This window comes from Oryza sativa, chromosome 11, assembly GCF_034140825.1.
Source record: "Oryza sativa Japonica Group chromosome 11, ASM3414082v1".
Lineage (NCBI taxonomy): Eukaryota > Viridiplantae > Streptophyta > Magnoliopsida > Poales > Poaceae > Oryza > Oryza sativa.
The window spans coordinates 8,995,159-9,056,106 of NC_089045.1; the positions used below are offsets into that span (position 1 = coordinate 8,995,159).

General features: G+C 43.1%; 5 protein-coding genes, 1 long non-coding RNA gene and 1 pseudogene across 6 annotated transcripts; 3 read left to right on the forward strand and 4 right to left on the reverse strand.

Moving 5' to 3' along the window:
* LOC107275977 (anthranilate O-methyltransferase 1-like) overlaps positions 1-2,192 on the forward strand; it is a 2,232-nt pseudogene extending 40 nt beyond the window's left edge.
* Positions 2,193-5,404: 3,212 nt separating this feature from the next.
* Positions 5,405-7,497, forward strand: LOC112936919 (uncharacterized). Its single transcript, XR_010737877.1, has 2 exons — positions 5,405-5,699; positions 6,964-7,497. It is a non-coding gene; the product is annotated as an uncharacterized lncRNA (long non-coding RNA).
* On the reverse strand, positions 5,967-8,508 carry LOC107279242 (disease resistance protein RGA5-like). The gene is made up of 3 exons (XM_066305774.1): positions 6,563-8,508; positions 6,362-6,463; positions 5,967-6,290 (listed from the first exon to the last, which is right to left on the reverse strand). The coding sequence occupies exon 1, from the start codon at positions 8,451-8,453 to the stop codon at positions 6,597-6,599; it is 1,857 nt and encodes a 618-aa protein (XP_066161871.1). The 5' UTR covers positions 8,454-8,508; the 3' UTR covers positions 5,967-6,290; positions 6,362-6,463; positions 6,563-6,596.
* Positions 8,509-9,490: 982 nt separating this feature from the next.
* LOC136351194 (disease resistance protein Pik-2-like) lies at positions 9,491-10,351 on the reverse strand. The gene has a single exon (XM_066305821.1). The coding sequence runs from the start codon at positions 10,349-10,351 to the stop codon at positions 9,491-9,493; it is 861 nt and encodes a 286-aa protein (XP_066161918.1).
* Positions 10,352-21,750: 11,399 nt separating this feature from the next.
* On the reverse strand, positions 21,751-32,493 carry LOC4350228 (anthocyanin regulatory Lc protein). Its single transcript, XM_015761185.3, has 8 exons — positions 32,378-32,493; positions 29,455-29,709; positions 24,607-24,703; positions 24,355-24,369; positions 24,123-24,182; positions 22,922-23,620; positions 22,228-22,626; positions 21,751-22,099 (listed from the first exon to the last, which is right to left on the reverse strand). The coding sequence occupies exons 1-8, from the start codon at positions 32,491-32,493 to the stop codon at positions 22,031-22,033; spliced, it is 1,710 nt and encodes a 569-aa protein (XP_015616671.1). The 3' UTR covers positions 21,751-22,030.
* A 4,061-nt stretch (positions 32,494-36,554) lies between these two features.
* Positions 36,555-36,998, reverse strand: LOC112936976 (uncharacterized). The gene has a single exon (XM_026021655.1). It carries the CDS (start codon positions 36,996-36,998, stop codon positions 36,555-36,557), a length of 444 nt encoding a protein of 147 aa, XP_025877440.1.
* Positions 36,999-56,689: 19,691 nt separating this feature from the next.
* LOC136354140 (uncharacterized) lies at positions 56,690-58,102 on the forward strand. Its single transcript, XM_066305822.1, has 4 exons — positions 56,690-56,824; positions 56,903-57,286; positions 57,407-57,611; positions 57,876-58,102. Exons 1-4 carry the CDS (start codon positions 56,690-56,692, stop codon positions 58,100-58,102), a joined length of 951 nt encoding a protein of 316 aa, XP_066161919.1.
* The last annotated feature ends 2,846 nt before the right edge of the window (positions 58,103-60,948 follow it).

Consider the following 60,948-nt stretch of genomic DNA (forward strand, 5'->3'; position numbering starts at 1 on the left):
ACAAGTTCAGCTATGCCAAGAATTCTAGGATACAAGTTTGTACCAACCCTAACTTTCTTCTATTTGTGTCCTTATTAGTTTTTGTTTCATTAGTCATTACAAACTACACATATATATGTTGTTCTGTGAAAAATTGTTAAGCAATTTATCTCCAACGCTGTAGGTTGTACTCACTAGTGATATATAAAGAGAACATATAGGATAACTGCTAATAAACATTTGTTTGTACATATGTAGTACATATTGAGTTAATTAACTAGAGTCATGTGCCAAATCGGCAAGAACACCACACTTTTTTTCTCACTTTCAATTACCTTGGATAGTGGTGGCAATCGGTCAAACTTTTAAAGACTACAAAGTTTGAGTTGTGCAAAAAAATGGTGGACTGAATTTTTGTAGATTTTTTTTATTTAAGAATATATGTCGGCTAAGTTGGATTGTGAAAGGATCGGTAGATTGTGATCTGTTACTACCCCTTACCATGGACCTGCATTAGAGTTGGAAAGTCCAAGTGTATTATTTGTTTGAGCATAATTTTGATTTTACTTTTTGCTCCATATCTTTCTAGAGAAGAGCTATTCTTGCTACTAGGCCAATGGTCGAGAAAGCCGTAAGGGAAATGTGCATAGATCTTCATCCTCAATCAATGGTCATCGTTGATCTAGGTTGCTCTTTCGGTGGAAATACACTCCTCTTTGTTTCCAAGGTGATCACCACAATATGTGAAAACCGTAATAGCGCTCTCGAGGAGAGCACCATGGAGGTCCAGTTCCTCCTCAATGACCTACCTGGCAACGACTTCAACCAAATCTTCCAATCACTAGAGCAGTTTGAGTAGTTGACAAAACAACATTGCGCCTGCAGAGGGTTACAACCTCCTCCGTACTATGTCGCAGCTCTGGCAGGTTCCTTCTACACTAGGCTCTTCCCAAGCAACACAGTCCATTTCTTCCATTCGTCCATGAGTGTCATGTGGCTCTCTCAGGTGAAGCTTGTTGATATATGCCTCATTGCATAAACTTATTTAGGACCCAACATTCCTGACCTTTGGGGCTTGTTGGCTGTTTGGATAGGTCCCTGAAAATCTCGATGGCAGCATGAATGAAGGGAATGTTCACATTGGGGCAACTACACGTCCAATGGTGGCAAAGCTCTATCAAAATCAGTTTGAGAAGGACTTCATGCAATTCCTCCGGATGCGATGCAGAGAGATTGTGCACGGAGGCCGGATGGTGCTGACTGTTGTTGGGAGGAAGAGCAAAGATGTCTTCGATGCAGGAAGGACGACCACTATTTTCGAGTTGCTTTCACAAGGATTGCGCACTCTTGTAGCTGAGGTATAGTTCACATGACATGAGCACCATATTATTATTTAAACCATAATGTTATCCTTTGATAGAAAAAAATCTCCAAGTGTACAACTCCCATATTAGTAAAAACCAAACAATCTAAATACTTTTTCAAATGTATGAGATGTGTGTTGGTACTTAATCAAATTCTTCATGAAAATCCATAGCATGTAAAAAATCATGTCAAAATATGCTTGTGGACAAACAAGAAATGTTTAAAAGTATGAGATACTTTTTTAAAATAAAGTTGACTATATTGTTTCTTGCTTTTATATATATTAGTCTCTTCTTCTACTAGTAGAAATAGTAGCAGAAACAATCTGATCCATTCTTTTACAACGTCTCACTTCATTGGACATTGATTTCAGTTAGAAAGGAAATAATATCCAACTCATACATACATACAGTCACTCAAACGTGGAAAAGCTATACCCTTATCGCTTTTTAATTTATTTGCATTTTTCACAACAGGGTCGTGTTGAGAAGGAGAAGCTAGACTCCTTCAACATACCAATTTATTGTCCTTCGGTTGATGAGCTAAAGCAGTTGGTGTGGCAGAACAACCTACTTGATATAAGTGACATCCAACTCTTGGAGATGGATGGAAACCCCATGGATGACTTGGAGCCAATAGAGGGCACTGCTGCCACTCAGGCCACTGGACAGAGCATGTCTGCGACCCTAAGGGCAGCAATAGAGTCCCTTATAGCAAGCCATTTTGGGGATTCAATACTCGATGAGCTCTTCACAGTTTTTGCGCGTAATTTTACTAGTTATATTGAGAGTGAGGTTGAGAAAAGCACCATCACAGTCATCACACTGTACTTGCAGGCAAAACATTAGTGTCATCCTAACTGCTCTCCCTACAGTTGTTTCAACATTTAAAGACCATAAAGTTTAAACATGGGATTTTTAGAGTAAATTGAAGTAACGTGTAGTCTAATATAACAACTCGGCAATCAGATAAGCTTTTAAATATTAGTTGATTCCATGTGTGTAAATTGGGGATATCAGTATGCCAACTCGTGATCTAACTAACTGGCTATCTCCAATTTTGGGTTTAGTCCCACATCGATAATTGATGATGGAAGAGCACAACTTAAAAGGTAGGGGCCGTCCTCACCCATCAGACTAGTCTTTTGGGTTGTGTAGGCCCAGGACCTAAAGTTGTGGCTTCGGCTGGGCCTATGGTGGAGCAGGCCCAATTTGACTTTGGTGGCCCATGGCTGGTGGGCTGGGCTGCACACTGTAACATACAATATGCCAAGCGTGGCTCGTCTCACCTAGCGGTTTTCCCTCTTTATGATCAAGTTGAGGAGTCTATAAAACATCTCATGATCAATTGTGTTTTCAGCCGACAAGTTTGGTCCTTAATTTGCAAAGGCTAAGCTTCTCTTCCACACTACCGAACAATGACACACGCAAATTCTCTAGTTGGTGGGCGGAGGCAGTAAAAGGCTTGCAAAAGAATAAGAAGAAGTGGCTCAACACGCTGATTATTTTGGTCGCTTAGGAGATTTGGAAGAATAGAAACAATTGTGTTTTTAATGGTGTTGCCCCTAGCATGGCGGATGCCATCCGAGCTGTGGCTAGTGAGGGCGTGCTTAGATTTCTAGTCGGAGCATCAATGCTCCAACAGATGTTAACTAGGACACTATTGTCTTAGCTCCAAGAGCTATCTTGTGTGCCACAGGAAAGTCAGCATGGGTCGTTTCGTTTTTGTTTTGTGCTTTTTTTTTTAATTAAAACCTTTGGGGTGTGTGTGTGTCGAGATTTTTAAATCCTGCAACCCCCACCCACTGGTGGAGAAACCATCTTTGGTCGGTCGGCCAAAATCCACAATAGTATCGGTTGCAATAAAAACCGGGATTAAAAATGATCTTTAGTCCCGGTTAAAAACACCACAGCTAGTTTATGATCTTTAGTCCCGGTTGTTAACACTAACCGGGGCTAAACTTCATCTTTACTCCTGGTTCATCCCGTGTCAGTAGTCTGTCAGGGGGCCGAGGATCTTTAGTCCCGGTTGGTGACATCAATCGGGACTAAAGATCATCTTTATAGTCCCGGTTGATAATACTAACCGGAACTAAAAATTATATTGATCTTTAGTCCCGGTTGGTATTACCAACCGAGACTAAAATTTAATACGTAGTATATAATCCCTATCCCTTATCCTCTCCTACACTTCACAGATCCGTGCCCCTTCCTCTTCACAGATCTAACTCCTCCTCCCCCTTCTCCCCTTCCTCCTCCCCTCCTCACTTCCCATCCGCCCCTTCTGCCCTTCCTCCTCCCCTCTGCTCCCCTGCTCACTTCCCATCCGATCCGGTGGCCGGCGGCGGCGGCCCGGCGGCCGGCGGGGCCGCGGCGGCGGCGGTCGTGGCGGGCGGCGGCGGTGCCGCGCGGGAACAGGTTACTGTATATACCCAGCATGCATAAAACTAAGGTATCAGATGCACCAGACCCTAGTACCTAGTACCAAGTTTGGTACTATATGTATCAGAATCCATAAAGATCCGATATCTATAGGTATCATATCAGGTACCCTAGTACCTGATCCTTACCTATAGGTACAAAATCTGATAATTATAGATTCGATACGTGTAGTTACAAAACCTAACGGCCCATTTGGTTGGGAGAGGGGGAAATTGTAAAGGGGAACGAGGGTTTGAGGAGCGGGGACGATTAAGTCCATTGTTTGGTTTGTGGGGTTTTTGAATGGATGGGGAAGAAGAGATTAAGATCAAACTCCCACCTTTTCAATACCTGGGTAGGAGCAAGTAATTGAGAAGAAATTCCCTTCTAAGTGCGACAAGATAAATCCGAGCCATACATCAATACTTAAAATTCAATTATCATCCATACTCCTAATGCTTGTCATGTCTACTACTCCCTTCGTTCCTTAATATAAGGCGCAAACGTCTTTTCTTCAAGTGCCAGTATATAAGGCACAATACTCAACTCCGTACTTGGTGTATACAAGCATTGAATGCATGGTTGCATGAGCTCTCGATATTCGGTTAATTAGTTTAAAGGCAAAGGATCCACCACTCAGATGCAAGAAAGGCAAAGGATCCACCACTCAGAAGCTTGCATGCACGCGCAAAAACTGCAGGACACGGGTGCATGCCGCTTTGGTACTAGATGCGATGAACTGATCGAAGCGTCATGCATTGGAACGCGCTGGAATAAATCGGTACGATGGGTAGTTATAGGTTTTCTTGGTCTCTTAGCCCAAACAAATTACGCGTTGTATTAAGGAACGGAGGGAGTACCAAACAAAGGACTGAGAGTAAAAAAGAAAGTCCCATGTTCAATCCCTCCACCTACTCCCTCCTTCAAACTCTCAATCCCTTGTCTTCTCTTACTAAACATGCGTAAGTATCATAATATCATTGATGTGATACATTAAAGTACTATGATGATACTGCACTAGGATATCTACGAGGTGTGTCAAGAGAAAAATCAACACAAAAAGTTTCAATGGTAGAAAAAATATAATCAAAACAATACCCCATAATCAGAAACACTGCTTTATAGTCTCATTGCCCTTTGAAAACAAACAATAGATCATAAAAAAATAGTACCCAAGATCCTTCAATATAGATAACTAACTCAAATCATTGAGCAAAACTAGCATGAGAAATCGCCTATCCAAATGCTTGAGAACAAAAAAAAAAAAAAGAATCTATGCTTCGATTCACCACCTACAATCGAAAAAGCTTGTCGTGATCCCATTTCAAGTTAGCAACCATAACTACCACGAATCGAATAAGCCATACAAATTGCCCTGCCTCCACCTCGAGTAGAGGCGACCTTCCACGACAGCATAAAGCTAGTCATCATTTGATTAAAATACGTGGTGCCTTGGTGATGATAAGATATATAGGTGGATCGTAAATATGAATTGATCGTAAATACCACACAGACACACGTTGAGAACTGGTGCGGAATTACGTGGAAAGCGAATGATTTGAGGCCAATCCAAAATTCCAAATCCGTCCTTGCAAACATAAACGAGAAATAAAATGGCAAAATGATTTCTGCTACTTCCTGCGAACTTCCTTTCCCCATTCTTTGCTCGGAGATTCCTCGTCAAACCCTAAACCCCCAAATCCACCCGCGCGGATCGTGAGGTAGGAGCTCGGGGAGCGCCGCGGGTGGCGGCAGGAGAACGGAGACGGACGGAGGATACCCTCCGGGGTGGCGCGAAGCCCGGTAGTTCCCTCTGCCGGCGTCGTCGTCGGCCGATGGCTACCGCCGCTATGTGCGACGGCGAGGGGCAGCAGGGCCGACTGCGACGAGCTTCTGTTCCACGCAATTCCACAATGGATTCGATGGACTGACCAGGTATGTGGAAAAAAATTGGTACGACATGCTCTAGACCTCCATGCTTTTTTCTCTTTCTCTGGGAAAATGGTTATCTTGGTTGTGGAGAGAAAGGGGGAGAGATAGGCAAATTATATATTCGGTTCTTACATAGTTAATTATTTTGGCATATTTGTATCTTATTTTTGTTGAAATTACGGTGTATGCTTGACTGTAAATTTTATTACTTTCCTCGTCATACTTGTCCTTATGAACACCTGTTTTTGCCAAATGTTCTAGTGATTGTGATGGCATATAGTTTGCTGTTCAAGCAAACCTCAAATGTATAATATCTATAGATGCTGTTGAAGAATATGGTGGTTTTGAATCAATGGCAGATGTTTTGCCACATTTCATTGATATGCAACACCAACCCAAGAAAGGGTAAAAGCATCTAAAAAAGAGAAGAAAAACGACGCGACAAGATTGTTTCCTGTTTCTGACCGAACCAGAGATGTCATGGAGCCCAGGAAGTGGGGCAGCACCTGCCAGCTCTTGGATGTTTTCAGAGTGATTTTCAGCAGCAGCACCTTGCCAGCCAAATCCATGAACTGATTTCTGTCTATATGATTCCTGTAGAAATGAATGAATTATATATTTGGTATCACATTTTTGTTAGATGTATTCTACCAAATGGTTGCTACCTTTTGAAATCTCGTTACCTCCCAAGAACAGTAAAAACACAACCCCCTACTCCCCCCCTCCTCCACCACCACCACCAATTTTTTTTCCTCAGGTTCATATGGCTTGACAGAATAAAGGTCCAATCATATAAAACAAAAAGTTAGAGTACACTATATGTGTAGAGAATTGTAGCTATTCCAGAAGAAGTTATGTATACTTACTTAGCTCTACTACATTTCATCTATTTCAATGGGTTTAAACATCCTTCTCCCACTCCCGCGGATGCTTCATACTATCCTCTTCCTTGCATTTGATCCCAACATCATCATCATCTTTTACCATCTTCCATGTCCAGTTTGTGTTGATTTCAATATTGATATGGCTGCGAAGGTGATTGGTTGCCTCCCTGATGGCAGCCTCTTTAGCCTCCACCTCATGAGCCTTTGCATCTCTACAATCTATCAACACAAGGAGATGCTTGAGAGAGGACATCTGCTGGATGCTGAGAAAAAATTGTCTGCATGGATTTCTTGTTTCTCGTGCTTTTAAGTTAAAGCGAAACCTTTCAAGATTTTGCATTGCCCCAGCCTCAAATACTAATGGATTCATTTCAATATTGCAGGAGTAAAACACGAACTGTTTAAGATAGAGAAACCCTCTGTTGCGGATGATGAGCTTTTCATTGGGGGCTACTCCTTTTGTCCATATCCTGAGAGCTAGAAGAGAAGGTAATTTGCCAAGGATCTGAAAAGCTTCCTCCCCAACATGACTAATATTGATATTCAGGAAGGTGACGCTAGAGAGCATAGCCATCCACTCTGGAATTCTAGGAAAATAATAGTTTGAGCTCATCCCAAAATATCGGAGGGGATTAGGAGCAGTGAACCAAGAATTCAACAAGAAATCGAGAGACGAACCATTTTCAGTACAGCATTGAACATGCAGGTACTGAAGCTTGAGTTTGCACAGTGTACTGATGGATGGAACAAAGTTATCTATGTGAGTTTTACCACCAGCATACATATCATTAACGCACCAAATTATCCCAAGATACCTTAGTTCAGTCAATCTTTGTAGTTCATGCAAGGTATTTGATGAGATGCTGTTGTCAACTTTCATATGATAAAGTTTCTGTAAAGCCTTCATGTTCCCTACTCCTGCTGGCAGACTTACTTCATCGGCAAGTAAAAACAGCAACCTTTTCAACTTCACAATACTCTTGGGTAATTCCTTTATCATTGTCTGTGTCAGATCTATTGTCTCAAGTTGCTGTAGTTCCCCTATTTGCTCTGGGAGTTTGCTGATGCTTACTCTGTTCAACCTTAGGTATTTAAGACAAAACAATTTCTGTATGCCATTTAGGTGATGGTTTTCTAATTGATCATTGCATTCAATGCTAATTGTACGAAGAGCTTGAAAGTCTGAAATAGGCAGCACATTTTCAGTGGATCCATAAGTAGTGAGTGATCGAACATTCAAAACATTCATATCTGACATCACCATAATTTCTTCTTGACCATGGTAATGAACCAGTCGACGAATCTTGTCTTGTGGTCCAAAGGCATGATTCTGGTAACCAAATACTGTGATGAAATTTTCTTCAGCTGACTTGGAAATAATAAGATCAAAAATCACATCATGTACTCGACAAGCATCAACTCTGCCATCATATTGGATGCTCACTGGTATGATCATGCTCCTATTGATTAGTTCATTAAAATAGTACTCAGCTATTTCCTCTAAATTTTGTCTGCCATTTGCTGTTATGAATCCTTCTGCTATCCATCTCAGTATCAATTGAGTCCTCCTTATTACGAAATCCTCCGGATATATACTGAGGTATAATAAGCATGTCTTCAAATAGTGCGGAAGGTCATTATAACTGAGAGATAGAATCCTCTGCATGTCATTTACACTGGGATCCTTTTCAAATTGAGAGCCAATGGAATTTCGGTACCTCTCCCATAATTCTTTTGTGCATGGATTATTAGCCAATAAACTAGCTATACTAATGATTGCCAATGGTAAACCGCCACATTTTCTCAAGATGCCATTGGATACTAGTTTCAATTGAGATGGACATTGATCTTCAGAACCAAATATCCTTTTCATAAACAATTTATTAGCATCACTGTTGCTAAGAGGTTTCAGTTCATACACATTGTTGAGGTCTGGATAGCAACATGACTTGGCAACTGAAATGATACGTGTCGTTATCAATATTCTACTACAACAGTTACTTTCTGGAAATGCACATCTGATTGTTCTCCATGCTAATGTACTCCATAGATCATCAATTACAATAAAGTACCTATGACATGATCATTTCAAGGAAAAAAGTATTGATTAATTCCTCTAGAATGATACGGTGTACATAGTTAAGGGTTATGTATGAATACTGGTATTACTGACAGTTATTTTGCGTAATGCTTTGAATTAACAGCTGGTTATTTTTCAAAATGTTTGATTCTCCCCACATCTATGTCCATTTCCTAATAGGTCCAACTGGTGTCTTTTTCTGGAAACAGTAGAGAACTCTTATTAAAATTTATTACTATAAGAAAAAATATGTATATGTTATACTTGGTTCCAGAGGCCCAGATGAAAGTTACCACATCCACATGTAAGCCTATTTCGGGCCAGAGTTGATTTATCATAGTAAAATTCGATCTAAGCTCAGGGGAACTAACTAATAAATAATTATAAAAATTAAATATTGGACCAAATTTGTTCGCCTTGACTAAAATTGACCCGATTGTTTATCCTTCCCCAATCATCCAGTCTGGCTTGCAACGTTTCTATCTTTCTTCAGGGATTCTCATCTTTACCATTCCTAATTAATCTGTAACAGTGTTTTACATCATTGTCTTGCAATATTCTTATGCAAGGGATGTCCATTGTCTACAACTCTAGATTGCATTGAATAAAATAGGACTGAAGAAGCATGGAACAGATTAAAATGTTAAGCTAGATAATTTAGGATGAATTGAATGTAATGTACAGTGCTGCATTGCTAGTTTGCATATAATGCCACAAGCCCACAAAACTCATGACATGGTTGACATGTACCACACAATATGTTGATTGGAGTAAAGGTAGCAGAGCAAAATTCATTTTGAACAATATGGACATGGATTAGTAGTGTCTGATTACCTTCTACCCGTGAGGGTTTCTCTCAATTTGTTGATGAGTTGCTCCTCATCCAAAGCTCTCAATCTGCCCATGAGTTGCTCTTCATCCCATGCTAGACTAGCATGTTCAATCCTTGTGATATCATTCAGCATTTTCTGAAATATTTTCCTCATGTCAGGTTTTTGGGAGATGGACACAAATGCTTGGCAATCAAACTGCCCTCCAATTTTGTTATATACTTGACGAGCAAGAGTAGTCTTGCCCAACCCTCCAAGACCCACAACAGACACCACACTTAATCTTGACTCCAACTTTTCCCCTCCTTTAGTTAGCCAGTTGATGAGCTCTTCTGCTGGTTCATCAATACCTACTAGGGCATCTGCCTCTGCAAAAAGTGCTGGCAACCGAGGGTCAAGGGGTACCACATCAATAGAACTTGAGATGGTACCATTGAAGTTATACCTCTTTTGCCGCTCACTTGCATCGTCAACACGCGCCTTCAACTTTAGGATTTGATCAGCAATCTCATTACGAGCTCCAAGTGTCCTCAGCTTGTGAATGCTCTTCTGGAAGAAACCCTTGTGAACTCTGCTTGAGCCACCATCCATCTGATGAATAAAGTCGTCGATGCAGTCCTCGATATCGTAGGACAGCTCTCTGATTTGGTTCCTCCATTCCTTGACCTGGATATCTAGATCATCCATGTCAGCCAGCTTGAGGAGAAAAGCATTCATGCTTTGCAGCTCGAGCTTCATGGTGAGGATCTCCTCATTCACACCCTTGAAGCTGTTGTTGCACTGCCTCTCTACCAGGGCAGGGAGCTTTCCGAGAACCGAGCTGAGTACCCCAGTAGCAACACTCACCATGGTGTGCTCCATTTGTGATTTGAGGTGTATGTTTGGTGGCAACTCTAAATCTAGCTTGCTTCACAGATGCCGGGCTCAAGGAGGAGGAAGAGCTTCATTATGATAAAAGGTGAAGTGGTAGGAAGCTGTTGGTGTTACTAAACTAGTGGAGATTGGTGACAACCAATATCATGGTTCTCAGAATTTCAAATTCAATCATAAGTGTGGTTGTGATGTTAGCAAAATAAAAAAAAGATTATGAAAGAAGACAGTCGCATGGGAAGAACAACACTCTTCGGCAATAAGACAAAGTTATAAGATGGGGATTTGCTTAGGTTATCAATATATAGTGGAAAAATGTTGGAAAGCTTCAGCCATTTCCTAATGCAAGTTAGGTGTAGTGATTTTTTAATCTGCCATGTCAATCTTTGGCTCTTTGCTTCTGGTGGTCAGTCAATTAGGCATTTACAATAATTAAAAATCTAAACTATAAGGCTTTCTAAATGGTTGGTAGATCTTCATTTTAGTCCAAATAAAGCCTTGTGTTTCTTTTTTATTTTTTAACATGGTAAGCAGGTATCGAAACTCTAAACTCGATTTCTTTTTTCTTTTGGATATTATCTCAGAACTCAGATGTATTCAATATGTAAGTGAACAGTTTGCATTAATTCTTCAGCGATGGCATTACCTTGCTGCACTTGTTTGTTGCCACTGATGTTAATAAACCCATTTCAATAACATAACTCAGGTTTTGACACCTATACTAGTTAGTAATTTTGCACCATGGATATCTTGCTTCAAACTTGAATACAAGTTTCCAAAGGAGGTATGTTTAAAAATTATGTTTGACTCAAATTTATGCAGCCCTTAATATGTTTTCAGTGTTGCATGCATGTACATTCTGCTATACAGTTTTCATCTAATTCTGCTAATCTGAATCCAATATTATTGGTAGTATTCTGTCAAAAATATTATTGGTAGTACAAGAGTGCAATCAGTATCTGTTGAGAGGGCTCAGATTTCAGGTATCACAGGAAGCATCTATGCAACTGCAGGACTGAAGAAGGTTGGTCAGTAATCAGTCTTCATCCCATTTTTCTTATATACAATCTAGTCATCAATGTCCACTCGATGACAATGACTACATCCAGTTCTGATTAGAATAGTGTGTACTTTGTAATATAATCGTAATCTTCATATACGCCATGAACTTGCATACTTTTCTCAAGACAAATCAGCATGCATCTTGATAACTTATTCTTAAACATTAAGCAGACGATGGCATAGTCCCACCAACTCATATTTGAGAGTTTCCAAGAAGTAACCTGGTATTGTACTATGCATATTTCCTCTTGCCTTCTATTGTTTATTTGTGACTTTTTTCAAATGATTCACATATGCTTCTCATACTTCTGAATCGTAGCATCAAAAGACAATTCAAGGATCAAAGATATAGGAGCATCTGTTTGCATAACAAAGGTGGTTCTTGTATAAATTTTGCCTGGTCAGTCTTGTTCTGATCAAACAACCTTCATATATAGATTCAGGATGTTCAGGATGTTCGTTCACCTGCTTTTGATATTCTCCCAAAGTCTGTCGTTTTAACTGAGAACAGGGTATCACATTTTTTCATATGTGGTTTACCCTGTAACATACCTGTCAAAATAAGAAACATGTCTTAGGATAAAAAACTATAATTTATTTTGTGTAGTAGAAGTAGATTTATCCACACAATACTAAGTTTATTATCAATAAACTTGATCTTACACATACAAGGATGATTTAATTTGTAGCACACATTCTTGCATAGTGTAAAAGTAGATCCTCGTTATACTGAGCATGTGACATGATGAATTTTGAACTACTGGAAATTACTTGTCCGTATATTGAGGCCTTCCGACTATAACAGTTAGACCAATTTGAATGGTTGACATGAAGACAATTCAAGGACGATGGTTGAGAACTCCTTTATCTACCAATTTAATTGAGCTATAAAGATTGCAGGCAGAATTGAAATGTATGGAATTTTTATGGTACCCTTTTTACTTCCGAGGCAGAGACAAAGCCTCGTCATTTCGCTTATCAACCAAAATATGAATTTTCGACCTTAAATTTGAAGTTGATTTTGGAGTTTTTTTCATCGTAGTTTATTTTTTCAGCCTTGCTTTTAGATCGTTAACAACATATATATATATATATATATATATTTAATTTACAAATTATTGTTTCATTTGCGAATATACCGTTTCATTTTTTCCTCCAATATGCTAAACAATGGGGCAGTTTGCATAGTTCAAAAGTTACATGAGAGTTAAGAGATAAACTGCGGTGAAATGGTCAAAACTTTAGGTAAAACAAAATCTGCTCGACTAAACATCTATGAATAGATGCTTTGCATATATCTGACAGGAATCAAAATCCGCGCACTTCCTTGCCCACGGGAACGGATGCCGCTCCTTTTCACGAGCGGGGGTAACCCCGCTGCCTTCTTCGTCACGCCCACCCCTGCCACCATTGGACCTCATCTTTGCCTTGATCTTTGGGGCCACCGGATTTGGCTACCACGAGCTTGGTGGCGGCTAGATCTAGTTGATGCGGACCAAGCAACTGTGGCGGTTCCCTCCTCGTCCCTGATGGTTGGAGGGAAAAGCGAGTGGGAGGTGGCGGGAACGCCTCATGAGGATGAGATCTGAGGTGGTGTTCTTTTCTCCTGAATATGAAGATAAATATAAAGATAAATATGAATATTAAGTTTTTTACGCAAAATGAGATGGTATTAACGTATGATTGATTGAGTTTTAATTATTACATACTTGGAAAATAGATTAATATGATATTTTAGTGCAACTTTCATATAGAAAGTTTTCGTACAAAACGCACCATTTAGCAGTTTGAAAAACGTGTCACGAAAATCTTAATCTTCATCTAACTCTTGTTGAAGAAAAGAACGGGACATCAGCCTTCCTCTACCGATTTGTCAATGGTGGCTAGGTGGTGCAGTGACTGTGGCGCCGGGGCCTTCCTTTTTTATTATGTTTCTTGTTCTATAGAGTTCTGTGATATGTTCCAGCTGTGGTATACATTGTGATTTGCTCAAAAATTGAAGTGATTCTGATTCCGTGACCTTTATGATTCTATGGATTTCTTGATACGTGGATATTGATTCTGTGACATATGTGAGCAGCTTGGGCCCACTGTCTAGGAAGGGGGCATATTAAGGGTGCGCTCTCGAAGGGATTGACTCGACGAGCCCAATTCATCGGGTGACTACCTTTTTAATTGGGAATAAGTTCACCGGAGGTCCCTCAATTTAATCCCTTAAACCACAAAACTAGAATGTACACCCCTAAACTTACTTAAACCATTCACTCAAGGTCCCTAGGCAGTATATATGGGTGGTTTCGCTGACATGGCATCCTAGTCAGCAAAATAAAAAATAAAAAAAGTTATGGGGCCCACATATAAGTAAGAAGGGAAAAAATGTGGGACCCACATATCTTCTTTTACTCTTTCTTCTCCTCTCTTCGTTTTTCTTTCCTCTCTCCTCTTTTCATTCTTCTCGTTGCCACAGAGGGGAGCGGCAGCTGGCAGCGACGAGCGGCCGGACTAGGCGGGCGAGCGGGCGGCGACTGGTGGAGTAGAGTTGGGTGGCGGCGGTGGTGGGCGAACGCGCGTCCGGACTAGGGCGGCTGCGAGCGCGCGGCTGGCAGAGCGAAGCGGCGGTAGCGAGTGAGCGCGTGGCGAGCAAGCGCTGCTGCGCGGAGCGGCGCCGGCAGCGGCAGTGCGGAGCGGGCAGCGGAGAGCGGCAGATGGGGGCAAGGCGGTCGGTGAGCGATCCCGGCCGAGCTTTGCCGCCGGCTCACCGATGCCCATGCGCCACACGCGCCATTGGCCGGCGAGGGGAGAGGAGGTCCGAGAGAGGGGCAGAGCAGATGGCGACAAATGGGTCGGCAGCGATGCAGACTCACTCTTCGAGGGTCCTCTTCACGCCATCCCTCTCTGCCGATCCCAATCCCGAGCCGCCCGTCGTCGAGGCCCTTGACCCCAAGCCGCCTACCCCTCACCACGATGCCGATGCCGTCGCCGTTGCTGGAGCTGACGTGGCGGCCTCCCACCTCGCCTCAACCCGCGGCTCCTTACCCTTCGCTAGCCGCTGCCCCTGCTCCGCTCTGCCGGCCACCGGAGGAGGAGTGTAGCCGGTAGATGGAGGTGGGTGGAGGAGGCAGCATCGATGGAGGTGGCCGGGGGAGGAGCGTAGCGGTGGTAGGCGAGCTCCGCCCGCCGCGTCGTCGTCATCCTCGTCGTCCTGCCTGGGTCTCCTCTGCACCCCCACCGCCGCCACCCCTCTCTGTCTGCTTCGTGCACCATCGGAGCACCTGACGCCGCTCCACCTGCCCTGCTAAAGAGAGAGGATACAGAGAAGAGGGAGGAATGAGGATGACATATGGGCCCCATAATTTTGTATTCCCTCTTTGCTAACTAGGATGTCACATCAGCGAAACCACCCATATATACTGCCTAGGGACCTTGAGTGAACGGTTTGAGTAAGTTTAGGGGTGTACATTTCTAGTTTTGTGTTTATGGGACCTCAAAAAATCTCGCTGTTAAATTGAGGGACCTTCGGTGAACTTGTTCCTTTTAATTGCTGCATGCTGGGAACTTAGCGGTGTTGCTGGTTCTCATTTCATCATTTGCGCTGCCTAAAATCATTAGTGTTCCGTCGTCTGTCGTAGAATATACTCCCTCCGTATTTTAATGTATGACGCCGTTGACTTTTTGATTAACATTTGACCATTCGTCTTATTCAAAAAAGTTATGTAATTATCATTCACTAGTACAGATCCTTCTATCTGTGACGGGCTCTAATATGCTTAGAAATAGCGGGCCGTCACAAGGAAGTCATCTCAATCGGGCCGAAAAGTGCCCGATTGAGATATGGTCGCACAGACATGTTAGATGGGTATAAAACTTAAGCCCGTCACGAATGACACCTATCAGTGACGGGCCACAACTTTAGGCCCGATTGAGATAACATTCCATATCTCAAACGGGCCTAAAGTTGTGGCCCGTCACAGATAACCATCATCAGTGACGAGCCACAACTTTAGGCCCGTTTGAGATAACATTCCATATCTCAAACGGGCCTCAAGTTGTGGCCCGTCACAAATGACCATCATCTGTGACGTGCACCAACTTGAGGCCCGTTTGAGATAACAACTAGGCCTGTCACAGATGACTCATCAGTGACGGGCTATATACTTAATCTCTATCGGGCATTAACTAAAGCCCGTCACCAATAACTATTTTTCCATTTTTCATATGAAATGTTTATATTTATAAGTTGACTATAGCAAAATAATTTTACGGGTAGTAAATGATTTCAAATGGAAAAAATGTCAACAACAAAGTTGTATAACTTATCAATATTTAAAACTTTTAGTTTGGTCATTTTTCAATATAACTTTTTTTTGAACAGTTTGAATTTGAATTTAAAAATATGACAACTTCAAACAACATTTTCAAATACTAAATGATTTCAATTGAAAAAGTCATCAACAACAAAGTTGAATAACTCATCAAGATCTAAAACTTTTATTTTTGTTATTTCTTCATCTGACGAAATGTTAGTAATATTATTCACAAATTTTACATATATGTGTTATAGTTTATAAAACCAGATAAGAGATATGTCAATTTTGTAAACAATATTACTTTCACTTTGTCGTATGAAGAAATGACCAAAATAAAAGTTTTAGATCTTGATGAGTTATTCAACTTTGTTGTTGATGACTTTTTCAGTTGATATCATTTAGTATTTGAAAATGTTGTTTGAAGTTGTCATATTTTCAAATTCAAATTCAAATGGTTCAAAAAATGTTATATAGAAAAATGACCAAAATAAAAGTTATAGATTTTGATGAGTTATACAACTTTGTTGTTGATGACTTTTTCAGTTGAAGTCGTTCACTGATCTAAAATTCTATTTGAACTTTTCAAACTTTGAATTTCAAATTTCAAATTGTTTAAATAGAGTCAGATGGAGAAATGACCAAAATAAAAATTTTGCACCTCGATGAGTTCTACAACTTTGGTTTTGGTGACTTTTCCATTTGAAATCATTTAATAACCCCAATTTGACATCCTGGCCTAGGGTATAATAGGATTAATAGAATACTTATACCAACATGTTACAATTACTTTTCCAGAAGCCAATCTCTAAAGAACTTTGACGTTAAGTGTGCTTGGTCTGGAGCAATTTCAGAATGGGTGACCGACCAGGAAGTTTGAACTTCCCACGTGGGTGCACACGAGTGAGGGCTAGCCAAAAAATAAAATTTATTTATTTTTGGAATATACTCATCTGTGATGGGCATTAACTCTAAGTTAATTCCCGTCACAGATACTCATCTGTGACGGGCTATAGTTAATGCCCGTCACAGATAAGGGTCATCTGTGACGGGCGCTAGTTGTGGCCCGATTGAGGTAGGTCATCTGTGACGGGCTATAGTTTGACTGGTCGTCTGGGTTAAAGCTATCGGTGATGGGCTTTACTTAGGGCCCGATTGAGATAGAATCATCCGTGACGGCCATTTGCCCGATTAAGATAGCTCTTCACATTAGTGACTTCTAGCCTGTGACGGATGCCATGCCCGATTGAGATGGGGCTTACCGCCCGATTGAGATGAGGGTATCCGTTCTAGTGATTTATTTTATTATCACTTGATTTATCATCAAATATTCTTTAAGTATGGCATAAATATTTTTGTATTTGCACAAAAATTTTGAATAAGACGAATGGTCAAACGTTATTCGAAAAGTCAACGGCGTCATACATTAAAATTAATTTAATAATACGGAGGGAGTAACAATCTAACGTATTCTGACAGCGAACATATGATAGTATAGGAGCATGCATGCATGGGAAATGATAACAAGTTAATTAGGAGTATTAGCCACGCTCGTTTCACGTGCATATGATCTCACATCATGTGATGCATATCGTGCTAACAACATTGTATATATCATTAGTGATTGATATACATTACCCATATCTTGACTTAATTAGTTTCATATGTTCACGTTGTATATATATATATATATATATACCGATGCTTTAGCTAGTCACCTTAGCTGTGTGCAGATATTTTGCTCAGTCAACAAGGGATGCAAATTTAAACTAGCTTTTGCTATATCATACATCAGGAACAACAGATACTAAAGGAATAAAAATTATCTCTATTAAAAAATCACGTGACATATCATGCGCTTAGAAGTAAATGAACAATCGTGTTGTTAACTACTATACGTACGGTAGCTCCAGTATAAAAGTAGATTGCTCAGTGAGTCAACGGTTATGTTGAGAAGGTCGATAGATCCCTCACGTGATCACTTATTAAATGCAGGGCACTCCTCATCTTTTGGAAGATTGAATATCTATTTGAAATTCTCGTGATATAAAGTAGCAATTCGTGTTCCTATCCTCAGAATGGTTGGATGACTAAACGTCTGAATAATTTAACTTAATTATTTGAGGATACAAATCAACAAATTAAATACTATACAATTCAAAAATAAGATTACAACAGTTCCCAAAAATATTCACATATAGAAATTTTTCGCAAAAGTACACCATTTAGAAGCTCGCAATTAAGCATACACTACTACGAAACCAACCATCCGTAATGGGTTGTACACCTCATCAATGACAACTAGATGCCTGGTCACAAACAAGTGGTCATTGATGTGAATATCTCATTTGTGTTGGGTCCTCTTCTTTCACCAATGACCTTTATCTCCGAAGTATTATAATTGTGCTGACCGGTCACCAACGCGGATAATGGGAAAAAAGAATTACACGACACGGCCTGTCACCCATGCGAAATGTCACACCCGGAGTTTTCCCCTTTCCCGTAGTTCTAATTCATTAATAAATCGTCTAAAGAAATTATTTTGGTTAACCAGGAGAAAACTTTAATTAACAATGTATTTAATAATTGGAATTGTCAGGGATAATTTTTTTGGAATTCTCTTTGCTCTAAAACCATTAATAGGACTTAAAGTGGAATATTCAGAGCATTGGAGTTAATGTTGTTAATTTAATTTGTCAAGATTTGAAGTAAATAATTCTTTTCTCTCCCGCCTTTAGTCGTGAATCGTGCCCGATTCACTCCCCTCTTAGTCGACAGTTTCGTTTTGCATGGCGAACCGTGTCCGTTTTCGTTCGCGGGACCGCTTCCATTCTTTCCCTCTCAGTCCGGTTTTGTTTTGTTTTCCTTTTTAGGAAAGTCTTATCCTAACCTCCTATTCCTATTTTTCCTCCCCCTCTCCCCCACACACGCGCCTCCCCTCCCTCCCCTGCCGACTCTCTCCCCTCTGGCCCCACCTCTTTTACCTTCACCCCTATATAAGCCACCATACCCCTGTTTTTTCTATTTTCCTATTTTTGTTGGAGCCGCCCTAGCCCTAGCCGAGCCGCCGCCCTAGCGCAACCGGCCGATGCCCCTGTTGCCGCCGCCGCCCATCGGTGCACCGCCTCCCCGTTGTCGCCGTCGTCACCCCTGCGTCACCGGTAATCCGTTTCCCCTCTCCGTCTTATGGCTTTCGCCATTACCTATCTATTTGTAATGTGTCTCCATCCTAGGTTTTGAGCTAACGTCGCCGTCACCACCGCATGTTGCCGCCGAACCATCGTTGCTGTTTCCTCCTCGCCGATCATTCTAGTTTGGTGAGGACTCTATCCGCAACTCCCTGTTTTAGGTGTTTTTGTTTTTAGTGTCGTCGGTGTAACCCTACTAGCCCCGCTGCCGCCGCCTTGCCGCCACCGGCCGTGTGCCCTAGCAACTGTTGCCGTATGCCTAGCGCCACTGCCGTGTGCCCCTACCGCCGGCCGAGCCCAAGCCGAGCTGAGCCGAGCCGCCGCCGCCACGCCGCTTTAGCCGTCGCCACCGCCGCTTCCCCGTGTCATCACCGTGGTTTGACGCCGTGTCGTATGTCGGTAGCCAAGTTGCAAAGCCATAGGTGCAGCCCTAAATTCCTACCGGCCTATCGTTTGCCGTACCGAGTCTCTGCCGTAAACCGTGTCTAGCTTTTTGTTGTCGTTCTGAGCCGCCGGTTCCGTCCGCTGGTTCGGTTGACCGTTGGGATGGCCCCATGACACGATGAGTTAACTCGTTGAGTCGCCAATTCGTGAGGCTTGCTTACTGGAGGTTTATTTCTGTTGATCTATTTATCTTTGGGCAATAATATGTAATAAATGACCAAGGTTTTTCGTTATTAGTAATAACACAGCTCATCTTGTAAAATTCATAACTAAATAATCCAAGCTCCATTTTAACCCATTCAAATTGCAGTGAATCCGTTAAATGTATAGAATCCATAAAATTGGTTTCTTTTGCTATTTCAGTAGCCTTATTGCTTGTAATTCTTGTGTGCTTTGTTTGCGTTTAGATTCCGTCGGTTCCGGTGATCCAGTTTATTTCGAAGTCGTTGCCGAGGTTCAGCTCAAGAGCAAGGCAAGTCATACATACATCATTGATCATATTGAGCCTATTTTATAAAATCCCCTGTTTTCTATCAAATTGCATTGTTTTAGAATGTTACGTGGGATGGATGCCTATTATTCTCAGCCTGTTGATTATCTTACGCCATTGATAACTTGGGTTATACTTGACTAGATGATTGGTTTAGGAATGCTTAGCCATGCTTAGACCAACTAGTTCATGATGTGATTCATTATAATTTAGCCCTTAATTATTTTATGATGTACCACCATGGTTATGGTTTAATCAAACTAAAATATGCTTTAATGGTGGGTTGTGGGTACATGAATGATTTCTGGAAGTCGTGCCCATGACAATTAAGGACCGGTTCTCGGGAATCCCTGGAAGATATATTCGTACTCACCACATGCCAGATGGGCTCCAGGCTGAATCTAGAGTATAACTTAACCTAGCTGACATACCATGGCAATAGAGGAGATGGTACAATTCGGACTTTAATTTTGGTCTTTGCTGAAGCTGAATTTACCTAGGCACGAGAGGGGACTGCCCGACTTGGCACAGGGAGGGGGTGAAACCTGAGGTGGGCATGTTCAGTTAAGGAGAGTTATATGATGGGTTTTTTCATGATTTCCCCCTTTGCAGTATCGTGGCAGTACTTCGGGGCATGGCAATATATGTGAAATCGTGTTTTGTGGGTAACAATGTACACCTCTGATCAGAGTTAAAACTATTCGAATAGCCGTGCCCACGGCTATTGGGCGATCAACCAGCTCACTATGATTAGTCCCACTATAATAATTTAACTCCTAGAACTGGTGTAACTGGTGTAGCTCAGGTGGTTTTGGTTGGGTCTGTTGCGACGTGGATTTAGCGTCCGACAGTGATGATTTAATACTGCTTAATTATATACTCTTTTTTTACTTCTTCAAATTATGATTTATAAATGCTGCTTTTACTGCAAACTATCCTATGAGCCATTACTTTGAATATCCTTGCATCATACCTTCCCGTTGGTATGACTTGTTGAGTACTGTGGTTGGTACTCAGTCTTGCTTTATTTTTCCCCACCCCAGAAGCAGAGGTTGGTTCAGATGATAAGTTCTTTGAGGATTGAGATTGTTCCGGACATCGAGGATTGCCTGTGTGGTCTATGGAGGAAGCTTCGCTTTGGTGGTGACGATTAAGTCTAGTTCTTTTGCTTTTCCGCTGCGTATTAGCTTTATTTTGTTTTTTTTAAGTCATGGAAATGTATCAAATTGTCGTTTGTGTACTCTGGCTGGTCCTGAACAGAGATTTAATACACATTCTACTTGAGATTCGGGTTAGCGAATTTCTGGGCGTGACAAGTTGGTATCAGAACTAACCTTGACTGTAGGACAAGCCAAATGGAAAACTCTTTGAGCCCTCTGAAATTTCTCTCCTTTTCATCTATTCTCTCCTTTTCTGATGTCAAGTGGTTCAGTGTGTCTGGTTTAGTTAGGGAGTAGTTGGAGTTTGCATGAAGTTTTAAGAGAAGGTATGGTCGGTCGTCAGCATTTTTGTTTTTGTTTCGTTCTAAAAAAATGTGCAAAGATTCAGAAGGAATTTTGTTTTTTTACCTCCGTTTCAGGTTACAAGACGTTTTGACTTTAGTCAAAGTAAAACTACTTCAAGTTTGACTAAGGTTGTAGAAAAAAATAATAACGTTTTTAACCCAAGACAAATTTTATTATAAAATATATTCAATTATTGATTTAATGAAACTAATTTGGATTATAAATATTACTATATTTGTCTATAAACTTAGTCAAACTTGAAGTAGTTTGACTATAATTAAAGTCAAAACGTTTTATAACCTGAAACAGAGGTATTACTAGCAAGGAGGCACTCAGAGCAACAAGATTTATTTCCCGGTACCTCCTAAACAAGATGAGCAAATGACCAAGACGATACTGATCTCAATCTTCTACTCCATCCATTTCAAAATATAATCATTTTTAGCATAGTGCCAAGTCAACTATTTTTAACTTTGACTATTAATAGCAAAATAAATAAAAGAGAACAATCATGTAAAATTGATGTTACTGTATTTATTATTAATCAAACTATCATAATATGTAACTTTTTTATTTAAAACATCTTATTTTGATAGATATTGTTGATCAAAGTAGCATCTCGAAGACTGTATTGAAGTCTAAAAGTGTTTATATTTTAGGACGGAGGGAGTAGCTAGCTAGCTTGCTATAGCTTTCCGGAGAGCTTCTGTAATCATCCCAGGTTCGACGGCAGCAGGTGAGGCAAACTGCATGCATGCAACAATAATATGGCCAATATCAGAACTCCAAATAGACGTAGATAGAGTGATTGATAGATAGATAGATAGACGATGCTGCATATCTGCTGCGAGCTCTTAGCCGCTGAGACGACGACCTTAGCTTGTATCTTCAGTCCAAGGAGACCATCCGATGTTGATGCCTGCACCGAGAGGACATCCAGGGAGACTCCCTTGATCGCGTCGAACACTCTCGTCATCAGCAATTCCTTCCACTGGCATTGCAGCTCGAGGAGAAGCTCCTTGTTGTCCATGATGGTGACGTTCACGTTGCTCACACAATGGCGCCGCTCCCCGTCGGTGTCCTCCGGCGCCGGCGCCTTTCTCTTGGCTCTGGCTCCTGCAGAAACCTTCTTGCCGGTGCTCTTGCAGCATCTTCTTCTTGTTGTTTCCATTGGACGCGGCGATGGTTGGCTGCTGGATTCCAGCTCTTCCACCCTTTTCTCCAGCTCTTTGAGGTATGCTATCGTTTCTGCTAGAATTGATGCTTTGTCCACCTGCAGCAAGAGACATCTCATGAATTCAGATCGTCTTGTGAACAGTATATATACTACCTTGTGAATTTGGTTGTAAAAAATTGCAAGTAATTACTCCCTCCGTATTTTAATGTATGACGCCGTTGACTTTTTAACCAACGTTTGATCATTCGTCTTATTCAAATTTTTTATGCAAATACAAAAATACTTATGTCATTCTTAAAGAACATTTGATTATAAATTTTTTTATAAGACGAAAAATCAAACGTTTGTTAAAAAGTCAACATCGTCATACATTAAAATACGGATGGAGTACCTTGTGAATGGATGGGACGACTGATTTAAGAATCAAGAACATCTCTTTGAGCTTCTCCCGGCGCCTTCTCTCTGACATGACATGGTTCTTGATGCTGCTTCCTTGATCAGTCGTCATCGTCGCCGCGCTGCCGTCAGCATTGTTCATCCAGGCACCGGCGCCGGCGACAGCTTTCTTCAGCAACTTCTGTGGCGGCTCTCCGCTGATGAGCGGCACGGCCTGCACCTCGTCCGAGTCCGGCGTCCTCTTCCACGCCACAAAACTCGACGGCGACGGCCTGCAAGATCCATCAATGGCGCCTAGAGCGGCGACGACGGCATCGTCGACGTCAGTAGCTTCCGCCGTCGGGACTAGCTGAAAAGACGACCAGGGATCCGCAACCCAGCTGCTACTGTCGTCGTCGAGGACGTCCAGCTCCTCGCAGAGGCTGTAGAGCTCGCCGATGTCGTCCATGGTGATCTGCTCGAGGTCGTTGTGGGCGTTGGACTCGCACTCGGCGACCTCGCCGCCGGCTACAGCGTGAGGCTCCGGCTCCCCCGGGACCATCGTCGTCGTCGCTTCGACGGCGGTGTTGCCATGGTCGAGGTCTTCGAAGACGACGATGTCGGCGACTCCCGCCTCCGACGAGAACGCCGCGCGGGGCGGCGTATCCCATAACGACGCCGTGATACGGTCGACGAGAGCCGGGTCCTCCGAAACCTATGCAAATTCAAGAGCAGTATGCCACTTCATTTGCTAATATTGTTTGTTAATTCGAATATTTCGAAACAAGATCCCGTCGAAAATTTGATCAAGGCCGGACGGCCAGGCAGGGGAGCACGATCGAGTTACTGTGAGAGAATATAGCAAGGAGAATGCATGCGTGCTGTACATGCCGTTCATCAGCAGCCGATCATGCTGCACATGCATCAATGCATGCTCCATTTTTAGGTCTTGTATGTTTAGGCAGAGCAATTACTCGCTCCGTCCCAAAAAAAGACAAACTATGGGTTTCCGTGTCTAACTTTAACGGTCCGTCTTATATGAAATTTTTTTATAATTCGTATTTTCATTGTTGTTAGATGATAAAACATGATTAATATTTTATACGCGACTTGTCTTTTTAATTTTTTTCATAATTTTTTTAAATAAGACGGACGGTCAAACATTAGACACGGAAACCAGGGTTTGTCTTTTTTTGGACGGAGGGAGTATAACTTACCGGATCAGTGGTCCCGAGCTCAAGGACACCATGCATGATAAATGGCACGCAGACGATTGTCTGTAAAACAAGTTACAGCTGCAATAAGAAACTGTGAAAGTACACTTCAATACAGCAGCTAGCTATAGTCAGCTAGTAAATTTATATTGGCTACATATATTTTAAAATGACGTTATTTCGCCATGGAGAAAGTAGCTATATGCATGCAGTACTATGATGCATGAAATTGTACCTTAATAGATGCACTCTGTGATGTAGGTAGATCAGCAGCACCATTGTCGTCATACATAATTAAAAACAAACAAAAATGAGTAATCGAAAGACGATATGGCTAATATCGCATGAACGGGACATTATATACATATGAAAATGGAGAAGAATATAATACAAATTCTTAATTTATAGATACTGCCAAGCGCAAGAATTTATTGATAAATGGTACTCATGCAACGAAGTACAGTATATATATAGGAGTTCGTTGTACCTTTGCTATGAGCGCGCGATGGAATAGTTTTCTATCTGCAGACTGAGCGTTTGACAGCCAAACATATTCATTGCTTGCGAAGCTTTTGCCTGGCAACCTGACACGGTTCATCAATAGCAAGAGAAGAACAGTTCGTTACAGTATACAAGCACAATCATATACTTCCTCTGTCTCGAAATATAGCAATTTTTAGCTATGAATTTAGACAAACAGTTATCTAAATTTATAGTTAAAAATGCTTTACATTTTAGGAGAGAGAGAGAGAGTATCAAGATAAGAGACTGGCAGCAGGCTGCAGGTTGACTAGCTAGCAGCCAGTTCATCTTCCATTTGAGTTTCATCTAGTACAAAAAGAAAATATTGCGGAATTCATCTCTCCCCCAATCTCATTTTTAATTTGAAGCCTCTTAATGAACCTTGTGGTCGTGGGTCACGTCTTTTTTTCTTTTTAAACTAGAGACATGAGTCATGATCGCGTTATATCACTACACTCGATCAGGACACCACTGACGGGCTTAAATCCTCAACTTTCACGGGTTCAGCCCCCGGTCAGAGATTAGTGGTCACTGATGACTTTGAGTCACCTGTGACGGGTGTAGACCCGTCAGAAGTAAGAGTCACCTTAAACGGCCCCCAACTAAAACCCGTCACAGGTGAGAGTCACCTCTGACTGGCCCCCAACTAATTGGGACCGTCATTGGTGTGAAAAAGAAGGGGAAAAAAGAGAAACACCGTCCTCTTAGGTTACCATCACATTCATTTCGACCGATTGCATTTGGCATTCACAAATCAAAAGAATCGTCACAATTATTCTTTGCTCCATCGTAGTTGTCCAAATCACAAAACAAAATTACAAGAATCTCAATCACCATAGGAATCAGAATCATCAATCACAGTAGCAACAATTGGAACACCATGAACAGCACAAGACAAAATACATGGGTGAAAGAGGACTTGTTGGCACTGGATCTGAGCTCATTGTGTGCAGCTGGAGGCAAGTCAACGCATGTGGATGCAGGCGGCGACGACTTGGGCGCAAAGGAGACGAAGAAACGACGGCGATGACTTGAGCGCATGTGGATGGAGGCGGCGGATCTGGCGTCAAGAAGGGTGAAGGAGGCAGCGGTCGGAGCCCGGGGGTTCCAGATCCGGTGGTCCCCAACCACCTGGAGACCGGGTCTAGTGCCCACCACCTCGAGGCGACCACCGGCGACCACCACCGATCCTCAGGGACGAAGAAGCGGCCACCGGAGCTCAAGGACGAAGAAGATCCGCCGGAGATCTCCCGCATCCGGCAGGGGCGGGAGGGGAGGCGCGGTGAAGCGGGGGTGGCCGACGGCGGGAGGGAAGGTGGCCGAGGCCTGACGACGGCAGCGGTATCCACCAGCCGTGGGTCGGCTGCCGTTGACACCTCCGCCCACGCAAGCCGGCTGCCAACGCCACCGACGATGGAGCAGGTGATGGAGGCCGTCCGCCCCTCCGTCGGCGCTCGGGGTGAGTGAAGGAGACTGCCACGAGGCCGGATCTGGTGGCCGGCGGTCGTAGGAAGGAGGCCGCGGCGGCCGACGGTCTAGGGGAGGGGCGGGCTGGCGGAGTAAGAGAGAAGTGAGTGGAGGATGGGAGCGGGAGTTAGAGGAAGAGAGAAGAGAAGGGGCCGGGTGGGGTGGATGGGAGGAGAAGGGGCTGGGTGGGGTGGTGGTTTTTTTTATGTCACCTGTGACGGCTATAAGAATTGAACACGTTTGAGGTGAGCTATTTCACCTCTGACGTGGGCAAACTCAACACCCGTCACAGGTAAGAGGTCATCTGTGACGGGCCTATATGTGGGTTCGTCAGAGACATTATGTGACGGGTTATTGTATAGATCTGTCACAGATGAGTTCTTATCTGTGACGGGTCATTTTATTGAGCCTCATCTACAACGGGATTTATTTTAACCCGTCAGAGATGATATCATCCGTGACGAGACATTTTAGTCCGTCACAAGTAGGGTGTCACAGATGGATGGATCTGGCGTAGTGTATGGTCTCAATAATACATAGACATGCTTCCTTTTCTAATATAACTACTACGTACAATAATTTTGTGAGCCAGTAAAAATATACTACTAAGCACAATTACTTCATGAAAGAAATACCAGGATGGAAATGTGTTAACAATGAAATTTTATGTGTTTTTCGCGTCAACAAAATGTTGGATCGTCCCATAACTAGGTTAAGTTTTTTGACGAAGGGACTAGCTAATGCGTGAGAGAACTATATATAACTAGGTGAAACCCCGCGCATTGCTGCGGGAATTTAGTATGATAACAATAAAAAAAATAGCGTGTATGATAGGTAGATAACATCAGATTAAGTAAATTAATGTGGTTTATGATCAGTTAAATTTAAATAGTATGTAGAATGGTGACTCAAACGTAAAAAGTAAGGTTGTATGACTTTATGGAAGAAGAAAAGTAGGGAGATAGTTTGGACCGTAGATTAATCATCTAAAGGTTAAAAAAAATTGATGTGATATGACTTAATTAGAGGAAAAATTAAAAAGATAATTTGGACCATAGATTAATCATTTAAGCACTAACTAAGTGAGGATGAACTATATAAGTATATAGTATATCATAAAACATAATAAAGATATACATTGAAACATTATGTGAATTATGTTGGATGATAATTTAACATGTTTGTATTTGAAAATCTCTTAAATTATAAAAACTATAAAGATATAGCATGTTTGCATGATGTTTAAATGTGATGATTGTTAGTGGATGATGATGTGGCATCTTTGCATGTTAAACTTAAGGAGTTAGTAGGGGATAACTTTATAGTAAGATAAGATTTCTCTTCAGTGCCTTTAGGGGTTATAATTGTTTTGGGCCAAAATGGCGTAATTGGATCTCCAATCTCCTGGGAACCTCGTCCTCCAAGGTTCTCTTAAACGAAGTCTCGGGTGAACACTTATACCATGCACGAGGCCTACGACAGGGCGACCCTCTTTCGCCCATGCTGTTTATTCTAGCGATGGAACCTCTCCAACAATTCTGAAAATTGCAGAGGAGTCCGAGGTGTTCTCCTGCCTCTCGCAGTGCCATAGAAGATTCCGCTGTTCACTTTATGCTGATGATGTTGCTCTCTTTGTGGCACCAAATGAGACTGAACTTCAAGCGCTTAAAAAGATCATTCTTTTCTTTGCACAGATAAGTGGTCTACAGACAAATCTAAACAAGACGGAAAACTACCCGATCGCGTGTCCTGATGTCGATGTTGATGCCCTCCTACCTTTCTTCCCGGGGCGCCGGAAGAATTTCCCTTGCAAATACCTGGCCTTCCACTACACATTCGGAAACTCAGAAAAGTTGACTTACAACCTTTGGTGGACAAGGTTGGGGGCTGTATCCCAGGATGGAAAGGGCGTTTCTTCACTGCAGCCGGGCGTGAAGTCCTAGTCAAATCAACTCTCTCAGCAACACTGATCTACCACCTCACTGTCCTCCCACAAAATAAGTGGCTGTTTAAGCGAATCGATTGCTTCCGGAGAGCTTTTCTATGGAAGGGAGACGACCCAGAACATGTCAGTGCAGGGAGCAGCCTTGTAAACTGGAACACAGTTTGCAAACCGAAGGAACTAGGGGGTCTAGGTATCCTAAACCTCGAAAAAATTTCTAGAGCTTTACGGCTTCGTTGGCTCTGGTTCGGCTGGAAGGATGATGATAAACATTGGGCAAATATGAACACCCCCTATGATAAGTTAGACAAAGCAGTTTTCCAGGCATCAACGGAGATCAAAGTTGGAAATGGATCCAAAGTCTGTTTCTGGACTGATCATTGGCTAGAAGGGAAATCACTGCAGGAGATAGCCCCCTCCATTTTCAAACTCGCTAAAAGGAAGAAGAATTGTTTGCGAGTAGAGTTGCAAGACAACCATTGGCTTTCTATGCTGAATCCGATTACCACAGTGGAACAGATTGATGAATTGGTTCAGCTAGGAGGAAAATTGCAGAATGTCGCCCTTCTGCAAGATAGGGATGACGATATCCTTTGGAAATGGAACGAAAATGGTCAATGTTCAACAAAAAGTGCATACCTAATGCAATTTCGAGGGTACATAACCCATGCAAATTCCCACCCTCTTTGGAAGACACAAGTTGAGCCAAAGCAACATTTTTTCGGGTGGTTAATCCTACATCAAAGAACTTTAACGGCATAAAACCATCTGAGAAGACATTGGCCATGTGACTGGATTTGCAGTCTTTGCAGGAGTGCTTTTGAAGATGCATGCTAATCACCTAGCCAAGGAATGCCAGTTTACCTGCTCTGTATGGAGTTTGGTGGCGAATTGGATGGATCTATCCCCCTTGCCTCATCGTCTCTATATTGACGTTGCAGAATGGTGGGAGGCCTTAAGCACCTCAACACCGGTAGGGATGAGAAAGAAAACCCTAGCCACTCTACTCATCACCTGGTGGAACGTTTGGTTGGAGCGAAATCGAAGAATTTTCCAGCAAACTTCACAAAACGAAATGCAAGTTGCTTTTCTTATTAAGGAAAATATAGCTCAACTAGCTCTCTCCCAAAACTCCTAATGGAGTTTTTGCTGTTCAAAGGGGTTGTTATTTACTTCTGTAATAGTTCATAAACCCCATCTTTGAGCTGTTTTCCTTTTTTATCTGACTTTATTCCTTCTAATATATCCGGCAAGCCTTTTACCGTCCGTTTAAAAAAAAGGGTTATAATTATTTTATGCATGCAATAAAATAAAATAGGTGCAGTCTCTCCATAGTGGATTATAATTGGTAGCATATGCAAATGAAATGGTGCGTGCTCCTCGGAGTGAAGTTACCATACGCACCCTTGGCCGGGACAGAAGGCGTAGGTCATGCAAACGAGGTAGTACAGTTCCGTGTCCCCGAGATCTTCCGGCGACAGCGCAGCGACGGGCCTCCTCGCTCGGTGGCCACACTCGCCGGAGATGAGAGAGTCGTAGAGCTCCCTTAGCTGCTCGCTTCTCTGCAGGACGAGCTCGTCGGCCGTGAGGTTCATGGAGCTCGTGATCTTCCTCGTCTTTATCTCCCCGTTGTAGAAGCCGTCCTTCCAAGTCATAACTCTATAAACAAAGATATGAATCAGATAATTTCAAAACGTTTTCGAAAAAAGATAACATCTATCTATTATATACTAAAAGTCCATTAAACTTCCTACAAACGCTTCTAAGCAGCCATGTGGCGCTCTACTAAATTAGAGAAATCCAAGAAAATCTAAGAAAAAAGCAAAACATCCCACCGTTAATTTTCACTTAACATGGTGGACCCATTATATTTCACCATTAGCTCTATATACCCCACCACCTCCTGGGTCTCTCTCCAGTTGCCCCCTTATGTGTAAGTACGTGACCTCCTCTCCCCTCACGTAGGTAGATACGTCTCTCCCTCTCCTATCCTTCCTTTCATCTTTCAATTTTCCGCCTAGCAAAATTTAATATGTAAACAAAATCAAACATTAGATAACTAATGATTGTACTTTTTACAATATATTTTATTTATCTATATTAATATAGATAAATAAAATATATTGCTATTTTGTCAAGCCACGTCAGATGATGACATGGCCACTGCCACGTCGGATGGAGAAACATGCATGGGACGGAGTACGTTCTGTGATGAATCTGTTCGTCACCGATGAAACACATTTCTGTGACGAAAATTCTCATTTCCGTCATTGTGTTACATATGTGACGCAAATAATATGACGAAAACAGTTTCGTCACGCGGTCGTCATAAACTTTTCCCTGTGACGAATTGCCTATGTTCAGTGACGAAAGCATTTCATCATAGATTTGCGAAATCCTAGTAGTGATTGGGCATGTTTGGATATATAAGAATATATCATTTGGATAAAAAAAACTCCTATCTTTTACATGGAAAATAATGAGCAATTAAATATTATTAAAAAATAATAACATATATTTGATCTCTTGTCTACGTGCTTGCTCACTTTCTCCTCGCTATTTTGTAGGAGTAGCAAGCAACTCATTATATAAACAATAAAGAGTAAATTTCACAAAGCTACATATTTAAGGTGACATTAAAATCTAAAGATTTAATCGATCAAATACCCATTGTGTAATAAAGATCCATTAAACATCATGCAGATCAATCTATAATAAGCTCCATTAAACATCCTCTACAGTGCTACTAACCTACCACGTGGCACATCTGATAAATTTAAAATTAATACTATAAATCTATTACATAATAAAAGCCCATTAAACTTTCTACAAACATTTCTAAGTCGACACATGATACTTTTACAAACGCTACTAGGCCACCACGTGGCATTAGAAAAAAATTGGACCATCTATTTTCATTGAAATAGGTTGACACAATATTTTAACAATTAAATTATTAATTTAAACATCAGTTCTTATCTCAAGAAAACAAATCATGTACGTTGCCATGCCCTCCTCCCAATATATTCGTACGTATATACGATTCAGAAGGCAAATAAAAGGTGCCCACTTATGTACGAACTACCTCCCCCTTCTAGAAAAACTCCCTCCCCATGGTGCATATACGTGCTTGAGCCGTGAGCAGATGGTGCATGGTCGTTGGAATTAATCTTGGCTGGTCGGCCGATCTGGTTGTTTTATAATTAATCTTGGCTGTGATTTTTTCTTTCAATCATACAGTCGTACAGATGTAACTTTTTTTTGTATTTATCCTTTTTATTTCGATCATACTTACGTATATGTTTCTTTTTATGGATAAATTTCTCCTAAGCTAACATCTGTATATATGAAAAATTTTCATAATAACAAGATAGTTTATAGTGAACCCGGGGTTGCCTCACCCTCATTGGCCGCTTTATAGAAATAGATTTTGCAATGGTTTTGCTCCTAGAGATCTATTTAATAGAGTTTTAACCGGACATAAGCTAATATTGAATCAGTTTAACTATAAAAAATTCTTTTTGAATTCCTACTTATATTTTTTCTTTTTTTTTCATTTTTATGTTTCTCTTCATACAAGTAAAGTATAAAGTTATGTTTTGGTTTGATACATATCAAGAGACAAAGGTCAATAGCAAATCCATAAAGTCACTTCATTCATGTCTTTGTAGTAGCTTCATGGGTTTTTCAAGGGTTTCTCCACATCTTGTATATACAAGCAGCTCAAAATATGTGGTATTCCATATCATGATAATAGTTATTTCTTCCTACCAAATTTATATTTTAAGACTCATATTGCCTATATTTTTCTTTAAAAAAATACCATAAGGGTCTCACGTATTTCAGAAAAACCATGTTCACTATATGCATATTTCTTCAATACATGCATACAACAAATTTATTAATTCATATGCAAGCATATAGCAAATTGCATGCATGTGAACCAATTAATTAAGGACTTGATGGTAAAAATAAACATTCATCAATGATATAAATTTCACGAAGTTTATTAAGAAAAGAAGATATAATGCACAATGAATTAAAAAAGAGTATATGTTACTTTCACAGTTTGTTAGACCTGTTTCAAAAAATCCTAATACACATGCCCGCACGAATGCGCGGGCTACCTTCCTAGTTTACAGAATAATCGTCTAACCATCTTTTGTAAAAATTTCAAGTACAGATATTAATTTATACATGGTAACATGTATTATGTAGTGATGTAAAAGATTTCTAGCATTTAGGTAGTGGAAATGTGGAAATTAAGGTGTCATGATGTATATATGATCTACTTGACTATATATTATGCGTATCATATATATATTACCCTGGACAGCTGGTTGAAATGGACCAAAATATGGCATAAGTCCAACTGATGCTCCTCGCTGCAGCAGCAAGCTGGCTCCTGAAGTTCTTCCCGGATGGCAGCGGGGTCTCTTCCATTAATTAGTAAGTAATAGTACACTTTAGCGCACACTGTTGTATGTATTTTTCCTGCTTATTGTATATATATGCATACGGTAGTAAACTGAGGTTAGTACGCAAGAAAATGAAAAGCATATGTAGAATAAGGCATATATGAGCAAATTTATATATGCATGTAACCATTCTATGATAGGTCTGCCTCTATGTGCGTAAGACTAGCTAGCTAGTGCATGCTGCGTGTGCTTATAGGTATGCATCAGCTAGCTAGCGCATGCATGCGCTTATATTAAAGATCGAACATAACTTTAATATTGCGTCCAAGAACTAATAACAAACTAAAAGCTGAAAACATAGGAACGAATAAAGCAATAACCTGTAAATTCAGATACAGCGACTATCAAGGTATAGCGTACCTTAATTGCAGACGCTCGCAGACCAAGAACTCGCGATCAGGGAGTGATCGATCGCAACCAGAGTGTCGTAGTGTCGTGCGTACGCTTTGCAGAGGAAGATGGATTGAGCTATATAGTGAGTGCTCCTCCTCAGCAGCAAGCAACAGAATCTCTGCCGAAGAATTGAGGCCCTGGTTATATCCCACTCCAAAATTTTTCACTCCGTCATATCGAACGTTTGAACACCTGCATGAAGGATTAAATATAATTGCACCTATTACGACTAATTTATGAGACGAATCTTTTAAGGCTAATTACTCCATGATTTGACAATGTAGTGCTAAAGTAAATATTTGCTAATGACAGGTTAATTAGGCTTAATAAATTCATCTCGTGGTTTACCCACGGATTCTGTAATTAGTTTTTTTATTAGTGTCAAACACCCCATAAAACATCCTATATAATACCCGATGTGGCACATCAAAACTTTACATCCCTGGATATAAAACACCCCTGAAGTAGACTTCATTTGACACTGACAGAAACATATTATACAGCAGAGTTGCGACGTACTATTAAGTATTAACAAAAGCACGGTACCACCTGTGAAACAGCACTAAACCAACATTTTAACCAAGATTAGCTCCATTAAGAAATCAAGTAAAATATGGTTGTAATTGGTTGAGATGAAAAAATAGATAAAAAAAATTAAATAACAGATAAAAAGTTATGATTGATCGAAATGAGAGAGTAGCTGAAGCGATAGCTAGGTATATTTAAAAATAAGTTCTTATATGTTAAAACGATTGATAAAGTTATTATATTTTATGATGGATGGAGTGGATGTTAAGATTTAATTTGGATTTGAGTTTTTTTTCTCACGTATTGGATTTGAGTATTACTCCTTTGGAACAGAGAAATCAAGTGATAAGGACATTACTCCTTTAGATAACGCTACTTCTCGAGTTGTTTTGTAAGGTCCAATCACTAGAGCTTGCGCCCGACAATTAAATTTACAGGTGAGCTCGTTCCTAAGTACTTCTTTATGTGCTATCTCGCGGATAGATTGTGACCTATTGATTTATTGATTTAATTATGATTAGGAGTTATGGAGAGGATCATGGAGCACTTGGAGAGAGGCTAGAAGATGGATCAAGTCAAGATAGAGATCCAACTCATATCATATCAAGTTCGAGTCCACTTCGGGCTCCAAGAGCAATCCACACTAAATTCGTCACCCAGGTTGCATTCAGACTCCGATTTCAACGTTCTATATATGCATGGAAAGCTAACGAGATCACAATTCGAAATAATCTTGTCCCACATCAAAATTCCTTCCGACTCAACATGAATCTTCAAAACAAGATGTTCAGAATCTGTCCGGGTGCTGTGTCACCATCTTTGGGCCCGTTGGGCCGTGTATCGAGTCGAAGTCTAATAGGGTAGTGTCCATGGGTCTAAGGTCGACCCTAAAACCTATATATTCAGTAGCCTTCATTGTGTTAGGGTTGGGTTTTGCTTAGATTATTTCTACCTTCGCACTTTCGCCGCTAGATCGGTTTGTGAAACCCCAACTTCGAGTCCTTGATATCATTCATCTACAATTGAGTTGTTGTTTTTCTTGTTCTTGCTTGTGTTCTTTGATTCAGGGATTAGTCAATTTGGTTTCGGCACGGTTGATAACCAGAGGAGACATGGTGCTATGATTGTAGGGTTTGGATCGTGTTGATCAAAAGCCGGATTGTGTACGTATCAAGTTTCCACCAAATTGACAGTTATCTTCACTTGACGGAAGATCCGGCATCCCGTTGCTACCATCGAGTACCATTTTATAATATCCATAGCGTAACATTTTATAATATCCATAGCACGTGTCTGTTAGCTAGGAACTTTACCACTTGACCAATTATATAGTGATAAAGAAATCCGATCGACATCCTTTATCTTGCCATCACGTACAGTGAAATAAAGCTACCTTGCATAAAGGAGGGATCGTTTAATAATTCACCTCAATACAAATAATTGTATATAATGTGTTGATAATCATTGTCATTAATTTCAAGTCATATTATAAAAATGTTTAAAATATAATTGATTGAATTGAATGAAAAATTTAATAATGTTTTTCACATATCAAATCTTAATGTTTATTCATACACACACATGTGTGTATATGTATATATGTATGTATATATATGTATATATTTTTGTCTCCACATGATCTCCCAGACAGATTGAAATCAATATCATGGTGTACTTCAAGCAGATGGGCTTCCCCGTTTTTTTTTTCCGAAACATGGCATTTCTTGCCAAAAGATTGTATTTGAAAAAGTGTCACTATAGTAAATAGTAAGACAACAGACAACAGTGACACTTTCTGAAAGAATATATTTTTTTTGAACGACTCACACGAGACGGTGTGAAGTTCTATTGATAGAGTAGGAAAAAATTACAAGGTTACGACCCTGGAGGGTCGTAGCCAGGAAAAAGGAAAAATTATACCACTACCTACACACCGACATCGCCAACACACAAGCCCAGGAGAAGGCTAGCACCGGACCGGCCGCCACTAAGCGTGACCGACCACCACTAGGCCATCAAAGGGACACAGACAAGATTGCCTCCAAGGGGATGCCAAAATGACATCTTCAAGAAGAGAAGCGACGGAAGACCGCCGCCACCATCCATCGGGACTCAAAGGAGCCAAGACTTTGCTTTCACCTGGCAATCACTCTTGAGGGGTGAGACAGCACAACAACACCCTCACGAGGGGCAATGAACCATCGTTGTCGGTCCGGCCAAGGCCAGATTGGGTTTTCACCCGCTGCTCACCACCTGCGAATCCATGGCTGACGCACCAATGCTCCACCACTACACTAGCTCTGCCGACATGTGAGATCCCTGCAACGGCGCCCCCCGTCGGCCAACCTTCATGCGCGAAGTCCACTCCACACCCACCGGCAGCTCCTCCTCACACCTAGGTCGCCTCCTCCACCGTCAGCCACACCTCTCTGCGCCAAGCCGGCCTCCTCCGCCGGATGCGCCTCGCCCAATCCGGCCTTCCTCCATGGGCCGCTCCTCCCGCGCCAAGCCTGCCTCCATCTCCACCGCCCGCGTCTCTCGCGCCGAGCCGGCCTCCACTGCCATCGGCTGCGTTTCTCTATGCCAAGCCGATCTCTCTGACCCCTCCACCAAACGATGCCGCGCCAAATTACCACAGACACAGTCACCACCACCGCAGCCGCTGCTATCGAACGGTCAGCCACCTCGCCGTCGCCATCCTCACCTCGCACCCGACTCCTTCCCCACCGCCGATGTCGCCACCGCCTCCATAGTCAAGGCCGCCATCGCCGCTGCCACCGACGCGAGCCACCGCCTACGCAAACTGGCGCTGCACCGTCGCCCTCCACCACCAAGCGGGCAACAACTGCCGCCGCCAACATCGCCAGCCGACCACCACCGGTCACAACCAGATCTGGCCGAGAGCCGCCGTGGACACTGCTGATACAGCGGCCGCCGTCGGCAGCCACCGCCGTTGACAGGACCACCTCCAGAAGCTCCTGCTGACGGATGTTGCCGCCGCCGCCGACGGGCGCTCCTGCCACGAGCTTGCCCTGCTGCCGCCGCCACGTCGTTGCGAGCTCTGCCGCTCCCACCACGAGCTAGCCCGATCCAGCCGCTGGGTTGCTAGATCCACCGTCGGGAGGCCGGATGCGCCTTCAGCGCGGCCGGATCCGGCGCCGTCGCCATCCCCGTGGCCGTCGACCCAGCCGGGCCCCTGCCGTCGCCGTCGCCATCCCCATCGCTAGCCGCCACCCCGCCAGATCCAGCTGAGGCGGCGCGAATCTGGCGATCACTGTCACAACTGTCCTTGGCTGCTCCCCCAGCCGCCCGAACAAGACGAGGTCGGTGAGAAGTGAGGAACCCCGCCGCCGTCGCCATCCCCACTGCCGTGGACCCAGCCGCGCCCCTGCCGTCGCCGTTGCCATCCCCACAGCCAGCCGCCACCCCGCCAGATCTGGTTGAGGCGGCGCGGATCTGGCGGTCACTGTCGCCACTATCCTGGGCTGCTCCCCCAGCCACCCGAACGAGACGAGGTCGGCGAGAAGCGAGGAGCCCCGCCGGCGCCATCTTTGCGGCCGCTCAGGCGGCGGCGAGGCGGAGGAGGAAGATGGGGGGAGGGGGCGGCCGGAGTTCGACGCCTCACGTGCCGCCCTTGGGGGAGGGCGACACGAGAGATAGGAGATGACTAGTACTGAACTATTGATCCTGAAAGAACATGAGAATGTACTAGAGAGAGAGAATACTTGTGTGCTTAGGGCCAACGACCCAACTATACAGGAGTAGTACTATTTAATTTGTGAGGAGATTTATTAGCTAGGATTTCGGTACCTCTTTATTATTAATAACTTCATATTCTAGCTAGGAATAATCTTTGATGGGATTGTATAGATATCTGCAATCAAGAATCATCAGACTGAGCAAGATGCTCATATGCAAATAACTAGTTGGGACTAATTATATATACCTTCTTTTTTGAATTTTAATTATATATACGTATACGGTACACGTACCTTTTATTTGCCAACTTGTTGCGGTGCATGCAAGCCTTGGGAAGGCCAATTCGATATGAACTAGTTTCAGACCTGAGAAAAATTTACTACTCCCTTCGTTTCGAAATATTTGACGCCGTTGACTTTTTGGCACATTTTTAACCGTTCGTCTTATTCAAAAAATTTAAGTAATTATTAATTCTTTTCCTATCATTTGATTTATTGTTAAATATATTTTTATGTAGGCATATAATTTTACATATTTCATAAAAGTTTTTGAATAAGACGAACGGTCAAACATATGCTAAAAAGTCAATGGTGTCAAACATTTTGAAACGGAGGGAGTACCTTAAGTTACATAAATTCCACACTAAAAATTTTTGGTACCTGATTTACTAGTACTTAAAGGTACAAGCTAGTTTTACAAATATATATAGTATCTTATGATTTTTTTTTCAATGGTGATAAATTACTCTCCAGATTTACAGCAAACCTGTAGAGTGTCGTCGCGCTGGATTAGTTCAACAGTCACTGCTGATAAGCATCTTTCAATAACTGATTTTTAATATGTCGTTAATCTTTAATGCATGGGCGAGTAGGTCAAATTTTTTCTACTGATTTTTATTTTAATTAAGGTTTGGGTCTGTTAAGGAGAGTTCAGAGTCGTTGGTATTGCAAAGATCAGGGTTAGACTGTTATAGGGGTATATAGACCTTTTTTTTCCCCTTAATAAAACGACATACAACTATTTGGGGAAAAAAAAGAAACATAACAAATAACCTATACAATAAATGTAGTAGAGTTTAGCACACACAACCACCGCCCGAGCCTGCGTTGGTCGATACTACTCCCTCCGTTTTTAAATATTTGACGCTATTAAGTTTTTTAAATATGTTTGACCGTTCGTTTTATTAACAAAATTAAGTAATTATTAATTCTTTTCCTATCATTTGATTCATTGTTAAATATACTTATATGTATACATATAATTTTACATATTTCACAAAAGTTTTTGAATAAGACAAACGGCTAAATATGTGCTAAAAAGTCAACGGTGTCAAATATTTAGAAAACGGAGGGAGTATATGACACCAGTTTGCTGCCAAACTAGCTACCCGCGCCGGCGCCGTGCCTCGAATCAAACCTCACGATCGATCGAATCATGGCGCTACGTACAGTCGTAGCCAAAAATGCGACAGCAGCGTGTCATGAATTCTCATGACGTGGACGACTGAAGACGTCTCTGCGCGCTTTAGTTTAGTAGCATGTGTACTGTAGGTATTAACACACGGCTCTGCTTTGTGTGTGCCCAATAATGGATGGATTATTTTAGTCATATATATACGTGTGTTTTGATGATACTGCAGTATGCATGCGCATAAAGTGCTTTAGCTGTCTGCTCATGCTCGTGCTTGCAACCTGTTGTTCGTCGCCTCTCGTCGGTCGGTGAGCATGTGTTGGTGTTGATTGCTTCTCCCACTTGTGCCATTTGCAGTGGATACATCCCCTCTCTCTTCTCCATGACTGATTTGTTAGCAATAATCTTGTCTTTAGAGCATATGCATTCTTCTATTTTGTATGCATTTGGTTTGTATATGTTTTGCACAAGGTAGTAGTGTGTGGCAGCAAAGGATCCGATCGAGCCAGTACGTGTGTAACGTGCTTGCTGTGAGCTGCGTGATGCGGCCGGACGAACATGCCGATATCTACGATGTGTAAAGGCTGTTGCATTAGCATGTAGAGCTAGTGATTAGTGGCTGCATGCAAGCATTTAGTTGGATGTGTTAAGATGCATGCAGAGCTGCAGCTCAGGCTGGAAGGCCACGAAGTGATTTTGTAGCGGAAGAATAGGTCTAGCTAGTTACCTTTTGCATGGCATCTGCATGTTGGAGTAAGGCCAAATTAGTTGGCTGATCCTTTTCTTTTGCATGTACTTAAGTCTATATAAAGAAGAAAATGGTGTGAGCTGTGATTAGCCTCCGCATCAACCAAAACTATTTGTGTTGTTGAGTTCTTGCGCGTGCGTGCGTCACTAGCCAGAAACTTGAGTGTTTGTGATAAACACCTAGAGAGTGAGAGGAGAGATTCCTAACATGATTGTATCCCCTTCTTCCTCGACATGCAAGGCCACAGCGACCAACCAACGTTGTTTGCTTCTTTTGATCTCTACCGACAAATCGGGTACGGCTGCCTGGTTGATTTCTTGGGCCGTGCTGGAAGATTGAGGGAAGCTTATGAGATTGTCAAGGTCGAATTCCAAGTGAGGGATATGGAGGAGACTTGAGAAGATGAGTGCGTCGTCGTCGTCCCACCACCCTCCCCCGGCGGCCGCTCACTCCGACATGGCCGCCGTCCAGATAAAGCCGCTTCCGTCTCCTGGGCGGAGGTCGTCCGGTCTCCTGCTGTGTACCGGTCCCAGCTGGTCCGCCTGTACTCTCTCAGGTCTTGTTTAGTTCCTAAATTTTTTTTTCCTAAAAACGTTACATTAAATCTTTGGACACATACGTGGAGCATTAAATATAGATAAAATTTAAAACTAATTACATAGTTTATATGAAAATCGCGAGACGAATCTTTTAAGCTTAATTAGTCTATTATTAGCCATAAGTGCTACAGTAACCCACATGCGCTAATGACAGATTAATTAGGCTTAATAAATTTGTCTTGCGGTTTCCAGATGGGTTATGAAATTAGTTTTTTCATTTGTGGCCGAAAACCCCTTCCGACATCCGGTCAAATGTCCCATGTGACACCCAAAAATTTTCTTTTCACGAACTAAACAAGGCCTCAGCAGGACATTGACGCAGGTTGGTGTATCTTGAAGCGAAGGAGTAAATTCGCCGCCGCCCAACCACCGCAATTACTCCACCTACGCCCCCCTCCCCTGTCCTATCCCTAAATGGTTACATGGAAGATGTCTCTGCTACCTAGGGTTGGAGCATCTCAAAGCAGACTGCAAGGCGGCTCCTCGCTGCTACCGGTGCTGGTACTCAGGCCATCTGGAGAAGGATTGCAGGCTTGACGTTCACTCCCTATCTAGCGAGCGCTAGCTGGCGGCGGTGAACGCTGCCTGGGCTCCAACTACTGCTGCATCAAGGAAGGAGGCTGCCAGTGCTGTGAACAAGAAGACGAAGCAGGTGTCTTCCGCCGCTCCCTCGGCTCAGGACAAGGGGGCGTTGGGTCCTGCTCTGCCTGTGGAACCGGCTCCTCGCGCTCACGCGCCTCCTCCAAGTGCCCCTTCCTCCTCGAAGCAAGCACATAGGGCGATGGGGAATCTTGGCACGAGTGATCCTTTCCTGCAGCTGGAATCTAGCCAGGGGGGGTCCTCTCCTAGACCCCGGGGATGACGACGCTTGAAGAACGCCTGCGTGGCAGGGCGCTCGTGGCCAGTGTCCTCTCGGGCAAGCGTGAAGTCTCGTCGGCCATGGTGATGGAGGAACTCGGTCGGTCGTGTGGCATCTAGCATGGCAACGTGCGGGTCGAGGTGACAAGGCCTTCCGACTTCCTAATTATCTTTGCTCGTGAGGAGGGTTGCACGAATGTTCTCAATAGGTCCGACCGTCTTTACGTTGCGGGGGCCCAAATCTCCTTCCGTTGTTGGCACCGTGCGATTCACGTCCAGAGCTCGAGGATGGCGCATGTTGTGAAGTTGGGGATTGAGGGCCTTCCGGCGCATGCGGTGGAGGCAGACGCAGTAAAGCAATTTCTTAACAAAATTGGCTGTCAGCTTATCGAGTGGTTCGAGCCGGTGGATGCTTGCATGACGGAAGTCCTGGCGTGGTCGTCCAACCTTTCCTTAATCCCCATGGAGTTCACTCTTGAGATCCCTGAGCCGATGCAAGACTAGTGGAGAGAGCCGGAGGTTGAGGATACGGACATGTTCGAGGCACTCGTCTCAGAGGCACACCCGGCACCCCCGACGGAGAAGAAATGTCTCACATTTGATCTCCGGCTGCACATCTTGGAGGTGGTGGACCCGGTGGAAGGGAAGGGATGGTTTCCTCGGATGAAGACGACTTTGGGCCACCCCGCCGCTGTACTCATAACACCTTCCTTGGATGGATCGACAGAACCAACCCAGGATTGCCGCTCGGAGGTTCCTGTTCTTTCGCTTGCTGCTGCTTTCATTTGCGCTGTCGCTGTCGCCCGTTGCTTCATGCCAATGTCATCTCTATCAGGCACAGTTTCAGTTCCTCATTGCCCAGTTATTTTTGATGGCATCAACTATAATCATTGGGCTCAGCATATGCATCTAAATATGCGTGGTCAATGCCTTTGGGACGTTCTTTCTGGTGAGCTAGCTTGCCCCCCTTTCCCCTTGGCTCGAGCTGTGCCTACTTTTTCAGCTCAGACTACTGATGAAGATAGAGCAAAGGCACAAGAGGAGTATGATGATGTTATGGAAACTTATCAGGGTCAGTATGCTATGTACAAGACTTGGTTGGATGAGGATGCTCGTGCTTCTGTTATTCTTGTAACTAGTATGGAGGTCCATCTTACTGGTGATGTGGTTACCCTTGCTTCAGCTCATCTCATGTGGACACACCTTCGTGACCGTCATGCACCTACTGGTGATGCTCTATATCTTGCTATGGTGCGTCAGAAGAAGTCTTTACAGCAGGGAGATGCTACAGTGGATGAGTTCTATACACAGTTATCCTTTATCTAGCGCCAGCTTGATTCTTTGGGACCTAATATTTGTCGTAATTGTCAGTGTTGTCAGCGTCAGCGGTCTCACATTGATCTTTGCCGCATCTATGACTTCCTCACACGTCTTCGCTCTGAGTATGAGTCGATCCGTGCACAGTTGCTTGCTCGGCACCCCCGTGTTACTTTGATGGAGGCTCTTACTGAGATTCGTTATGAGGAGATTTGTCTTCGTGAAGCTGGTATTCTATCGCGTCCGTCTTCAGTACTCGCTGTTCGTACCACAGCTTCACTGTCTTCATCATCAGCAGCTCAGTCCTTTACTTCACCAGCACATACTTCTTCTCTAGTGGTATCATCTTCCAGTGGTCATCTTCATTGCACTTATTGTGATAGAGATGGACATGTGGAGTTGTTTTGCTTTAGGAAGAAGAAGGATTTATGGCGTAGTCATTCATCACCTGTTGCTGGGAGTTCTTCTCAGAAGAGTACTAGCTCTTCTTCTCAGAAGAGTACTAGCAGTTCTGATACACAGGAGATCCTTATGTTACTGCATCGCCTCACTGCTTTTGCTTCGACAGGTTCAGCTGGTTCAATTGCTTTGCCCTCTGCACAATCTGGTTCTGTTGTTCCTGGTTCTCAGTCTTCCAATGAGGGATCCTCATTTGCTTCAGGTACTTTTCTGTGGATTCTTGATTCTGGTGCTTCTTTCCATATGACCCTTGATAAGTCTTGTCTTTTATCGATATGTCATCCTTTAGTCCCTATTATTGTTCAAACTGCCGATGGTACCCCTCTTTCTGTTGTGGGTCGTGGGACTCTTTCTTCTTCTTCTTTTAGTGTTCCTTCTATCTCCTATGTTCCAAATTTGACCATGCAGAATGGTTGTCGTGTTATTCTTGATTCTGACTCTTGTTGTGTTTAGGATCGACGCACGGGTCTCCTGGTTGGTACTGGCCCTCGTTGCCATGATTCTCAGTGTCTTTGGGAGCTTGACTGGCTTTGTCTTCCTTCCGCTGCACCTACCTGTCTTCTTGCTTCTGCTGCCTCCTCTACAGGGACCTTCGCTCAGTGGCATCATCGTTTGGGCGATCTTTGTGGCTCTCGTCTATCTTCTATAGTTTGTCGAGGTCTCTTAGGGTCTGTGTCGGGCGATGTGTCCTTAAATCAATGTCAAGGTTGTAAACTTGGGAAACAGATCCAACTTTCCTATCCTACTAGTGAGTCTGTATCTAAGCGTCCCTTTGAACTTGTTCATTCTGATGGTTGGGGACCTGCTCCTTTTGTTTCGAAACGGGGTATTTATAGACAATTTTTCTCGTCATACTTGGATTTATTTCATGTCTCATCACACCAAGGTTTTGGCTATTTACAAATCATTTGCTCGCATAGTTCGTACTCATTTTGATGCACCCATCCGAATGTTTCGTGCTGATTCGGGTGGTGAGTACCTTTCTCGTGAGCTGCATAGTTTTCTTTCTGAGCGGGGGTACACTTTCCCAGTTCACCTGCCCTAGTTCTCATGCACGGAATGGTGTGGCGGAAAGTAAGCATTGTCATCTCCTTGAGACTACTCGAGCTCTTACAATTGCTTCTTCTGTTCTGCCTCATTTTTAGGCTGAGGCTGTTTCCATAGCTACATACTTGACCAACATCCAACCTTCTTCTGCTCTTCAGGGTGGGCTTCCTCATGAGCGTCTTTGTGTTCAACCTCCTGACTACTCTAATTTGCATATGTTTGGGAGTTCTTGCTATGTGTCTTCTTACAGCCTGTGAGCGTACGGAATGTTGCTCCTCCGAGATACAATCTGCGGGATCATAATTTAGTTACGATTCGTCCAGAGGATCGCTATGGTTATGTTGCTACTGTTCTCGCTGAGCCTAGTCCTTATCGTGATGTTGTTATTCATTAAGAATATGGCAACATGCGATGGCAAAGGAGCTTGCTGCACTTGAGCGTACTGATACTTGGGATCTTGTTCCATTGACATCTCATGTTCGTCCTATCACGTATACATGGATCTATAAGGTCAAGACTCACTCTGATGGAACTCTTGAACGCTATAAAGCTCGTCTTGTAGCGTGTGGATTTCAACAAGAGCATGGTCGTGATTATCATGAAACTTTTGCTCCTATGGCTCACATGACCACTGTTCGAACTCTTCTTGCAGTAGCCTCTGCTCATCACTGGAATATCTCCCAACTTGATATTAAAAATATTTTTCTCAATGGGGAATTGCATGAGGAGGTTTACATGCGACCACCCCTAGGATATTCGATTCCTGAGGGTATGGTTTGTCGTCTTCGCTGCTCTCTTTATGGGCTCAAGCAGGCTCCTCGTGCTTGGTTTCAACAGTTTGCTTCTGTAGTCACTGCTGCAGGTTTTTCGGCCAGTGCTCATGATCATGCACTTTTTGTCCATACTTCGTCTCGTGGTCGTACCATTCTTCTTCACTATGTTGATGATATGATTATCACTAGCGATGATGCTGATTTTATTGCTTTTGTTAAGGCACGTCTCAATGCTCAATTTCTTATATCTGATCTTGGTTCTCTTCGCTATTTTCTAGGGATTGAGGTTTCCTTTACCCCTAAGGGTTTTTATCTTTCCTAAACGAAGTATATTTAGGATCTTCTGGATAGGGCTTCTCTCACTGACCAACACATGGTTAACACTCCTATGGAACTTAATCTTCATCTTTCTGCCACTACTGGTGTGCCATTAGCTGATCCCACTCTCTATCGCCATCTCGTAGGGATTCTTGTTTATCTTGCTGTCACTCGTCCTGATATTTCCTATGCTGTGCATATTCTGAGTCAGTTTGTTTCTACTCCCACCCAACTTCACTATAGTCATCTTCTTTGTGTTCTTCGTTATCTTCGTGGGACTATCTCTCGTTGTCTTTTCTTTCCACGGTCCACATCTTTACAACTTCAAGGGTATTCTGATACTTGGGCTAGTGATTCCTCTTGTCGCAAATCTCTTTCTGCTTATTGTGTTTTTCTTGGTAGTTCCCTCATTGCTTGGAAGACTAAGAAACAAACAACAGTTTCTCGTTCTAGTGTAGACGATGGGTTACGAGCTATGGCCCTTTTGACAGCAGAGGTTACTTGGTTACGTTGGTTACTTGAGGATCTTGGTGTTTCTGTGACTTCCCCAATCTCTTTGTTGTCGGGCAGTACAGGCGCTATTAGTATTGCTCGTGATCCTATCAAGCATTAGCTTACTAAGCATATTGGTGTGGATGCTTCTTACACACGCACCTAGGTACAGGATCAGGTTATTGCTCTTCAGTATGTGCCATCCGAGTTGCAGCTAGCTAATTTCTTTACCAAGGCACAAACTAGAGCTCAACACAGGTTCTATCTCTCCAAACTCAGTGTTGTTGATCCACCATGAGTTTGAGGGGGGGGTGTTAGATGTATATTTAGATTTTATATTCCTTTATTTGTAAAGGGTTTTTCTGTATATTTGTGTATGCTTGTAGCTATATATATTTGGTCCTTTTGCTCTGAGGTGAAGACAAGTGTTGTTCATAACACAAGCAACCGTGACGGTTCCCTCCTCGTCCCTGATGGTTGGAGAGGGAAAGGCGAATGGGAGGTGGCGGGAACACCTCTTCTCATGAGGATGAGATCTTTTCCTCCACCGACTGGTTAGTGCGGTGGCCCGGTGGTGCAATGACTGTGGCGCCGGGGCCTTCACTTTTTGTTATGTTTCTTGTTCTGTATATTTCTGTGATATGTTAGCTGTGGCATACATTGTGATTTACTCAAAAATTGACGTGATTGATTCCGTGACCTTTATGATTCTATAGAGTACTAGATATGTGGATATTGATTCTGTGATATATGTAAGCAGCTTGGGCCCATTGTGGAGGAAGGGGGCAGAGGGTGCGCTCGAAGGATTGGCTCGATGAGCCCAATTCATCGGGTGACTACCTTTTTTATTGCTGGTGGGAACTTAGCGGTGTTGCTGTGGTTCTCATTTCATCATTTGTGCTGCCTAAGTTCATTAGTGTTCTTTATATCCTAGAATATACTAACAATCTAAGGTACGTATTCTGACAGCGTACATATGATAGTATAGGAGCATGCATGCATGGGAAATGATAACAAGTTACTCCCCCGTTTCTAAATATTTAACGCCGTTGACTTTTTTAAACATGTTCGATCATTCGTCTTATTCAAAAAATATATCTATCATCATATACTAAAAGTCCATTAATCTTTCTACAAACGCTCCTAAGCCGCCATGTGGCGTTCCTACAAACGCTCTTAGGTTGCCACGTGGCATTTTATAATCTCACCGTCGATTTTCATTTAAATTGGTGGACCCGTTATTCTAGACCATTAGATTATATCTATTTAATTCCTCTTAAAATCATGTGTATGTTTATACCGGAAAATGTCAGGTGCGTACAAACAATGGAAAAGGAAGGAAAATCTGACGTACGTACGCACGGTTAAAAAAAATCTTTAGGTACTGTTCATTTAAAAAAGTACATATATGTATGATAAAAAACTATTAAACTTATGTACAATAGAAAACTATTAAAAAGCACTGTTTACTTTAGAAAAATATGTACGTATATATGCAAGTAAAAAAGAAAAGCTATAAGAGCCTTAAAAAAATATATGTACGTCGGTTGAAAAAAACAGATGATTTTTTAAAATATTATTTTCTATAGTAGAAAAGCAAAATTTATTAATCCACAAATATGGTGAAAAAATGTACAATAAAAAATATATGATGTAAAAATATATGTTTTCAAGAGCGTGGGCATTCTTCTTATTGGTGAGGCTTTACAAAGTCAATCTAACGATATATATAGCACTTTCTATTTATTTATGCATGCCAGTGAAGTGGTAAAGGATGATGAGTACGTACCTATGTAGGTATTCCTCCTTAAGAAAAGTACGTACCTACGTATACGTACCTACGTATACAGGTATTTCTCAACAAGTTATATTGCTTATGGTACATCCATGCACAATGCACCTAATAATTAGTTAACATCCAGTAAGCATATGTGTCATCAAGCACTAAAAATAAAGGATGATACTAAGTGGCAACCATTAACAAAAAAAAAAGAGAGGTAAATAGAGGATGCCACAAAATCATTATAAACAATGAATGACTACAAGTAGACTGTGAGTATGAGTAATAGCGTTCTTATACTCTTACAAACACTTGTAAGATGCCATGTGATACTCTAATAAATAGGAGAAAATTTAAGAAAAAATATAAGGGAAAAAATATCTAGCCATCAATTTACACTTAAACAGGTGAATCTATTATTTTCAACCATTAAATTAGATTTCTTCACGTAAGCCCTCGCTTATGCACGTACATACACTGGAGATATAAAAAAAGGAGTGCATATATGGAGATATAAAAAAAGGAGTGCATATATGGTCCACCATGTCTGGTAGTTTTTGTTTCTTTCCTTATAGCACTAAGGTTTTCCTCAAATTATGTATATATGTATCAATCACTCTTTGCAAGGTTGACGAAGAAGTCAGCCATAGCGCTGCTTCATGCCAACCTCACTAATTTTTTAGAAAGTATTCTTTTAACTAACAATGTAAAAGGCAATCATAGGCAGTCATATAAACGTGTGGACACCCACGCTATGAATGCACATACACATACCCTACTTTATATAAGAGAAAAATATTTGTCAAAAAAAAACATAGAAAAGTATGTACATAAAAGAGACTACCATTCGAAACATACAATAGAAAATGTCATATGGAACCATATTTTATCTTTTAAATTATGTTGTTCTCATATAAATTGTGGTATAAAAATGACTATATAGAGCATTCTTTTGTATATTACCTATGAACATGTATAGGTGAATTAGATGTATAACAAAAGAAAAAAAAGATCAAAACTCATATTACGTTTGCAAAGGATGATAGGAAAGTTTGCATATAACTGAAATAAAGTGATTTTTGTTTGAATATGATAGATATTATCATTTATATCATTTAGTATATTAAAATCTATGGCATATTTCATGATATAAATATTTCCTTCTTTCAGGGTAAAGTTATAAGGTAATCTATGGTTCTTTATGATAATATATGACTTTTTTCGGTAGTTTTTTATATAAATAAATTGTCCGCGCATCCGCGCGGGCTTCCTTCCTAGTTTAAGTAATTATTAATTCTTTTTATATCATTTAATTCATTGTTTAATATACCTTTATGTATACATATAGTTTTACATATTTCATAAAAGTTTTTCAATAAGACGGATAATCAAATATGTGCTAAAAAGTCAGCAGTGTTAAATATTTAGAAATGGAGCGAGTAATTATTAGCCACGCTCGTTTCTCGTGCATATGATCTCACATCATGTGATGCATATCGTGCTAACAACATTGTATATATTTATCATTAGCGATTGATATACATTACCCGGCCGTATGATACTTGACTTAATTAGCTTCATATGCTCACATTGTATATATATACCGATGCTTTAGTCACCTTAGCTGTGTGCAGATATTTTGCTGAGTCAACAAGGGACGCAAATTTAAACTAGCTTTTGCTATATCGATCGTACATCAGGAACAACAGATACTAAAGGAATAAAAATTATCTCTATTAAAAAAACACGTGACATATCATGCGCTTAGAATTAAATGAACAATCGTGTTGTTAACTACTGTACGTACGGTAGCTCCAGTATAGAAGTACTCCATTGCTCAGTGAGTCAACGGTTATGTTGAGAAGGCCGATAGATCCCTCACGTGATCACTTATTAAATGCAGGGCACTCCTCATCTTTTGGAAGATTAAATATATATTTAAAATTCTCGTGATATACTTCCTCCATTTTAGAATGTAAGACTTTACACCTATATAACTTACATTCTGAAACAGAGGGAGTACGTAGCAATTTGTAGCAATTTGTGTTCCTATCCTCAGAATGGCTGGATGACTAAACATCTGAATAATTTAACTTAATTATTTGAAGGTACAATTTAACAAATTAAATACTATACAATTCAAAAATAAGATTACAACATTCCCCAAAATATTCACATATAGATTTTTTTTTTTGCAAAATTACACCATTTAGAAGCTTGGAATTAAGCATACACTACTACGAAACCGGCCATCCGTAATGGGCTGTACCCCTCATCTATGATAACAAGATGCCTTGTCAGAAATGAGTGGTGATTGATGTGAAAATCTCATTTGTGTTGGGTCCTCTTCCTTCACCAATGACCTTTATCTCTGAAGTATTATAATCATGACCTGTCACCAATGCAGATAATGGGAAAAAAGAATTACACAACACGGCCTGTCACCCATGCGAAATGCCCATGAAAAAAAAAAATATCGATGCTCCCCTTCGAATCTCATTGCCGCCGTCGTTGTCCGCATATCTCCGTAGTCATTGTTGCCATCGCCAGCTTGAACCGTGGAAACCACCGAGGTCCCCAAGGTGTGGGTGACCATATCAAGCAGCTGTTAACTCTCAAGTGGCTAGATCTGGTGGCCTCGGACATCGGGGAGGAAAGATCGGGCACCCCTGAGATGGTAGCGACCAACCCCGACCCCAAGCGGGTGAAGACGATGCCGATAATGGCAACGAAGGCGCGTGGAGGAGAGTGGACGAATAGGACAGCCGTGCAGGGGTGGAGGTGCCGGCGGTCCCAATCCTAACCCCGATCACGACCGTGACCGTAGGCCACTATTCAGGCCATCCCAGGATGCAAAGGTGAAGGAGGCATGGTTGGTGCTCGCAGTGAGAAAGTGATAGCCTCTCGTGGTTCTGGAGGTTGAGTGGGGAGACGAGGAGGCGGCCGACACTCGAGGTTGTAGGCTGTGGTGGCAATGATGCTTGGGAGCTAGACGGGGAGAACAGAAGATGGCCGGTGTAGTATCCATTTCCTCGGGTCAGGGAAGCTAGATCTGGCCGCCCTTTGTCACCGCCGTCTCCTGGGTGGCTATCCATTGCCTAGGTGAGGGAGAGAGCTATAGAGTGATAGAGAGCTCGATATAGAGAGTTTGTGAAAGAGAGGGGGTGGCTGGGTGGGGGTTGGGGGAGATAAAAAAATAATTCTAGGGTTAAGGGTAGGTTAGGAGGTAAATATGCTATGACAGGTTGTATTGTTGTAGATATACGAGGTTACCAGTGTCGGGCTGTAAATTGGGCCCGTCAAACATGACTATAGACATCTTTGACAGGCTAATAGCTTGCACCCATCACCGACCCCTCATCTGTTAATCAGTGATGTGGTTTGGTTGTGCTCTATCACAGACGTCCTATATATACAGGGCCATAAATTTAGCCCATCAAATATGAGGGGTTATCGGTGATGGGTTCAGCCATGAGGCCGCATTTTGAACGGAGCGTTTCCCAACTCGTTACAGGTGAGTGTCTCTGGGATGGATCGTAAGTCTCCGTTATGGATGGACCAACCAGGATGCTATATATGTTGTATAGTAGTGATCTCCCTGTGTGTCTGATAAAGGAGCTGACATATGGTTTAGGCCAGTACTACCTAGTCCGATTGAATAGTGTGGTCCATGTTACTGATCAAAAGTAAGCATAGTAGTGGTTTATTAGTACAACCTTGGAAGTTTAGGTGTGCGCAAAACACCGAATGAAGTGTCACAGAAGGAATTTCTGAAGCCATGAAGCCACACGAGTTATTCGATCGATACGACAGTAACACCGCACTTTCGCCGTTACAAGCATGATACATATGATAACTGAAAAGGAAATACACATATATCTCCGCAGAGCATTGTACTCTCCCTCCATATTTTTTGTTTGACATCTATCCAACGTCAAACATTAATTTGTGGAAGAATTAATGTACTAAAAGCTAGCGAATCATCCGACACGAAACAAGATATTGAGATACCACCAAATCAAACCCAACAAAAACCAACCGCAGTTAACTGATGCTAGTTACGAACCAGCACCGATGTTATTTTCTGTAGTACGTAGTAGTTGTTGTTCATGACATATCTCAGATCTCTCTTCCTCGTCAGTTGAGGAAGCCGCCGCACCAGATCGGGAACGTGCTGCACTGCTTGTGGCACAGCTCGACGCCGAGGTTGAGGAAGAGGAAGCACCTCGTGAAGCAAAACTTGAAGCAGGGAGTGTTGCACATGGAGCCGCAGTCAGGGAAAGGGATGCTGCACGGAGCCACCGCCGTCGCCGCCGCCAGGATCACCAGCAGCATGAGTGCGGTGGCCATCGCCCTGGAAGCTGCCATTGCTAGGGTGGCACAGCTGAGCTTGGAGGACAAGAAGAAGAAGCTAGAAGCTAGTTTGCCTTTGCAGCTCTGCTGGCTTGAGATTGATGAGATTATTGCCGCTGAGGATGGCTCCTATTTATAGGCCAAGCATGCTTTGGATGGCCAGGTGATAACTGGTGATGGTAGAGGAGCACGCATGATTACATGCTTGCATGGGAAGTGATAGGAAGTTAATTAATTATTAGTCACGCGCGTTCCTCGTGATCACACATCATGTGATGCGTATCTTGCTAATAAGATTGTATATATCATTGATCGCTTGATATAGATCACGTACGGTATGGTAGTTGACTTAATTAGTTGCATATGTTCACATTGTAACTATATGAAAAAAATTTCCACAGAAAATAATAATTTATATATCCAAGGACAACAGTACTTTTGCATGTCATCCAAAATGCCATACAAATTAACTTGTGAAATAATTTAAAGCATATGTTGCATCATCATACATTATCTGCAGGCATGCTGTTAAATTACACGTACAATGTATAGCTGGAAAAGAACACAGTTAATCAGAGAAAAAATATTGTATCTTCAGTTGTATGCAACAATTTAATTACTTGCGTCTTTTGAAATGTGGTCTATTGACGGGACCAATCAAATCCCCTGGTCTTTCACGTAAGTACTACAAAACATATTGTAAATTTCCATTTAATAAACTTAGAGGGTGTTTTAACATACTTTTAATACATCATATATGGATATGCATGAATGTATATTATAAAAGGATATCAACAAATTTTGTTATTTTAGTACATTAACCAAGGTAATGAGGAAGCAAAGAAAGACAGAGAAAGAAGGTATACCCGTAGCTCTATACATGCTTGTAGAATGTTTAATTAATCAAGTACCTATAATTTCTGAAGATGAGAACAAATGTAATGAAAATTGTGTTACATTTACTTTACTCAAGGTATGTCTTATGATAGGGTAAATATGTCCACTACTTATACTACAATAGAGCAACCAATAGTGGAAATTGGTGAAATACCTTTATCACATAATAATTTGCGTGATGTTTCTAGTGATAAAAAAGTGTTGTGTGATACTTCACTTATATCTATGCCACAATTGGTGAGTGAACATGTTAGTTCTATAGTTGAAATACCATGTGTTGAGTTTAAACATGCATGTTATTCACATTGCTAACGAAAATGAAGAGCATAGACTGCTATCTTTTTTAAATGCTTGGGGCTATATTCATTTTGATGATCTTTGTCCACTAAACTATTTAGAGAATAAATTATTTGCAAGATTTGAATTGTCACATCCTTCTCATGTAGTTTTTCATGTTATTGACAATTATGATAACAGAGGGTATATATTTGTCTGAATTTGAATATACATCCTTTTTATGATGAGATATATTGTTAAGAGAACCGTATGCGTATAAATCTTTAAAACCGTTTTCAGGGACCAAACTCTACTATCACGCCCTGATGTTTCCCCCTTTTTCCTTGCTTTAAAAATTTGTTCAATAAATCGTCCGAAGAAATTATCTTAATTAACCTAGAGCTAAATCCCTAATTAATAAATGCATTTAATAATCGGAATTGGTATGTGAAATTTTTCTTGAGTTCTACATGACGAAATTCTCTAACAAGATTTTTAGTGGAATTTTCAGAGCCTTGGAAATAATTTTAACCAATTAAAAAATCACCAAAGTGCAATTTTAAATCCTAGGAAAAATCCTTCTTTTTTCTTTTTCTTTTCCTCCTTTTTCCCTCTTCTTGGGCCGTCGGCCTAGTCCACCCCGTCGCCCGCGCGCCCCGCTCCTTCTTGGGCCGGCCCGCGCCCCTTCCTCTTTCCTTCGGGACGCCGACAGGTGGGCCCCACCTGTCGGGGTCGTCCCCTTCCTCCAGCCGCCCGCCCCACGTCGGCAACCGCCGCCGAAACCGTCGCGCCCACCTCCTCCGGTCCTCCCGCGCCCGTGCCGCGCACCCACGTCGCCGCCCCACTCCTCCACCCTTCCCGCCCGCGCGCACGCACGAAGTGAGCGGGATTCATTTTGAATCCCACCCCACTCTCTCTCTCCTCCCCACGTCGCTGGCGGTTTCGGCCATCTCCCCGGCCACGTCCGCCCCTCCCTCGCCCATAAAAACCCTCCCCCGAGTCCCCTCCCTCGTTTCCCCCTTTTGCCTTCCTCTCCCACGCCCCCTGCCGCGCCCGCGCCGTCACACCCGAGCTCCGCCGCTGCCGCCAATCTCCGGCCGCGCGCCGCCGCCACTAGAGCCGCCGCCGCGCCGCGCAGTCGCCGCTGTCGCGCTCACCGAGCCCGTCCGCACCTCGGCCGCCGCTTGGTTGCCGCCGAACAACGCCGGAGCCCTTTTCTCCTCGCGCGCCGGTGAGACCTTCTCTCCCCTCCATCTCCGGCCGGCAATTCAAGCCGCCGTGGTCGCATTCCCTTCACCTAACCCCTCTCTGCTCTCTCTTAGGGTGCCGCCCCCGCCCGTCCGTGCCTCGGCATCGCCGGCCGTCGCCGCCGTTTTCTTCCTTCGCGCCGGCCGCCGTGCTCGCCGATGAGGAATCCCCTCTCCTCCTTCCTTCCCTCTCTGCCATGAGCGCCGCCGCCCTCCGTGCGTGCGCCGTCGTCTTCGGCCGCCGCCGCCGCCTTCGCGCTGGCCGCCGCCGTCTTCCGCGCCGCCGGTCACCGCCGGTGAACGAGCGTGCCACCACCGGCCGCCATGGCCGCCGGTCGGCTTTGAAGCCGAGCCCAGCCGTACCTAGCCGCCTCCCCCGCGCCGCCTTTAAGGCCGATCCGGACCGTCGGTCCCGTGGACCGGCGGTGGACCACCCACGTGGTCCCGGTCCACGGTAGACCGGCCACCTTGTGCCGCTGCCGGTGGGGCCCACTTGCCCGAGCCCCCTCTCCCTCCCCTTGTGCACTGACAAGCGGGGCCCACCTGTCGGCGCAGCCGCCCCCCTGGATGACGTCAGCCCTGGGTATTATTGCGCAATAAATTGATTAAGGACATTTCTTTATTAGTAAAAACACAGTTTATCTTCTAAAATTCATAAGTAATTCATCCGAGCTCCGTTTAAGTCCATTCAAGTCTCAGTAAATTCATAAAAATGCAAAGAATCCATTAAAAATGGTTTTTTTTCCTGTTTCAGTAGTCTTATAGCATGTTTTGCTTGTGTGCTTTGTTTGTCGTGTAGATTTCGGCCGTTTCGTCGATCCGCGGTTTCTCGAAGACGTTGCTGTGGTCTCATCAGTGCGAGAGCAAGGCAAGTCATGCATTACAATTGATCATATTGTACCCAATTTACAAATGACCCGCATTTCTATTAAATGTTGCATTCTTTTACAATGTTATGTGGGATGGGTCCTATTACTCAGCCATTTATTATTTACCATATGCCATTGATAACCTGGGTATCAAAATGATTAGATGTTGGTTTAGGAAATGCTTAGCCATGCTTAGCTCAACTAGTACACAAAAAGGGATCACATTATTACATAGAATTTGTCTATTAGCATAGTTTTGGATTGGTGCCACCGCAATGGTGTTAGTTAATTAAAATACACTAAATGGTGGGCTGTGGGTGCATGGTTTTGCTGGCCGCACCCATGGCAGTTAAGGACCGGTTCACGGGAAACCCTGGGAGACTTACCGTGCTTACCACAAGCGGGACTGGATAACTGCTTGATCTGAAGTATAGCTCGACCCTTTCCTAGGCACCGGTGGCGAGGGTGGGCGTGATGGAGTTGGGTCGGTCGGGGTGTCCGGTTGTCCAGCTGCTGGATTCACCGCGGTGCAAGAGGGGACCACCCACTGCCTTTTGAGGGGTGGGGGTGAAACCTTAGCGTGGTGTGGATGGTTAGGGGAGGGTTATGTGGAGGGTCTTATCACGATTTCCCCCTTTACAATATCATGGTGATACTTCGGGGCATGGCGACATGTGTGGAATCGTGTCTTGTGGGTATAGTTGTACACCTCTGGCCAGAGTAAAACTATTCGAATAGCCGTGCCCACGGTTATGGGCGATCAACCAGATTCACCGTGATTAGTCTCACCCTAGTTTAGCTTAATGAACTGGTGTAGTTCAGGTGGTTGGTTGGGCCTGTTGCAACGTGGTGTAGTGTTGGACAGTGATTGGTTAATATTGGTTAATTACTACAGCTGTTTTACTGCTTTCAACTACTGCTTTTAAATGCTAGCTTTATGCAAAAGAACCCCTAGCCTCCTCTTCCGGTATGACTTGCTGAGTACAGTGGGTAGTACTCAGTCTTGCTCTCTTTTCCCCCACACCAGAGCTGAAGATCTTTCTAGTTGCAGCTGTCTTGTTGAAGTTGGTTTTGTCGCTGCCGTCAAGGATTGCCTGTGGAGTGGAGTCTCACCGCTGCTGAAGATAAGCTTCCCGGTTTAGGTCGCTTTTATCTTTTCCGCTGCATTTGTAATCTTTTCTATTTTTGTAAGACGTGGATCTGTATGTCAACAATTGTCGTTTGTGTACCCTGGCTGGTCCTGGACAGGGATTTAATGCACATTCAGCTTAGAAATTCTGGTTCGTGAATTTCTGGGCGTGACAAGTTGGTATCAGAGCCAGGCCTTGACCGTAGGACAAGCCAACTGGAAACCTAAGAGCCCTCTGAACCCCTTTTCATCTGCATATGCTCTTTGCACTTGGATTTGTTTCGGGAAAATTTGGGGGTTCGTTCTTTGATTTTTGGGAAAAATCTTAATCGCTACTTCAATTGGATTTCTCGACTAGGGACAATCTAGGGTTTTAGTAAAATTTTATTTGGAGTTTATTCGACAGTCAGTTGGGAATTTATCGGGTGATATGCACTAAGTCGTGTCTTGGTTCGATGGGGCAGCTTTATGTGTATCATTATGGCTATACATCTATTTTATGCATTAAGTTATTGTTTGGTCAGTTGCATTAGTGTGTTTATTTGAGTTCATGAAAAATGTTCTATGCATAAAAATCATGATGCTTCGTTGTTTATTTGTGTCATTTGTTGCTTTGTTTAATTTGGAGTTGAGCATGAATTGGTTCCTATCCCTTGTCCATCTTTAGATGTCAGACCTGTTCCTCGATCGCAAGCGCCGCTCCGAGCTTCAGAGTCGCCGCCCTTAGCTTTCTCGTCTTCTTAGTTTTGTTTGCTTGCTAGTTTCCGTGCTTAGGTTTGTTGCTTGTGGATTAGTCGGCGGTCGATATCATGTGTCAGTGGTACGGCTGCCTTAATTAGGAGTTGTGTGCCTCTTTTTCAGTGTTTTAAGCAAGTTAAGATAATTTCACTTAAATTAATAAGAAAAATTAGTTTCTGAGCCTCCTGTTTTTCTTCCTTTTCTCTTATTTCTACCTATCCCCCCCTTCAGATGGTGAAGACAGGAAATGGTTCCCGTGAATCCAACAACAGTAGTGGCAGCGAAGAGCAGATCAGTGGAGCACGTGCCAGCGATGCATCTGACAACAGTCCATCTCCACCGCCCGAGAACCCAACGATCGCTCAGGTGTTGGACAATCAAACTCAGATGATGTCAATGATGATGCAACAGATGCAATAACAGTACCATCAGGTGTTGCAGCAGGTGCAGCAGCAAGCACAACAGCAGCAGCAGAACCTGCAGTTTGGTCTTCCACCTCCTCAATCCAAACTGTTAGAATTTCTCCGTGTCAAGCCGCCCACTTTCTCGAGCACCACCAACCCAATCGAGGCCACCGACTGGCTACATGCTATTGAGAAGAAGCTGAATCTTTCGCAATGCAACGACCAAGAGAAGATTGCTTTTGCTACACACCAGCTGCAAGGTCCCGCTTCTGTTTGGTGGGACAACTACATGGTGATCCGTCCAGCTGGGACAGAAGTTACTTGGTCAAAGTTTTGTCAGAATTTTAATAAGGCACAGGTTCCTGAGGGAATCATGGCACAGAAGAAGAGAGAGTTCCGTTCCCTGCAACAAGGAACCAGAACAGTTATAGAGTATTTGCATGAGTTCAACCGCCTCGCGCGCTACGCCCCTGAGGACGTGCGTACCGATGCCAAGAGGCAGGAGAAGTTTCTGTCTGGTCTTGATGATGAATTGACCAACCAGTTGATCTCTAGAGATTATGAGGACTTTGAGAAGCTGGTGGATAAGGCTATCCGTCAGGAGGAGCAGTGTAACAAAATGAACCATAAGAGGAAGGCAGCTCAGTTCAGGACTCCCCAGGGGAAGTGTCAGAAGCCTCATTTCACGATGGGACATCAGGGTGGACCTTCCACCATGATTATCCAGCAGCACCGTCCCTACCACCCGGGTAGCTTCAACAAGAACCACCATAGTGGCAGTCACAACAACAGTGAGCAGCACAGCCTCAACCCTACTCCAAGTTCACTAAAGATTCCAGCTCAAATAGTTCAGCCAGCTCTGCCTGCTCAGCCAGAACAGCCCAAGAAGTTTGGAGAAAAGCCCGAACTCTGCTTCAATTGTAACAAGTATGGACACATGGTTGGTACGTGCCCGAAGCCAAGACGTGCTGGACTCAAGTTCGTTCAGGCCCGTGTCAATCATGCATCTGCAGAGAAGGCGCAGTCAGCACCAGAGGTTATATTGGGCACATTTCCCGTCAACTCAACACCAGCAGTAATATTGTTTGACTCTGGTGCAACTCATTCCTTCATTTCCAAGCGTTTTGCTGGTGCACATGGGTTATCTTTGGTGAAGCTCAAGATACCAATGCGAGTTTGTACTCCTGGAGGTGGCATGACCACAACTCACTACTGCCCATCCGTGACAGTTGAAATTTAAGGGTTGATTTTTCCAGCCAACCTCATTCTTCTCGAATCCAAGGATGTAGATGTTATTCTTGGAATGGATTGGCTGACAAGGCACAGAGGAGTGATTGATTGCGCTAGCCGCACCATCAAATTGACTAATGCGAAAGGAGAAGTGGTAACTTTTCAGTCTCCAATACCGCAGAAGCTAGGGATCAGTCTGAACCAGGCTACTGGTGAAGAACAAGAGGTAGCAGTGGAGAAAACCACTAAGAAGTTGGAGGATATTCCCATAGTCAGAGAGTATCCAGAGGTTTTTCCGGACGATCTGACAACAATGCCACCAAAAAGGGATATCGAGTTCCGGATTGACTTGGTACCTGGAACTGCACCGATCCACAAGAGGCCTTACAGAATGGGAGCCAACGAGTTGGCAGAAGTCAAGAAGCAAGTTGATGAACAGTTATAGAAGGGATACATTCGCCCGAGCACATCGCCTTGGGGTGCTCCAGTTATCTTTGTGGAAAAGAAAGATAAAACCAAAAGGATGTGTGTCGACTACCGCGCACTCAATGAGGTCACTATTAAGAACAAGTATCCGTTGCCAAGAATTGATGATCTGTTTGATCAGTTGAAAGGAGCTACTGCGTTCTCTAAGATAGACTTACGATCAAGCTATCACCAGTTGAGGATCCGCGAAGAGGATATTCCAAAGACAGCATTCATCACTCGGTACGGGTTGTTCGAATGCACAGTTATGTCTTTCGGACACACTAATGCACCTGCTTTCTTCATGAATTTGATGAACAAGGTGTTTATAGAATTTCTAGACAAGTTTGTCGTGGTTTTCATCGATGACATACTTATCTATTCCAAGTCCGAGGAAGAACATGAGCAGCATCTCCGGCTAGTACTTGAAAAGTTAAAAGAGCACCAGCTATATGCCAAGTTCAGCAAGTGTGACTTCTGGCTTAAGGAAGTTTAGTTTCTCGGTCACATCGTGAATGCTCAAGGAGTAGCTGTGGATCCAGCAAATGTGGAGTCAGTTACCAAATGGACCCCACCAAGGACAGTCATTCAGGTTCGGAGTTTCTTAGGACTTGCGGGCTATTACCGCCGGTTCATTGAGAACTTCTCTAAAATTGCTAAGCCAATGACACAACTATTGAAGAAGGAAGAAAAGTTTATCTGGTCTGCTGAATGCAATAGGTTGGTATCTGCACCAGTTTTAATTTTGCCAGATCAGACGAAAGACTTTCAGGTGTATTGTGATGCATCTCGTCAGGGGCTAGGATGTGTGTTGATGCAAGATGGCAAAGTGGTTTCTTATGCTTCACGGCAGTTGCGTCCTCATGAAGGCAACTACCCGACGCATGATCTGGAATTGGCCGCAGTTGTTCATGCTTTAAAGATTTGGCGGCACTATCTCATCGGTAACCGTTGTGAGGTATATACAGATCACAAAAGTCTAAAGTACATCTTCACTCAACCTGATTTGAATCTCAGACAGCGAAGATGGTTGGAGCTGATCAAGAATTATGATATTATGATATGGGAATACATTATCATCCCGGCAAGGCTAATGTGGTTGCAGATGCCTTGAGCAGGAAGAGTTACTGCAATGTTGCATGGGTAGAGCAACTATGTTGTGAGGTTCAACGCGATTTGGAACATCTGAACCTTGGTATAGTTGAGCACGGATTCGTGGCTGCCCTAGAGGCACAGCCCACATTGGTGGAGCAGGTTCGCATAGCTCAAGCAAGTGATCCTGAAATAGCAGAGCTCAAAAAGAACATGAGAGTTGGAAAAGCCCGAGGTTTTGTTGAGGATGAACAAGGAACAATCTGGATGGGAGAAAGATTGTGTGTACCTGAAAACAAGGAGTTAAAGGACTTGATAATGACAGAAACTCATCAAACTCAGTATTCCATTCATCCTGGCAGTACCAAGATGAATGCATTTTCTAGAAATTAAATAAAAATTAAATCATTTTAATTGAGTGAAATTATTGAGGGAATTAAAATTTCCTTTAAAAATCATTGGCCGAGAATATTTTGTAATATTCTTTATGCCCTAAAATACTCTCTGAAATTTTTCACAAATTTTCGAAGCTCAAGAAATAAATTTAAAGTCACAAAGTTCATTTAACCAATTAAAATAAAAAGAAAACCAATTTAAATCCTCCTTTCTCCCTTTTGGGCTCGGCCCATTCCTCCCTCGTTCCCCGTTTCTCTCCCTTTCAGGCCGGCCTCCCCTCCCTGGCCTGCTCGGCTCCCTCTCCCTCAAGTCTGTAATGTGTCCCCCTTGGCTACCTCCTTCCTCCTTGGGCCATTTTCGGCCCAAGCCTTCCCCTTCTCCTTCCCCTCCCACGGTCCGCGCGCCCCCTTCCTTCTCTTGGGCCGGTCCAGTTCGGCTCCCCTCTTCCACTAAGTCCACTTAACCCCCCCGCCCAGCCTCCTCTCTCCTCCCCTCGCCAACATGTGGACCCGAGGCCCCACCTGTCAGGGCCTCCTCCTACCTCCGGCTCCCTGAGCCAAAAGCGCCGCCGTGCCACCCTTTTGCTGCCCATGTCACCACTGATTCCGGCTCCTCCCGCTCGCGCCCTCACGCTCAAACTGCATGAAATTGGTTCCCATCCACCTCCTCTACACTCTCCTCACGTTTCCCCCAAAAATCGCGCTGGGATCGAGCTCCACTTCGCCCACCATGTCACCACGACCCAGACCTCCCCGAGCCTTATAAAATGCTCCCCGCATCTCCCTCTTTCATTTCCCCCAACTCCCGAGCTCTCCCATGCCACAAATCGCGCCCCCACCACGAGTCCGTGCGCCGCCGCTCGCCATCGACCTCCAGCCGCGCGCCGCAGCCGTTTCCGCTGCC

What these genes read in the sequence shown, in the direction of transcription:
- LOC107279242 (XM_066305774.1), bottom strand. Translation starts at nt 8,453, where the DNA reads ATGAAAAGGATATTTGGTTCTGAAGATCAATGTCCATCTCAATTGAAA.
- LOC136351194 (XM_066305821.1), bottom strand. Translation starts at nt 10,351, where the DNA reads ATGGAGCACACCATGGTGAGTGTTGCTACTGGGGTACTCAGCTCGGTT.
- LOC4350228 (XM_015761185.3), bottom strand. Translation starts at nt 32,493, where the DNA reads ATGGAAGAGACCCCGCTGCCATCCGGGAAGAACTTCAGGAGCCAGCTT. An exon ending in TCGTCCCATCCATTCACAAG is followed by an intron (nt 22,627 to 22,921) that starts GTACTCCATCCG and finishes CTCTTGCTGCAG; the next exon opens with GTGGACAAAGCATCAATTCT. An exon ending in GACTGAAGATACAAGCTAAG is followed by an intron (nt 22,100 to 22,227) that starts GTCGTCGTCTCA and finishes GCATGCATGCAG; the next exon opens with TTTGCCTCACCTGCTGCCGT.
- LOC112936976 (XM_026021655.1), bottom strand. Translation starts at nt 36,998, where the DNA reads ATGGCGCCGGCGGGGCTCCTCGCTTCTCGCCGACCTCGTCTCGTTCGG.
- LOC136354140 (XM_066305822.1), top strand. Translation starts at nt 56,690, where the DNA reads ATGGTGAAGACAGGAAATGGTTCCCGTGAATCCAACAACAGTAGTGGC. An exon ending in AGAACCCAACGATCGCTCAG is followed by an intron (nt 56,825 to 56,902) that starts GTGTTGGACAAT and finishes GTGTTGCAGCAG; the next exon opens with GTGCAGCAGCAAGCACAACA. An exon ending in GCACCGTCCCTACCACCCGG is followed by an intron (nt 57,612 to 57,875) that starts GTAGCTTCAACA and finishes ATGCATCTGCAG; the next exon opens with AGAAGGCGCAGTCAGCACCA.